We start from the raw sequence: 72,089 nt of genomic DNA, 5'->3' as shown, positions 1-72,089 counted from the left end.
CTGAACTCAACACGGTGATCAGGAGGTGTTTGTGTCTGTCATTCTACAACGCACACATGGTAGAACATCAACACTGTACCTCCCAATTTGATGTTACCCTTCAGAATGTCATAAAGTGGGCTACCAATTAGTTTAAAATGAACAGCAACTTAGCCAAAGTCATGTGATGTTGGAGGATTGTGTAGAACAGATGTGTGCTCTCCTCCTCGTCCTCCAAATGAGACAAATAACCATCACATAGCTGTTGGTTTCTTAAACTATGGGGCTATATAATATGGGGTAATTTTGGCCGGTGATTTATGTTTTAAGAATTTAAATGAAACGCTCATACAGAGCGAGTTACAGAGTTAAGAGTGAGCAGGCAGGGGCTCAGTGTCTTGCTGAAGGACACTTTGACAGGACACACAGCTGTTTCTGGGATTAAACCTGAGACTTTCCAGTTATGGGACAGTCTCTGTAACCACTAGGCCGCCCCATGGGTCACCACATCAAATATATTTAAACAAGCCTGCGTCGTAGCATGCGATTCAAAAATATCTCCCTCGAGTGTGGGGGTTGAAAAAGTCTAAGAATCTCTTTTAAAAGGCTACTAATAAATGCAAAACTTTGCTCTGAGCACATGCATGATCAACTTGAGGCCTCCTCTAATTTATTTTCCATCCATTCCTATCATGACCCGTTTGCAGGTCTGACCCGTCTGCCTGGGCTCTGGATGACGTCAAAGGGGATCATCGAGCAGTGATCCCAGGCCTTCCCTTCTATTTGCTCCTGGCCAGGCCATCAGACCCAATTTGTCCCGTCAAGCTTCGCTGCCTCCACTCTGCCCCATCTTGCGGTTCAAACCCACTGTTAATTTCCGCTACCTTGCAGCTCAAGGACAGCGGTTCATTCACCGGGGCTTGGCAAACCATTTGGGCCGGGTACAGTAGTACCACTCTAATTCCCCTGTGAGGCTATTAGTACAGAGCTCCTGTCCAAGCAACCGAGTGTCTGCTGCCATATAGTCTACCTGAGCATACAGCCATGCTCAACCTGCAGAGGGTTTGTTTGTGGAGACTGAAATAAAGATGCATCTATTGTTAGTATGGTGACGCTCTGAGTCATTTATCAACGGGTGTGTTCCTCACTGCTTTTAAGCCAGCCCGGGTTACCCCGCTGCTAAAGAAACATACACTCAACCCATCTCAGGTTGAAAATTACAGGCTGGTTTCACTCCTCACCTTCCTTTCCAAGACACTTGAGTGTACAGTCTTTAATCAAGTCTCTGCCTGGGCATTGATTTTGGCCTGATTTTTGCCTTTAAATGAGTTCAGTGAGCTTATGCAAAAACAGTCTACAGATACAAGTTTCCAGCTGGGCTGAAAGAGGGATAGGGAATGGGAGTAGACTAACTCAGTTGGACTAAACATGGAGCAAAAGTCAGCTGTAAAAACATAGCTGATTTCAAAGAGTCTCTGCAACAGAAGTTGCTCATTATAAAAAAGAACTGCTCAAGACAGGCGAGAGAGTTCAGACAAAAGCTGTCGTTTAAAAAATGCCCGTGTGTGCCTCAGCCCGGGGAAAGACCTGCTGTAATGCTGCCGCCGACCAATTAATTTTGATAGATGCGACTGCTGCTTTCAGAGCGGCGGGAGGAATATCGCACTCACCGCGGGACTTCGCACAGATATGATGTGTGAACGGCTCACAAAACCTGCATTTATTCAGGTGCAATCAGTACAAATGTATGTCACAGGAATTGCGGCTGTAACTTGTGAACAAGTTGTCCAAATGTCTGCTGTGTCGCTGGGAGCCTGTGTGGGCGCCTAGTTAACCCTCTGTCGCTGTCCGCGGTGCTGAAGCCTCAGCAACTTAATTGCGCTAACCGGCTACTGAGGGAGCGCTGTGGCTTTCTATAGCTGTGTCTCCTCTTGAGATGTGAAACAATTTTGTTTTGCCCTGAAGTTAAACTCTATATCTGCGCAAACAGACTGGCGTGTGATAGGTGGCGCCCTGAGGTCTTCCTGTAATTAAAAGACCGTGCGCACCATGAACAACAAACACATAAATTTGGAACAACTGCAAGTGTGTCTACATGTTTCATGACACACTGGAAGCCGTTAGAATCCCTTGAGTTTAACAATTTCATTTTTGCAGATGGTGTCAGGCTATTAACCAATAGGCTACTCAAGGTGCGCCAGAAAATACAATTTGCTTTGTCTAAGCTCATTACAGATGCATTTAAACAAAAAAATTGAAAAGAGGACGAGGTTTAAAAATAACCATTAAAAAAAACTTACGAGTGCCGTCAAACCGCGTGGCTATAGTGTCCAGAAACGTGTTCTGCGGCGCTAATAATCCCTTCATCACAGGCATTTTCCCTCCTTGATGTCGAAGTCCCCATCAAAGTTACGGAAGACAAGGTGCAAGTCGTCCAAACGTGTGAGGTGCGCCCATTAAAGCCGCTGAACCATAAAGGAAACAGGGAGCTGTCCGGTAAACTAAGCACAGTACGATCCCTATCCACTGGAGAGTGCATGTGATGCGCGCACCCGTGCGTCTGGAGCCTATGTTGCGTGTGGAAATGACAAGAGAAGATGATGCCCGCAGGTGCAATTCAGGTAATAGCCAGGGACGACCGTGAGAGAGTGAGACTCCCTGTCAGCATTGCCATTATTATGCCGCTGGATTCAATGATCATCTCTCCACAGCGCGCAATGGTAGGAGACATCAATCACTCTCAACAACAACTGTGATCAAAGCGCAAATGGGGGTGTTTCACAGTATGGAGACACACTGTTGCCGCCAATCAGAGACAGAACTTTTTATTTATTTATTTCTCTACGAATTTCTCTATTTTCTATTTATTTCTCAATTTTCCAAAAACCTATCTGTTCTACTTTTAAACTTCTTTCTTTTAAGCTTTCTTTATTTCACAAACTCTCATCATCACATTGTCTAAGCTGTTTTCTCGTCATAACGCTTATCTTTGTTCAATCACATATACAAATATCGATCTGCGACTGAGACTGACACAATACACACAATACTTACACAATAGAGCAATAGCAGCCAACTAATCGCTTAATCGATAAAAGTCGCAGTAAAAGAATGCGAATGAAAGAATGGATTTTCTATATATTTGTTCCTTCTAACCCCTTCTTTCATGATATGGTACTAGCCTTTAGTAAATATAAAATAGTCATTAACATTAGTCAGTGCATAATGGAGACAATGGAATTTGGGGATCTTGAACCTCAACCAGCCCAACAGTGCTTCCTTGCGGTGCAATAAACTGATATGTCTTGGAGACATTACGCAAGAGAGAGAGAGAGAGAGAGAGAGAGAGAGAGAGAGAGAGAGAGAGAGAGAGAGAGAGAGAGAGAGAGAGAGAACAGCATTTGTTCCCATCTCCTCAGATCAATCCCATAACGACAATTACGCACAGAATGTTGAGCGTAAAAGAGCAAAACATCAAACAAAAACAGTGAAATAGTTGCACACCAGATTACTGAGTAAATCCTTACGGAAAGAGATGTATCGGTCATTTACGAGCCTGTTACGTTGCTGATTCGGTAGTCTGACTATCAACCTGTCCAGGCTGCTCTCTCCAAGCCCATACCTGGCTGTCTGGCGCACAGCTGACCACAAAGAGAGGGAGGGAGATGTCGCGAGTTTTTAGCGCCACCCGCTGGTAAAATGAAGCCGCAGACTCACGGATGCTGTGCTTGTCACCACAGGCTGGAGTCACACACCATGGACCAAATGGAGATGTTCAACAGGCCTATCAGCTGCACGGTAGCGCCCTCATGTGGACAGTAAACAGATGCAGTTTCACCCTCCATTGAGTCAGAATCATTCATTTCTTCAAGTACATGGTGTTGGGAAAGTTCAGGATTTTGTCTTGGTGACATTGATGCCAGGACATATTATCAATTCAAAATACATAAATGCATACCTATAGACACACATGGTACAGGGACAACAGGGCCACACATTCAGTGCAAGAGGGCAGTTCAGGGCATGCGGCACAGTAGAGTATTGTGGATTGGTTCACCATGTTCCAGTTTTCAGAAGAGGCTCAACAGCTTTTAGAGAATACAGAACAGCACCTGCTGCTTCTAAAAATGAGATCTACTGGGAAATTGTTAAACTGGGGTAGGTGAAGGTGAACTAGTCAAATGAATAAACAGAAGTAAAATTGAGGAGTTTCATTCCAAAATTAGATATCATTATCTGAAAAAAAACAGACAGCAGACAGCTACTTTTACAAAATTATTCATTACCAAAACCTAAAATAATGATGGTATTTTTTAAAGGATCCATGGTAACAAACATCCTTAGTTGATAAAATGATAACACCTTTACTGTCTGGATCGTCTGTCTGGATATATTGAACTTCAGGTAATGATGGATAGCATTTTGAAAATGAACTCCTCAGTTGTAATTTGAGGGCTAACCCTTCACTGGTATGGAGACACATTTCTGTCTAAAGAAATCATACATGAATTTTTACATTTCTCAATTGTAAAATCATGATTTGCAAACCCAAACTCTACGAAGTGGGACTGTAACCTAAGTTTTGCAAGTACAATCCTCATGTTAAAACTACAAATCACCATTTGCACCTTCAGTTCTCTGGCAAGCAACAACATACCTGGAACCTGTATACATACACCGAGACAAGCAAAACACAACAGACAGAAACAAACTGAAATCTAGGTCAATCCCATTACTACCAGTGCTACAGCATGGCAGCAAACACCAGAAGTCAAGCGCTCTGCCTCCTACTCAGATCCTCAACAGGAGTCAAGCAGCTGTTGCAGCTGTTATGTCATTTTGACAAAGTGAAGTCATCAGGTGCTCTAAGGCTGACCACAGTGAATCATATGTCGCCTCATTGGCCTCATGCAAAAACAAATACATACACACACCCACACAAACATATACAGATATGTGAATCATCCCCCTGAGGTGAGGCACTGTGGAGTAGTTAAGTATAGAGAGATACTTCCATAAACGTGTCAGCTAATAAAATTAAAACAGACAGCCAACGCACAGTGATGCTTCACCTGAGTAATTAAGCGCTTAATGCATCATTTAAGCCTGAACACTGCTCCAAAACATAAACCCTGTGTGTGTGTGTGTGTGTGTGTGTGTGTGTGTGTGTGTGTGTGTGTGTGTGTGTGTGTGTGTGTCACAGCTCTGAGTGAAGAGACAGTTGAGTAGTAGTGACTCATTGTGGCCCTCAGCGTTACCTCACCAAAAGCCTTATTAAATCTGCATAAATCAGCCTGGGTGTTTTTACCTACAATACTCCTTTTAATGTTCAGCAGTCATTCAGTCATCAATCAATTATTCAACACACTCAATCAAAGGCTATAAACACGTTCGGTGTAAAGCAGCGGAACAGGAGTCGAGGAGTCATTTGAGACCTAATCTGAAAAAGCCAAACAAAGAGTATTTGAAGAAAGGCCGACCCAACCCAGGATTCTAGTGTAAGATATAAGAACAGGCAGAGTGTATAGGGAACCAGGGTTGGGAGGCAGTATAGGAAATTAACTAAGGTTTAAAGCCAGAATAGGAAATCTACTAAAGGTTTAGAGGCAGCATATGAAATCAACTAGAGTTTGGAGGCAGGATTAGGAAAGTAACTTGGGTTTGGAAGCCATATAGGAAACTATAGGACTTGGAAGCAGTATAAGAAACTAACTAGGGTTAGGAGCCAGTGAAAGAAACTAATTAGGGTTAGGAGGTAGTCTAGGACACCAAATCCTGTAAATATAGAGGCAGCATAGTAAATTAACTAGGTTTGGAGGAGGTATAGGACACTAACTAGGCTTTGGAAGCAGTATAGGGAACTAACTAAGATTTGGAGGTAAGATTGAAACCTCTCCTGTGTTCAGAAAGGTAGATTAGAACCAATCTAATGATGGTCAAACTACTTAAATGTTTGGATAACTGAAATACATTCTATCCAGTTCACATACAAATATCACAGAAAAATGCATGACCATCACTTCCAAAAAAACATTTGCACCTGCTTTAATTTTCAACAAATAAATTCAAACAGTAGTGCACAATTATTAGGATTTCTGATCACATTCGTTATGTAATTTACAGATTATGTCTATTTGGTGTTGGGTGACTGATGTCCTACTGTACTGTAAATGCAACACCACTCCTCTGACACTCTGTGGTCTTAGGTTTCACTCGAAACAGTCCTGGTTAAACTCTAATCTGATCTGGCCTCATGCCTATATAGCACAGAGTCATGCATTTATGCTTTAAGTCTCCCTTGCTGCGTTAGAAAGGCAACACTGTGCCAGCATTTTAACATAATGGTTTTTATAATGCCCTCTGGTGCTATACAGGATGTGGGCATGGCTCTCCAGTGATAAAGATATAAGATCATTTTACCACATACTTTGATGAAGGCTGTTAATAGGAATGGTACACGCGCACACATCAAATGCGTGCAGCATGTACACACCCACACCTACACACACAATCATATAGTACTCACTCATAAAAAAAACACCATCCAGGCCCTGCAGTATTACAAGCAGACAAAAACGATGCATAAGGCTTCACGACTGTTACTGTATGCCATATTCTCTCCTCTCACTCACTGCTTCTTTATTTATTCTTTTGTTCTTTATTCTCGCTCCTCATCCCTCTCAAACAGATAAGCTCAGGAAAATTACTTTCCTTCTCCCCACAAAACTGAACCCATCAGTTTTTCATGATAGCGGGTTAGGAGGACAGCCTGCATGTAGATTCTCACATCTGATCCGGAGCGCACAATCTCATCTGGAATCTGGAGTTCCTTGAATTCAAACTTGAACCTCCTTTTTTTTCAAAGAGACCACGGACTTATATGCTTGCATGAATCAAATTCTATTGAGGAGTTCAATAGATAATCCACCTTAACCTCGGGGTATGGGTGTCCCAGCTAATACCTGATACCTGTGCTGGGACATTATAAGGCCAAGGAGCCCGTACACACCCCAGATCAGGGGAAACCTGAGGAGGGAGAGCTGCCTCCCAGCCTGGCTCTGGCACAATGTCAGCGATAAGCTTATTGTATGGATATCTAATACGTCTGCAGAGAGAGGTTTCTGGGTTAAGATGGTTCAGATTAGAACCATGACAAGGAGGTGGAGGTGTGTGTTTGCGGAGGGAGAAGGCTGGTGGGCGAAGGTAAAACTATAGGGTGTGTGCTTGTGTATGTGTGTGTGTGTATCACGCACTCAGTGTGTATGCCTGTTTGTCAGTGTGCATTTGTGTGTGTTTGTGGGCATGTGTGTGGATTTGCGTAACTTTGTGTGCATCAGGTGTGAGTATGTGTGTGTTTATGTGCATGTGTTTGTACACTAGGATGTGTGCTTGTGTGTGTTTGTGTGTGTGTTTGTGTGTGTATGTGTGTGTGCAAACACACTTTAGAACCTGGGTACGCATCCGCCAGAGAAACAGAGATGTGGAATGCAAGTCCATGTGTGTCGGCAATCCCTTTCCCCTCTCACACACCAACATGATGCCTCACTCCATCTGACGGCAGCAGGCTCCAGTAACCATATCATGACTTTATAATAACCACATCACATCCATGGCGAATGAGGTGGAATGAAAATCTAACCTAATTTGGAGAGATACACGACTGTGTGAGTACTAGGGAGTCCCCAGAGATGAGGCTCCGATTGAGAGAGCTGTGTGCTGCGCTGGTAGCATGCTCTGTGAGCGTGTAATGGTCTTAATTATCATTTAGCATGCCAGCCTCATTGACGAGGTATCAAGCCAGTGATAAAACAGGAGAGGAGGGGGAGAGAGAGAGAGAGAGAGAGAGAGAGAGAGAGAGAGAGAGAGAGAGAGAGAGATGCAAACATATAAACACTTAAAGGCACATGCACACACGCACACACCAAGCAGAAGGATATATTTTTAGACTTTCACTTATACACGACTTAAACACACCTAGGCCCTGCATGCATATGCACAGATGTACACGCACACACATATATCCGGCGAGCTGAGTGACAACTCTCTCTCTCTGAATTAGTCACCGTGAATGATGTGTAACCAGCCATGACTCGTTCTGGCTGGGGAGATAGCTAATTCACTTTGTTTAATTAGCCAAAAGTAGTAGCGCATCCTCTCTCTCCCCCAACATATACTCTTCACTGCACATCATCCACCCATCTGCATGTTCCCTCTCGCTGTAGAAAAGATAGACCTGTAACCGCGGCACTGTCTAACACTTCATGGGGCAAGACAGTTCCCTTTGAATCATATATTTGGAGTGAATGATCTCTCTCTCTCTCTCGCTCACACACACACACACACACACACACACACACACACACACATATACACACTCCTCCCCCTACTTTGTGATGTGTTTGAGGAGAAGGCATCCTCTATACCTTCAGAGAGATTTCAGGCAGCATTTGGGGGTGACAGCTCCAGAGGTAAAGTGCGTCCCATCTCCAGCGGGCTGCATGGTGGAAGTCTGCAAACACTTTGGCTGGCACCTCTCTTCTTCTCTGAACAGGACCACGACTAACCTAATGTCTATGGAAATAGAATAATTCAGCTCTATCAAAACTTCAAGGTAAAGTGATTTTTTTATTTTAGTTGTCGGTTCATGTCTCTTTTGAGTCCCTTCTGCTCTTTTGGGTGCTTTAGTGGGTGTTTCTATGACTTCTACAACTAGATCTTTTACACTGTGCTTTGAAGGGGATCAATGAGCTACAACTGGGAGTCAAGTGATTATTGTTTATCATTACGTATATATACTATCCTATCCAGCTCTATAATACCCTATAGTGTGGTATGGTAGGGTAGGGTAGGGTATGGTATAGTATAGTATAGTATAATATAGTGTAGTGTAGTATAGTATAATATAGTGTAGTGTAGTGTAGTATAGTACGCTATCTTATAGGCTACATTATAGGCTACATTATAGTACCCTATCTTATCCTATCCTATAGTAGCCTATAGTATAGTATAGTATAGTATAGTAAAGTATATTACAGTGTAGTATTTGTGTAGTATAGTATGCTATCTTATACAATATTGTACCCTATCTTATCCTATCCTCCTATCCTATAGAATAGTATAGTATAGTATACCATAATATAGTATAGCATAGTATAGTTTAGTATAGAATAGTATAGTATAGTATACCATAATATAGTATAGCATAGCATAGTATAGTATATTATAGTAGGCTATAGTATGCTATAGTACCCCTTTTCTATCCTACAATGTATACTTTAGTATACTATATAATAACCTACTATCATTACTAAGGTGATATAAAGCAAAATCCCAAGCCCAAACAGTAAAAAACTGCTTTCATCTGTCTTCTATTAAACATGAGCCAAGGATAATCTTGTGACAATAAAACATCAGTGTTGAAAAGTTAATAACAGCCAGCCAGTTCCACCTTGTCCTGCTCCACTTTGTTTCCATGGAGAGCTGGAATACCCTAAAGACAATAATAAGTGCGTGCACAGCATGCGGCAGAAAATAATAAATACATTTATGCGCAATTGTCACATTTAATACATTTACGGAGCGCGCTAGTGAATTCATTATTACACCATATGCTAATGCAGCTGGGTCCGTGTATTTATGAGTCTCTCTGTGTGTGTCTCTCTCTTTCACTCTCTCTCTCTCTCGCGTGCGCATAGGGCTTTTAAGTGTTACCAACAACTGCTGTCCCGGAGTCAGTGCTGTAGCCTAATATATGGTAGGAAATCTACAGTATGGAGGCTCCAGCCGTGTATTGTTCTCCATCCAGCTTGATCCACAGTAGCAGCATGTCCCGGTGCTCTGGATGGGAGGTCGCTCTGAACTTGCGCTAAGGCCAATTTATCGTTACAACGGAGAGCGCGGCACAGCCGGTGAATGGGGCAACAAGAGAGGATGGGGGCAAAACTACTACGAAGGTGAATACGAAATAACGTCGATGTTACATAGACGACGGTCGTAAGTGAAAGGGCGCATTTTAGCTTACTGATACAGTTGGACACATCGCGACGGCGAGAGAAACCGGTCTGGTCCTCAACTGGAGATAAATGAAAGGCTAAACAGCAACCATAACATGTGGATGCACCCGATGTCTGCTGGAATGGGGTAGTTGATGATAACAGCACCGACATGCACGCTGTGCCGCCTGAAACAGGTTGGTTTCGCCTTGATCAAACTTCGCTGAAAACGGACGTGGGACGATCTGCGCGCATTTAGGTCCTGAAGATGAACTGAATCGCTGTCTGTTAACGGCGCGCCTGGAAAGTACAGCAGGTTTATTATGGGAAACAGCGCTGCAGCATTCACTGGACTTTTCCTGTACGTTTTTCCTAATCGCCGCATCTTTGTGAAGGTCATCTCCTAATTCTGACCCGGATATCCTGCAGATTGGAGTCGCACACAAACACTGAGCACTCTCTGTGTGTGGGTGTGTGCGTGTGTATGTGTGTAAAAAAAACTGCTTTTTTTCATTTTCTTGTTAAGCACAGAACACTATAGCTACTTAAGTGATGTTAACTTTCATTTTTCTTTCACACCCTCTTGACACTCAGTATCAATATTTTAATTGCTGTCAACAAATTTTAGACGCATGGATGCTACCCTTATGAAAAATAACTATAGTAATCCTGTAATAAATTCTTGTGGGATACTACAAATATCAAAAGAAACTTATACTTAAATTATATAGGACTATAAAATCTCCTAGGAATGTAATAGGGGATGAAAAATACCAGAAAGTACGATGATGTCACTTTAAACTCACTACTGACTACCATACACACTCTATAAGTTCTAGGAAGATTATACGACACACCCCCAGCATCACTCTGTCCCATTTATTTCTCTTTCATGCTCAGGTGTGTGTGACCTGAGGTGTTGTTGTGAGACCCCCAGATGGACGCCCTGTGCAACGGAGCCAAGCTGCCGGAGGACAGTGATCCCACGGCGGACACCCGGCCCCCTCCTACCAAGCTGGCCCGGCTGGAGCAGAACGGAGCGGGACCCTCAGCCCAGGACAGGAGCAGGCAGGGGAGTCCGGGGGCCAAACCCCCCGGCCTGGCCCTCAAACCCACCGCACTGAGGCCACAGGGCAAGAGCTGGCACAAGAGAGGTAAGAGGGGGGTTGGGGGACAGATGCACAAAGAGGAGGCAGTAGGTTCTTGTTTGTAAAAGATTGTTTTTCTGTGTTGGACTGTGTGTGTGTGTGTGTGTGTGTGTGTGTGTGTGTGTGTGTGTGTGTAGACACTTGTGATTCTTGTGAACACAATAACTCAGGGGCAATACATGATAGAACTTCATACACCACAGATTTACACCACAGGTTCCCCCTATAGACTGGATGATCTGATTCAATTTTTCGAGCATCTTGCTGCATACATTTACATATTAATGAGGAAAAACTGATTTTCTCAAAACTACTATAACACCGTCATGCTTTAAGATACGGCTTTCATATTTATACCACCCATGTGTTACGCAAAGACAAGCACAGTATGTTGACATATTAACTAATATTTACTAAATATTTACTAATTATTGCATTAATTAGCTTAATTAATGACCTCATCAGCATAACTGGTTTTGTTACATATATATATGGTGATTGTGGAGGGACATTAGGAAGCTCAATGCCTGTTGTTTTTTTGTTGTTTCTAGTATCAAAAGCAAATTCAGAAACTTGAATTGCATTCATTTGCATTGAGAAAACAACGTGTGTATGTGAAAGAAAACAATTTTATTGATTTGGTAATGAAATTGACCATTATGTTATAAGTTGAATAAATACCTGGCTATTGGTCAGCTAAGACTTGCTTTTGTCTGGGACAACCCTAAAAAATGACTGACACATTTGCAACTGAACAATTCTATTATGTCACATTGACTCTGCTCTTCTACTACACTCTTACTGTGTATGCGCCGCCCTACGACATCATTTGGATGGTGTTGTGTGCTTGTGCTTGATGCGGTGTGTCCGTCACCCCAGGGAGCCTGCTGCCAGTGTTCTGTGTGGTGGAGCACAGGGAGAGCCTGGTGGAGGGGGAGAGGAGGGAGGAGCACGCTGAGTTTGTGCTGGTCAGGAGAGACCTGCTGTTCAACCAGCTGATAGAGATGGCCCTGCTGACACTGGGCTACTCACACAGCTCCGCCGCACAGGCCAAAGGTACGACACACACACACACACACACACACACACACACACACACACACACACACACACACACACATTTACATCACAGAAAGAGCTCAGGACACAAGGAAATTCGTACTTACGCGCTCTCACATCTGTGTGTGTTGTGTGTGTGTGTGTGTGTGTGTGTGTGTGTGTGTGTGTGTGTGTTTGAGAGTTGTGTTCAGGTCTGATCCAGGTGGGCAGGTGGAACCCCGTCCCTCTTTCCTGTGTCACAGACGCTCCTGATGCCACAGTGGCTGACATGCTGCAGGACATCCACCATGTTACCACCCTGAAGATACAGCTGCAGAGGTAGGGGGCAGACCTTACATCTATAAATGTATCTGTCTAAATTGCAGAGGGATGCCATGGTAGCACAGTAGCACTGTCGCCTCACAGTAAAAAGATCCTGGTTTCGTATAGGGTGCTCCAGTTTCCTCCCACATCCCAAACTCATGCAGTTGAGGTGGATTGTGGACTTTAAATTTCCCAAAGGTGTGAATGTGACTGGCGGCCTGTCCAGGGTGTTTCCGTGCTGTTTGTCCAAAGTATGTGAAGAAAGTTTCAGTTGGGCTCATGGGCCAAATTTGATCTATACAAATTATTTTTTGGTCTTCTAGCAGTCTCCAGAGAGTGATAAAATCTTCTATTTGGACTATTTTGATGCTGATTAGATTTAACCATCAGACTGTAAAAGCCATTTTCTACTTGCTACAATTTTCAGGTCTGTCACATTTTAAGAGTTGGGCATCTGTGTTTAAATGCTGGTTCATACCTTATAGGCTATAGTCTCTCTGGTTTAAGGTTCATTATTATCTCAAGATTGAATCCCTGCCCTTTAGATTGGGGTTAAATCAGTTTCGTGTCATTTAATTCAAATAATTTTAAACTGGGAAGGTAGTTCTATCATTCCCATCAACAAAAATCAAATGATAACACAGAGTGTTTTTTATTGTAAGTAATACAAAGGTTTGTTTGTGTTTCCTCTGGATGTTCCTCCAGTCCAAAGACATGCAAGTCAGGTGGATTGGAGACTCTAAATTAAATCCAGTCCCCCGTAACCCTGAATAGGAACAAGCAGACAAAGAAAATGAATGAATGAATGAATACATTTAGAAGGATATCCACCTCCTGATCTGAAAGAAATGAAAATGCTACGATCCAAAGTGTGGTTTTAGTGTCATTTTTAAAGCCACCTGCTCTCTGCCTAGCTGTCCCAAGCTGGAGGACTTGCCAGCAGAACAGTGGAGTCACTCCACAGTGAGGAACGCTCTGAAGGAGCTCCTCAAGGACATGAACCAGAGCTCCCTGGCCAAGGAGTGCCCTCTGTCCCAGGTACAACACACACACACACACACACACACTCAGGGCTGTGCTGCGCAGAGAATCCATGCAGCCAAGATGAACAGAAATAGGCCTGAAGTTTACAGTGTGTAGATAACGTGCTTGTCCTTCCAAGTCCTATGTGTGTGTGTGTGTGTGTGTGTGTGTGTATGCTTACCTTGGCGTGTGAGAGTGAGTAAGCGTGTGGTCCAAAATCTAGACAGGAAGTCCAGATGCTGAGGAAGATAAGGTGTGGGGGCAGAGAGCGAGAGAGAGAAATAGATAAAGAGAGATGGCTATCTCTTAAAGAGCCCCGCTGCCTCGACTGCTGCTGCCTATCTCAGTCTCGCTGCTCTATACTGCCAACCTGTCTACCTGTCAGCCTATCTCTCTGTCTGACTCTCTATCAGTCTATCTGCCCATCACTTCCCCTCCTTGGTATTTCAGCTTTCCAGATCTCGGCAGTGATGCAGCAGTATTTCACATCCAAGTCTAGCTTTAAGGTCCAATTCTTGTGTGTTTTATGAATGCATACAGACACACACAGCAGGCGCACACACACACACACACACGATTGCACAAATAATTCTATATAAATCATGCAGTATTTGGTGACGGCTCTCTCGATGAATATTTATAATAATCAACATAGTCTATCTGTTATTTTGCCTGGGGGTGCATAGAACATCTACAGTTTGATAAAGAGAAATCGCTCACTATCTCTCTCTTCAGACCCTTTCCTTTTCTGCTGTGTTAAGATTTGATACCAGCCCGTCTCCCCTCCCCCATCTCTCCCTCTCTCTCTCTCTCTCTCTCTCTCTCTCTCTCCCTCTCTCTTCCCCTCTCTTGTTTGCGAGAAGCAGATTAAAATAAATATGAGAAGATGAAAGGTGTAATCAGATGTAAAGATTGCACAGGATGGTCTTAGGGGAAAAACTGTGTATCTGTGTGTGTGTGTGTGTGTGTGTGTGTGTGTGTGTGTGAGTGAGTGTGTGTGTGAGAGAGAGAGAGAGAGAAAGAGACATGACTACTCTCTGACGACCTCTAGTCTTTTGTTTGATTACTCACACACACACACACACACACACACACACACACACCACACGCACACACTGACACACTCATCTGTCTTTATTATCCTATTTACCTGGGGGTCTTTTTAATAACACAGATCTGAGTTCATTAATATCAGATGTGTGAACAGCTGAGACACCCAGGCAGCCCAGAGCAGCCACTTGGAGAATGTAATGAATTTCTATTGTCTTCTCCCCTCTGTTTCAGAGTATGATATCCTCTATTGTAAACAGCACTTACTATGCAAACGTTTCGGCTACAAAGTGTCACGAGTTTGGTCGATGGTACAAGCACTTCAAGAAGACCAAATGCTTCCAGGGTGAGGGATTTCAATCAAACCTGTAAACGATGGGCGTGGCTTGGTAGATAAGTCTTAATATCCGCTCCGTTTCTAATTCTTTATATGTGTCTTTGTTTTCCTTTTCCTCGCCCCTCCCCTCTCTCCTCAACACACCTCCCGTACAGAGATCGACAGTTTCTCTGACCAGTCAGCTCACATTACCATCACCCAGCAGCCAATCCCAGGTAGCACAGCGGAGCAGAGCCTTCTCTTCCCTCACGGAGGCGTAGCCAACGTTTGCGGGCGTCCCCCCCTCGCGCTCCGCCCGTCCGGCCTGGTGGCCGCGCCCCTCAGCCCGCAATTGGTCAGCCAGCAGCTGGTGATGGCCCAGTTTCTCAACCAGCAGTACGCCGTGAGCCGCATGCTAGCCGGCCAGGGCCTCTCACCCTCCCAGCAGCAGTATCTCAACCACCCCCCCGTAGGGAGGGCTCCCACCGTGGTGCTTCCCAAGGGCCCGGACCCCCAAGCCCCGCAGCAGGCCCAGTGTGGCCCAGGGGGAGGCCCCACAGCCGGTCCGCAAAACCAGACGTCGGCCGGGCTGTCCGGGGGCCCGTCGGACGTGTCCTGCGATATCTACCAGTGTGTGAGGGAGGAGCTGAAGAGAGCGGGCATCTCCCAGGCCATCTTCGCCCGGGTGGCCTTCAACAGGACCCAGGTACGGGAGAGAGGGGGTGAGGGGGGAGCAGGAGGGGGTAGATAGTGATAGATGGTGTATTGGGGATGGCAGTCTGAACCAGAGGGGTTAAAACTCATAAGAGGAGGCAACTGTTCACTGGTGATTATCTTCTGGAAGTGTTTCCTGGTGCGGTGGTAGTAGGTAAGTGTCTGTTCTGTGAATGTTTGATGGTTGGCACATCTGCGTGGCCTTTGCCGCAGTGCCCCCCTCCCCCCTGTGCATGTGTGTACATATGTGTGTGTGTGTGTGTATGTGTTTGTGTGCGTGTGCGTGTGTGCTGGTGCCAGCTCTCTGCAGCACGAAGCCGGTGCCAGCACTGAAGCAGCTGCTGGGCCAACTAATCACATCCCCTTGGAGAGATGCTGTCTCCCTCTCTACCTCTTCCTCTATCTCACTGTCCCTCCATCTTGCCACCTTTCCCTCTGGTAGCCCCTCCATCCGTTTAATCTCTCCGTCTCGCTGAGCATCCACCTTTTATTTTTTCTTAAATCTCTCCCTCTCTCTGGCCGTCCATCTCCCTCGTTTCCCCATCCAAATCTCCCTCTGCCATCGCCTCTTACACTAAAATGCAACCCTATCTGCGTCCATCATCACACATACACCACCAAGCCTACAGAAATGGGGCTCAGAGGACAGGCTTAGCCCATTGTTATTATTATTATTACCGTCATTATCATTTTCATCATAATAAGCAGAGCCAGTTATTATCCACCCCCACGTTTCCACACTGCCAAGACCAAGGTGCTCTGGTGCCAGCCGTACCAGTTGGGCACGATGCCAAGATGCCAGCTAGAAGTGAGGGAGGCATTTGTCAATTGGTGATACACGTTAAGTCTCCATCTATTTGGAAGGAGGGGTTTGGTGGGTGGATCCATAGACTTATAATGATCCATGATTTGAATAAGAATGCATGTTCCTCTCATGCAAGCGTGGAATTCAGGATTAAACCTAAACCTAAAATCTCCATGTGATGTGTGAAGGCCTTCCTGCGTAGACAGACAATTCTGAATAATTCTGTCTCTACCGGCAACTAGTGTGCTTTAATAGCAGCGCTCCAGATGTTAATCTATTGTTGTCTCTAGCTGTTAAATGGTAACCTGTGGGGACTTGTCCAGGTGTCTGTTTGAATGGGATCCAGTGTTGGCTGTGAGGAACTTTTGCCTAATGCTGCCAGGCATATTAGAAACATTAGATATATCATCTGTACATGAAAGCAGGTGGGAAAATCCAAGATGTTTGATGTGAAATGTATCGTAGTATCCCCTGTATGTGTGATGTTCAAGGTGTCAAGCGCCACGCTCAGCTAAATCAGTCAGCGTTCGAAAGATTGTCTGGTACTGACAACCTGCCACTGCACCATTTCAAAGGTTTCATTATCAATTTCAAGGCATCAAAAGATATTAATATTAACTTCAAAACAGCGCACACACCATCTACTCATCACACTGTGGGCTTGAATCAGGCGTGTGAAATTCTTCAGTCAGTATTTCAAGACACAGATGGTTCTAACCTCAAAAGAATAACTACATTAAGACTACCTGTAATAGTGGCCCATGCTTTATTCACACCAAAAATCATTTTTTAGAGTAGCAGTCATGTTTTTCAAATGGTGGATATCTCATTTTGGAATGAAACTTCATTTTATTCTTGTCACTCACAGCTGTATCTTATCTAAAATGCTCACAATAGTATCTGTCTCTTCAATTCTTATAATAATGGCCTACTGGTCTTCACTAGTTGATGACCGATTATGTTCAGAAATGTATTTAATCATGGGAAAATTGTGTTAAGAAAAGCACATACAGATGTGCGTTTATATGTGTGTGTGTGTGTGTGTGTGTGTGTGTGTGTGTACCAGGGCCTGCTGTCAGAGATCCTGCGGAAGGAGGAGGACCCTAAGCATGCCTCCCAGTCTCTGCTGGTCAACCTGCGGGCCATGCACAGCTTCCTGCTGCTGCCTGAGGCCGAGAGGGAGCGCATCTACCAGGAGGAGAAGGAGAGAAGCCTGACGGGATTCACACCCTGCAGCAGCAACACACCGCCCAGGCCCACACAGGTCAGAAGAGAGTCTTACTTACTTCTGTTATGAGTCTAAAGTATGGGTTTTTCCTAGGAGGGGGGGGGGCACCAAAATACCCTGCCTAAGTGCTTTCACTTTCCTGAACTTTTGTTTGAGTAGAAGTGAAATTACAGGGCTAAAAAACTACTTAAATCAAAGTAAAATGTAGCTGATTTAAAATGTATGATTAAAGTTGCTGAGTTACTTAAAAAACAGAATGTTATGTGATCTTTCCCACACAATGTAACATTGGTGAAAGGACCGAGTTCAAACTATCTCATTTTAAATAAAATAAATATTATTTTAAAAACAAATAAAATGCATACGTAAAGCGTGAACCAAAACCATTTAGGGATCTGTTAGTGGTGGTTTCTGTATAGACAATCCTACTTTCAACAGCATACTGTACTTTCACAACTGTACATCTAAACAGGCCAAGGCCATGGGTTGGATCTGTTGCTTTTCACTGACTTTCCTTTACCTTATTTCCCTCACTCATCATGAAGATGCTTAGGGAGAGCCCGCAAAATGTATACTCCGTAATGGATGCGATGTCAAATGTAGCAATATCAAAACATAGCTAAGTAAAAGTAAAATTAGTGATTTCAAAAAAATACAAGTGCACAAAAAAGCTGTCCAGAGTAACAAGAGTAAATAGAATGTGTCCCTTGTACTCTTGTGTTTTTCTGATGCTGCAGTCCAGGAAAGATGAGGTAAACTGTGTCAAGGCGGAAGATTGGCCCTCCCGGCTTCCCCTAGCCATCTCTTCAGTGAGTCTCTCCTATTCTCTTCCTCATCACGTCCTCTCTCCGCTACTCTGGATTCCTCCCACCTTGTCCATCGGTCCGGTACTTTGTGTGTTTACTGTAACTCCTCTTTCAATTCAGTTGCTTTGTCCGTCTCTCTCTCTCTCTCTCTCTCTCTCTCTCTCTCCCTCTCTCTCTCACTAGGCGAGACTGTCCCCAGTTACGGGAGACAGGGGGTTGCGGACAGACAGCTGCGTTCTCAACATCAGCGCTTCTATCTACGAGGAGATTCAGCACGAGATGAAGAGAGCCAAGGTGTCTCAGGCTATGTTCGCTAAGGTGGCCGCCTCCAAGAGTCAGGTACACACACACACACACACACACACATTTTCCCCCAATTGTTCCTATTGCTTTATTGTTCCAATCGGTCCATGATGAATCCATTAATACAGCTCCTCAGTGAAAGCAGGGACGGTAAGTATGTGTGGAGGAAAGCCCAGATAATCAACCAGCAGCTGTACTCTACAGAGGACTATCATCAGTGCATCAGACTGCTTTTGTGTCCTAAATTACTGGTTTAATAGTCGCCATACACAAACACATGCACAGGCGCACACACACATACACACACACATATACACACATAGACATATACACCAGTTATTTGTGCACAAAAGGCACATAGACATGCATGTATGTACAAACACACACACACACATAAACACACAGAGATGATTTGAGTGTTTATTGTTCTCATTTTTATGGCAGCGCCATAAGCTTGTTATTGCCTTTTGTTTTGAGGATAATTTCTCTTCATGGAATGGGGGGATTTCAGCTGTCTCATTTTCTCTTCCTCTCTTGTATAACTCCCATAACCCCTTTCTTTCTCTCTCTTTCTTTCTTTCTTTCTTTCTTTCTTTCTTTCTTTCTTTCTTTCTTTCTTTCTTTCTTTCTTTCTTTCTTTCTGTCTTTCTGTCTTTCTTTCTCTCTCTCTCTCTCTCTCTCTCTTGCCCTCTTTTCTCTCTAACTTCCCCCTCTCTCTACTCATCATAAGGATGTTTAGGGGTCATTCAGCGGTCATGCCAGCACAGACAGGTGGTCCAAAACCCCCGAGGTTCTTTTTCTTTCTCTCTCTCTTCACTGGCCTTCCATTTTACCTCACTTCCTCTGTGCTCTCTCTCTCTCTCTCTCTCTCTCTTTCTCTCTCTCTCTCTGTATTACCCCCTCAGTAACTGTGCACGGCTGTTTGGCAGGCAGAACCATGTTGGATCTCTCTGTTCTATCTGCACTGTGCATCTGGATGGCATTGTGTACTAGAGCTGGGCTACAGCCAGGTGTGTGTGTGTGTGTGTGTGTGTGTGTGTGTGTGTGTGTGTGTGTGTGTGTGTGTGTGTGTGTGTGTGTATGTGTGTGTGTGTGTGCGTGTGCGTGCGCGTGCGCGTGTGTGCCTGCCTGCCTGCCTGCCTGCTTGCACACATGCTTATGCTCCAGTTCATGAATCCGAAACTAGCTTGGCTTTACGTTCCTCAATCTGCCACTCACAAGTTTCTCCCCTACTGATGCAGAAAGTATTCTAGCTAATAAGAAAATCCCACTGTGATCTTTGGGCTTTGCTATGAGTGTATTTTTTCCTTCTTCTAAAAGGAGATTGGGCAATCTGCCCTTCACCACTTATTTCTTTTTTTCTGTTGGTATATTTTGGGGTTAGACAGGAAATAGACAGGGAGTTTTACAGCATGGACTGGATTTGAATGAATTTACCGACATATATTCACCATGGGAAAGCGCCCTGCTTCACACTCATAGTCACACAATTTCACACCTGGGAGCTTCCCAGTACAACCACAGTCTTCTAATGTTTCTCCACTAGAACAACTGGGGAATCAATTGACAGTCATTGTTGAAGGAAGGGAGCGTGTTTTTAGTTTTCACTTTTTCCCCAGTTTGTTTCAGGGTTATCCATGACTTTCTGGTTACTATCTCCATTTTTATTACATTCCATTATTTAATACTAGATAGGAGAGTGTGTTTATGGTATGTGGGACAATAACTCAAGAGCAATATATGATAGAAACTTCAAACTTGTACTACAGGTTCCCCCTATAGAGTATATGATCTGATTAGATTTTGGAATACCTTGCCGCATAAATTTACATAATAATGAGGAAAAACTGATTTCTTGAATCTGCTATAATTCCTTAATGCCTTAATATTCAGAGTGCATATTAATATCACCCATGTGTTATGTGAAGACATGTGTTGACATAGAAATATTTGCTAATTAATGCATTAATTTGCTTAATGAATGACCTAATTAGCATAACAGCATGGTTATGTTTAATATATCAGGGTGATTATTATGGCGGGACATTAGGTAGTTTAAGTGCCTTTTGCTGTAATACATTATTATTGATCACCGAAGGGAGATTCTCTTTTCGCTTCTCTCCTGTACAGGCAGGTCAGAGCACAGGGTCAGATACAGACCAGCAGCAATACTGGAGCTCACTGTGATTCACTGTCTGGCTCAAGGACACTTCAGGAGGGTGGATGTTGGCTGACATGGGGGCTTGACCTCCTCCGGTTGAAGGACAGACTCTCTCGATCTCGATAATGCCTTATAAAAGAGGGTTAGTTGGTGAGTTCCTGACAGTTTTGCGTGTGTCCTCTGCAGGGTTGGCTGTGTGAGCTGCTGCGCTGGAAGGAGGATCCGAGCCCAGAGAACCGCACCCTGTGGGAGAACCTGTGTATGATCCGCCGGTTCCTCAGCCTGGCCCAGACCGAACGGGACGCCATCTACGAACAGGAGAGCAGCAACACGGCACAGCAGCACTGCACTGACAGACTCATGCTGCTCAGCAACGACAGCGCGCTGGTGAGGCTGGATGAAAAACAAACACACAGGTTCATGGACTCACATATGCACACACACACATACACACATTGCAACCCTGCCATGTCAAATGGGACTTTCATATAAGTAAATGTCCAACCTATATCAAGTTCATGAAAGCTTTTACATTTGCTGTTCTGAACACCCAGACTCTGGTAGCCCTTTCCCAGGAAAAATCATCTGGTGCATGAAGTGATGCGTTTTAGGTTTCCAGCAGCAGCAACAGCGGTTTGTTTGGAGTAAATAGAAGAACTGGCAGTTAGCATGAGCAGCGATAGACACCATGTCTTTACAGACAAAGAAAACAGAAACTTCATCAACAGAAAATCCAAGGAAAAGATGCCACAGTAGATTTAAAATAGATCTGTGAGAAGTACATGACTGTTTATCACTAAAGATGTTTCCAAAATTAAAAAAAATCTGGATCTCACAGATTATTACTTCAAACAAGAATCACTGGATGTTGATTAAATTGTAGCACAGTTAATACATGTGGAAAAAAAAGTTCTTTATCCCATTGTTTGTTTGTTTTTTTCCCTGTGAATACACATGCAAGCAGTTTATGTCGGGGAAACTCATCTGTGGAGACTGAATGGATGGATGCCTGTCTGTGCGGCTCACAGCAATAGCAGCATCTTCTTCATAGTGATTTCAGAAGCTATTATGCGAAGAAATCAAAGAAATCTAATAATCTAATCTAACCCATATTAATATACTGACATGGTTGAATCTGACATTATTATAAAAAAGAATACATCTTCTTGCAGATAACACTTCAAAAAGAAATCATGATTAGGACATCAAGAATAAGACATAGCAGATTCATTCAACACACTTCCCCATACCAAATCATGAGATGACTTGACTTAGAATAGAATAGCTCAGAGCCCGCTCTGTAATATGGACAATAGCCCAAGTACGGCAGCCTGAAATGAAATGAAATGAAATAAATAAATTAATAAATACATAGATAAATGATTAAATACATAAATACATGATTAAATAAATAATTAAATAAATAATAATAAATAAATAATACATAAAAAATGTATTATTTCATTTTAATTTAAATTTTGTCATACATTATGATCTCATATATGGGAATTGAAACTGCAATTCTATTTCATGATTTCAGCTGAATTATGTAAATTTGCAACTTCCACATCGGCTTACTTCAGCTTACTTCATACTTGAATAACTTTCTCACTCTCTTGCTCTCTCTCTCTCAGTACCAACACCACTCTCCATTGCCGCAGCAACACCAACTTCAACCCCCGACCCCTCAGGCCCATCAACCCTCACAGCCCGAGGCAGGACCTCACCTGTCTCCACGGCAACCGTGCGCAGCATCTCCAGCTGAGTGCGAGGCGGGGGGCTGGGGGCACCTGAGAGTACAGCTGCGGGGCAGAAGGAGTAACGGTGAGAGAGGGGAGAGTAAGGACTGGGTCGACGGGGGGAGGGGGGACTGGGGCAGTTTGGGCAGGGACTGGGATTGTACTGGCAGGGCGAGGGACAAGTGTGTGGAAAACAACGAGCGGGCGAGGGACGGGGGTGTGGGCGATAAAGTCACTGATGCGGTCAATGGAGACGGCTGGGAGAAGGACAGGCTCTCCACCAAGTGGCCTGGCCTTAAAGATGAAGACCGAGGAAGGGTTTTGGTCCGCGTGGAGGCAGATAATGAGCTGGGGGGTGGGGATGACGTCAGAGGTGAGGGGTTGAGGGTGTCCCGCGAGGCCCTGGGGATCCTGCAGAGCTTCATCCAGGACGTGGGTCTCAACCCGGACGAGGAGGCGGTCCACACCCTGTCGGCTCAGCTGGGCCTGCCTGAACGCACCATCCTCAGCTTCTTCCACAGCCAGGACCACGGACAAGTCATGAGTCAGAACTGCAGCCAGCATCAGCACCATAACCACAGCCAGCACCACCATCAGAGCCACAATCACAGCCGAGACGAGCCAAACCTGGCCCAGGCAGACAGAACGGCTGAGGGACGGGAGGAGGGGCGCACGGAGGAAGGTGATTCACATCGAAAGGCCGAGACAGAGGAGGCAGAAATGGAGAGAAAAGAAGGAAGTGAGATAACTATTTTGAAAGAGTCGGACGTAGGCACTCAAACCGTTCCCGTTATGAAGGAGGAGCAAGAGAGCTATATCTAACACAAATCCATCCAGTGACATAACATGGATGAGCCATATGTTCCCTATGAGCCACTGAGGTGCTTTGCTTCTCTGAACTCAGCCTCTGTTACACAGCAGTACTGACTCACCATGTTTTGATACTGGTATCCTATAGGTGTGTGTCTCAAAAGATTATGGACAGACTAAAAGCTGACTAATTATATCTGTTTATACCATGCTGTGGGAAGATACTCATTGAATTTTTCCACTGAATTTGTTATACGGCCAGTATAACCAGAGACCTACAGTATGAAGTAGCTCTACCCAAACTGCTTTACAGTTTAAATTTAATAAACTGGCGACATCATATCAAACCTAATACGTTTAACCATAGCAAATTTGATTCGAAAACTGTGCTGTGATTTGAGGATCCTTAATGCACTTGGACAGAGGATAACTGTGACTATAAGAAACTATAACATTATTTCACATGGTTTCTGTGTAGATATGTGTCTGGATGAATGGGGCCCAGATCAGATTGCATATCCTTGTTTATAAAGAGAAATTTAGTTGGTTGAATATCTGATTTTAGAGAAATGTTCATGCCAGAAATGCCTTGTAGAAAGTGGCACTGCCAATCTGTTTTTTTTCTATGATCATAATATCTCCATTGTTGTTTATTTTTACTATGCTTCACGAGTGCTTTGTGTTTTGAATCCGTTTTTGTCGTAGTCATAAAAAGTTCAGATGATCGTTTCCTTCAGGAATCTCGCTGTTATTTCTTACATTGTCCTTGACCATGTTTGTTGCATTGCTGTATCAACGATCAAGTTTCTTGTTTTTGTTTTGGATGAAATGTGTATTATGAAAAAAAACCATAATAGCTTCATACGCTATATAGAGAGATTGTTTCCAAAATGACATATCCTCCATCAGAAATAATTGATGCCTGCTCTTATAAAATGACTGTTGAGACAAAAGTAAAGCACATTATGGGTCACTATTAAGGCCCTGAGTCATCTTTACTGACAGAAACATCGCGTTTTTAAGAATATAATCCTTTTGAAATATTGATGGATGAATTTGAGATAGTGACATTTTTCCAAAATTGATATATAATGTTTTAGAATTAACCCCTTCATATATATTACAGGGAAACCAGAGCAATTTTTTACTGCAATGTTTAATAAATCAATAGATCAAACAATGGATCAGTTACCAATGTGATAAACGGTATATAAAAGGATATTCACAATGTCTCTACTGTAAATGGGTCCATTCTTGTTTCTTTGTCTCCCCTTTGTTCACAATATCAACTTTTGTTAATGGTTATTAAAAGAAATAATTTGCTCCTGATCAAATAATCATTCACATATTTCCATTGATGCATGAATTTGTAAATCTGTCAAAAAAAAAAAAAAAAAATAGCTACAAGTTTTATGATACAAGCAGGCTATTTATCTCCTGGCTGCAGGATTTTGCTGATTCCTCATCATAGCAGAGAGGGACAAAACAAAGATGAAGGATTATGAGCTGATTGGAAGGTTTGCTTTGACACTTAGTAAACATTCCCATTTTGCTGTGTACACACACTGTGCTTTGTGGAACCAAGTACACATTGATCAATGTGTCCTCATGAAAGAAAGATTGTGGACAAGAAATAACAAATATAAGACAAAAAATATAAGACCGGGGCTCAGCGACCTTTTAAAAAACACATTTAACCTATCAAACAATTAAAATAAATTATAATGCTTTGATTTTTATAAATTTCACTACTGTATTTTTTCCACATACAATCTCTGTAATGAATAAACATGTTCATGTGTTTTGAGTGCAGAACTGGACTTAATCTCTCAACTTCACTTAATCTCTTTATTTCAGCTATTGACAAGACAGAAAAATATGGTGGGCAAAGACATTTAATGGATCCCTTTCATCAGATAGTTGGTTTCCACCTTTCTCAGCAAACCTTGATGCATTATCATATTTCCCTTCAAGAAACCCACGTTTAAAATGCGATAGAATCTGTGGGAGCATGCAGGGAGATAGCTGGCAGGCCGCCATGCCATTTCTGCTTCCTGAATGATATATCAAGATGGTGGTTCTCTTCCTCTAAACTGCAACCAGGTGCATGATATCACCAGATAATATTTTCATGCTGAATATATGTGTAGAGTCAGGATGTTGTAAAGAACATGGGGAGGTCTGTGAGGTTTATCAGCGCAAACAGACTCAAGGAAGCAAGTGGGGCAGTGTGAGAAAGAGATGCAGCTTATTTATCACATCATTATGACAAAAAGACCCATAAAAGATTTAACGAATGGGTCCCAGGTCCAGTATCGGTGTTACAGTGTTAGTACTGATGATTTATTCTGATATGGTTAGGTCGACGTTGGTGAATTGGTGTCATTGTTTCCAGTCATTAGACAATATTCTTCTGTGCTGATCACCCTCTGTACCAGTGGATCTGTGTCTCTCTACGATCACATGCCTCTCAATGCTGCCAGTGTTTTCTATTTTCTGCCTCTCTTCTTTCTTCTTTCGGTTTCTTCGTCTGCACAGCTGTTTCCATGTTTGTTTCTTTCTCTCTCTTGCCCTTCTCTCTCTCTCTCTCTCTCTCTCTCGCATCTCTCTTCACCGACTTTGCACTCTTCCTGAGCTGGTGCAACGTTCAAGCCCCATTTGGTCAGAATAGCTTTATGGAGTAATTCAATAAAGCCATGCTCTTTTCTGTCATCTGTTTCCATGACGATATCTCTGTCAGGGCCAATGAGAGGCCACGGAAGCCTCATCATCACTAATATTAGCTATAATAATAATAATGATAATGGTGCTCTTGAAATGCCATGCTTGTGATGATGATGATGATGATGATGATGGTAATGATGATGATGATTATCATTGCTTTTTTGTTGTGCCCCCCCCTCCCACTCTCCTATTTTGAGTCATTAATGCTATTTAATGTCCCCTCCCCTAGGGACTCCTGCTTTTTTTTTCCATCATGACCTTCACAGTTTAAACTATGCATATCATCAACACTGTTACAAATCACCTGTGTCAGCTGCATTTGTTGTCCTTGTTTCAGTCTGTTTTTGCCTTTTGTTGTCTGTGAAGCATTTTGTGACGAAGCTGTTTGTTAAAAGCGCTCTATAGACAAACCTCCTTCAGATTGTCTTAATCTTGCTTATTTATGATGTGTGTCTTTTCTCTATAGGTATCTGACTCATAAAGTCCAGTGGTCCAACACAAACTTGTGTTCTACCAATTCAAATATACAATAAGAATAAATTCTTTATAAAGTCAGTAGACTGTTCAGCATTCCCTGTATTTTCTCTTTATTTCATTTTCTTTCTTTCTTTCTTTCTTCCTTTCATTCTTTCATTCTTTCTTTCCTTTTTTCACCGTGATCTGAACATGCTTGGATTACCAACAGGGCTTGCACCGAATAGGGTGTAGGCTATAAGGGCACTGAAAGCCTTGGGTTTGTGTGTAGCTTTGTGTGTAGACTAATTTAATTTGCACTCTAATATAAATGCATTCTATCATTGTGATCTACATTAGTTGTACACTGAGCAATTTTAGTATTGTTTGCCTACAATATCTGATGGGATCTGACTGAGTGAGCATATTGGCAGGGCATATGAACAGTGTACAGGGTCATATGGTCATTGCTGGCAGTGCAGGAGGGCCGTGGAAAATGCTTGCCATGGGCCCCTAGCAGGACAACCCTGGCATGGGTCTGAATTTTACTTTTTAAACTATGAAACTGTTTGACATGTTTCTTTAAACCGCTGAACTATCTGAAGATCAAATCAACAGTTCATTTGCAGACACCTGTATACCTCCAGCTCCAGGCAGTCTCAGTAGTACCTGAACACAGCGGCATCGTCAGCGTCAGCTCCCCGGTCACATGACCAATCAGCTGGGCTTCAGCACATCCGCCTGACCCGCCACTGTTTACAAATCAGCAGACAGACCGACACAGCAGAATGGGGAGTCCTGCGTGATCTGAACAGGTATCTGGACTACACTGAAAGTCTATATCGGTTTGTGAATTACTTTTGTTGCACTCTGCAGTCAGCATACCTATCTTACCCCGTGTGTGTGTGTGAGTGTGTTACGACTTTGTTTCGCTGCTTTACAGTAGCGGTATGTCGGAAGTAGGCCCGTGCAGCGGCTCGGTGAGAAGTTGCTAACGGTTAGCTTGCCCGTTTCCCCAAAAACTCTTGTCATCTCATGTCACGTTCAGACAGCACTGCCGACTGCGGCTTATCACTGTAAATTTCTCTGAACTAGCTTTGCCTTCGTTTTGCATTGGCTGCCGGGCAGACAGGCTGGAGACTGGCTAGCTAGCTGCTGTTTGGCGTTGTGCCTGTCTGCACCAATAATCCCGCGGGTTGTTGCTATCCATGTCGCAGAAGTCAGTGCGTGCATTGTATGGCAGTTAGTGTGTAAAGTGACATTATTAGATATGAGTTGTGTTGTGGAAAAAATACAGCAAACAACATACTACATGTATGAAATGTTTGCAAATGCTGTGTGTTTCGTGGTGGGCCACTCTGCCTAAAAGAGATTCATTACTGCTTTCAGTGCAGAGTTTTGGTGTAACACTGCCTACACGGTTTAAATCCTGTTTCAGAGACATTTCACCCTGCCAAGAAGTGAAACCGTGTAAAGGGAGAGTGTTGTCTGACTGGCTAGGTGCTGTTTTGGACGACAGGGAAACCACGTCCCAGTGAAGGACTGTGCTGTTTCCTCCAGAGAGGAGGGTTAGCTCTGAAACCAACCTGCCTGTTGTGTTGGGAGAGGTCACGTTACCACACAGCCCCATGCAATACCTGGCTGATCTTTTCACCACGTCTGCAGTAGTTTACCAATACTGCACACATCTGCAGTGTTGGGAAATAGGTTGTAGGTCCTCCAGCATGCTCAATACTGGGTGAAATGTTTGATCATATTCATTGAACTGTGCATGCACCTGCTGTGTGTGTGTGTTATGGATATAAAAAAGTTTTTCCTAGTTCAGTTTTTGTTTTTGTCTTCTCACAAAAATCTGCCACTTTGTGTGAGCCGGATGTAATGTAGCCTATCTGGTGAGTCAGTCAGTCTGGATCCAGCGTGTTCAGGGTCTATGCCAAGGTTAAGGTCCTGAGCATAGGCTTGGCCTCCTGTGGATCATGTGACTGCAGGCTGTTGGGCTGTAATTGCGTGTTGAAGCAGAGGCATGTGAGTTTGTTTAGCAGGGGTGTTTCTCTCTCTGGCTCTGTCGCATTCTGCCGTCACCTAGCTGCGAGTGACAGCTCCTCTCGCCGCCGTTTTCCAAATGCCTGCTGAACTTTTGTACTCTTAAAGCCCATGATACATTATTACTCTTTCTGTTTCTGAATTTATTTTGCATCAGTCACTAATCTGGCAATGGTTGGCGACACAGTTGGGATGGAGCCTACTGGACTGTCTCAGCTAATGATGTTAGATTGGTGATTAAGTCTAGGCTACTTTTGAGGAAAGATTGAAAGCATTTTCAGAGTATTTGAACAAGGCTACAGCCTGTTCAGATCAGGGGAACTGCAGTTGCCATACACTCAGACGTCTTTCTAAATTGAAATTCTGAGGACACATTAGTAAAACGTCTAATATGATTGACTAATCTGGGTTTAATTTAGTATAGTTTAGCCTTTGTGCATTCAGGCCTACGAGCTTGGAGTGGATTGAAGCATTTCTTTGTGTTTTTATTTCAGCTCAGTTTGAACATTGAATCTGTGGTTGTCCATTTCCTATACTGCAGCCGATCCATGGCCAAAGCTCGTCTCTGCTTTTTGAAGTAGGCCCATTGTATGGCAACTAGCTGAAGTGTGTGTGACTGTTCTGTGCCTCACAAGCCTGAATTTGCCCTGTTGTCTCCAGTGATGTGAGAGGGAACCGCTTGCCCCCAGGGGCTCTCAGCTGATCTGCGGCTCCTGAATATTCTCATGACATAAAAATAAATCTGAGGCTGCCCGGCCTTGATCCAGTGGAAAAACCAAGAACTAGCAAAGTTATAGGCTCTAATCTGGTGACATTTGTGGCCCCTTTCAGTTTGAATGTCTGCTAGTAACTTCTACCTTCAGAGGGCCCCCAAAAGTAAAGTGTAAGAGCAATATGAGTGTGTTATATGATTGTTTCACTCAGTCACGTACACTGTAACTTCACCATCATTTAGCAGGCTATAATTATATAACACATTTGTTTACAGTAAAGGGAAGTGAAATGATTGGTAGGGCTCATTAATTACGCTTGTTGAAGGAGAAGTTGAAACTAGGGGCTAGGCTATCTGACTTTCAGTATTCAGTATGCTTTCAGTGTGTCTTTACACAGCCTAAAACATCAGCACTAGTCTTTTTAATATTGCCTGAGGTCATTTTGATGTCAGAAAGACCCAAATAGGCTTTGTGAGTGGTAATTAAGTCTTAGTGTATGTGACAAGAACATGTAAGTCCTACAGTTTGATCCATGCAGTGTGGATTTAGCTTCATGGACTGTAGAAGGTAAATCCGAGGAACAGATCTTCCACCTCAGCAACAGATGGATGCAGTGTTATTTGTCTGTTGATTTATTTATGCATTTCATTATGTATTGATTTGATTATTTCATGAAAGATTCACGTTTTGAATTATTGAGGTGTCTCCAGGTGCTATGAAGTAAATTATGCAGCAGCTAATTTGCGTTGATTATTATGTTGCAAAGTTCGGACGTTGTTTCTGCGTACAGGAGGTTCCACTCTGGGAAGGATATAATGAAGGCAGCAGAAGGCTAATGGAAGTCTTGCTTCAGGCAAGATTGTGCTAACACGGCGAGGCCTCAAGTCTTCTACCCACAGCAACTTTCACTCGTACACAAGGGCTTGCAGACAAAAGCACAAACACACACAATCACAGAAGACATTCTTCCTTGCGAAAGTAGTAGTGAGTGATTTGAGGAAGTATTGGCCTCATTAAGAAGGGAGGGACGAAGCGCTGGGTGCGTTTCCAGGACCGTGCTATACAATATTACTTGTTACGACTTGTCAATGCAACTTTATAGACAGTGCAAGTTTTTCACTAGTCCTCCTTCTTAATTGACATACGCTAGGATACATGAATCGATAGTGTGTGAGAGTTGATTACAATGATGTGTGTAGTTGTGCATGAAACTTTGATACTCTTTCATGCCCATCTTCTAATGGAAAACTGAGAAAACAGGCCATTATTGAGTGTACCTATTCACAGCAGTTCTCTCCCTCTCCCTATAGTTGTGGATTAGTTACGATTATTTAATAGGATAATGTCCTTTTTATAAGTGAGGGGAGAAAAACCCCACTGACTTAAGGAAGGCATTAGTCTTTGAGGGGAACAGATGTTTCCTAAGAAAACAGGCACATACATTATGCATATAAAATTATTTCTATTTTGATGGCATGCGTAGCTGATTTATCGAGCGGTGTTCCATTCGTATGGTTAATAGGTTTAAGAGATGCCTTTGTTGTGTTATTTCCATAATTAATAAAGGGGAAAAAAACATAATGCTCTGTGGAAGCATGCTATTCTGTAGGCCTGTGTATTAGGCTAACCGTATTCATAACATGGAATAATCCCAAGCCGGATAAAGAATGGAGACAGAGTTGGTTAACCTAGATTGCAACGCTGTGATGTGTGCACAGAGAAAGTTTGTTAACTTTTCTCAGAACTATGATTCCTAGGCGTAGAGTATGGAAACTCTTGTCTGCCAACCTAATTATTATAGACTAGTTCAGTGATGAATAGATAGATTTAAAAAACATTTTACGAAGTGATTAATTAAATTCACATTAATGCATTTAAAAAACTGTTACTAAAAAAAGTAATAAACTGTTTGTTAAATGTGTCAATAATTCCATTTCATTATTCTGTCTCTAAATTGTGAATAAATTACTGAATTTATAAATGGATTTAAAAAGGCCTTTAAATTCTTCTTTTTGTTGTTCCATTTACTAATGTGTTTTCCTATTCATTTTCCATCTCACAATTCATTTGCCTACTGCTTTACCATTTACACTTCCTGCTTGAGCCACACTTTATTTTTAGATGACTCTTTTTAATTAGACAACATGCACCCAGTGTGCCACACTGAAAGTAATATGAAGTCCAACCCATAGAGAAGTAACAGGAGCTCTGATTGGCCGGCTGCTGCTCTGTGGATTCTCACTCACACTGTCTGCAGTCAGTAGGCTGTAGCATGTTGCTAATGCTAGTAATCCAGCACAATGTCAGGCACAGGGATCCCTCATCATTAGCCTGGTGTGGCAGACCAGATAGAGGCCAACCTGACTGTGTGCCAGAGGCCTGCATTCCCACGGCAACCCGACGCAATATTTTGCGCCGCCAGACTAATTCGTAGTGTTTTTTAAATGTACCTATTAATTAATCAATAATAATGAATCACTGAACTAGTCCCAAGGTTTACCCGATGAGGATTGTGTTTGTTTTTGTTTTTTTAGTGTCATCAGTGCCGTGCAGGAGCCATTTTTATTTTCTGAATGCTGTGACCTGCAACCAATTCCAGCATTGTAATGGTTTTAAGTGTCCTGTTTTGTCTACTGCGCTGCACTGTAAATTCACTTCATGCTGTTGTTTGTTTACTCATTTTGCCTTGTAGTTATTTTTTCTAACCACGTGATTTTTATGTCCCTCCACCATGTTACATGGTATACAGGACATGATGTCATCATGGTGGCATCAGTGTGTGTAAACACATTCTTGTGAACACAATAACGCAATACATGATAGAAAGTTCATACTTATACCACATGTTCCCCCTATAGAGTATATGATCTGAATACATTTTGGTGCACATTAGTGCATAAATTTGCATATTAATGAGGAAAAACTGATTTTCTTGAAACTATTATAACTCCTTAATGCTTTAAGATACAGAGTTCCTATTAATACCACCCATGTGTTATGTGAAGACGTATTTTGACATCCAAATATTTGCTAATTAATGCATTAATTAGCCTAATTAATGACCTCATTAGCCTAACTGGCTATGTTTAATATATCATGGTGATTATGGCAGGACATTAGGCAGCTCAAGTGCCTCTTGTTAATTTAAGCCATTCTTCACCGACTGTAATCAATGTCATTGTTTTATTTTAGGCAGTGATGTAGTGGTATATACAAAAGGTGGGTAAACCATAGCCTCCAGTCTGTGATCATGATGAGGCAAAGAATCAATACAAACAAAAAAGTTGTTTGATGCTATTTACTCTGATGTATGTGGTGAATTTCATGTCATAAAGATTGAAGTCAGCCTAAAATAGGCGTCAGTTCTATTCTGCAGATAAAAAGGTGGGTAAACTGAGATTGGGTGGGTTTACCCTCCACTGCATCCCTGATTTTAGGACTACAGTGTGCCTACAGGCCTGTGGGGTGACTGTGCTGCAGTGGGAGTTAGTACATGACATTTGTTTCCTGAACTATCCTAAATTCACGTTTTCTACTTCCTTTTATGTTATTAGTTTTTGTTCCCTTCTCATCAGTGATGTATGTGTCTTTATGATATCAAATCATTTCTTTGGCCTATTTTTGAACTGTGTTCTTCATTCTCCTTGATCTGAAGGTCTTTCCATTCTTCTTCTTGCAGACAAATCCTCTTCTTCGAGTTTTGGCTGAGGAGAATCGCTAGGCTGTGACAGTAAGTAAAGAACAACACTGTTTATTATTAGTAGTACTAGGGAGACTTTATTAATCACAGTAGGGAAATTCTCTTTTTGCCTGCACCCCTCCATGGGCAGGTCAGAGGTTAGGGTCAGCTACAGAGCAGCACCACTGGAGCTGGTAGGGATTCAGTATCTTGCTCAAGAACACTTCAGCAGGGCGGATACGTGTCTACACAGGCTCTGGTTAAAGGTCAGTCTCCCTACTCACTACTGCTCAGTAGTAGCAGCAGTAGTAGGTATTAGTCATATTAGTTCAAACCTCCCCCCTGAAGTTTAGGTCTTTTTTCTGAGTTCAAAACATGCAGGTCACGTACAACAGAGACACCCTGTGATTCTAATTCTGGTTTCTCTGTCTGCTCCTACCATTTTCCTCCAGGTCCCGCTGGGTCGCGGTCATGCAGCACCCAAACTTCGAGACCCGCCACCCGCTCCAGACAGACGAGCAGCAGGAGACGGGCTTCGACCCGCTCCACAACTTCAACCGGAACCGCAGCAGTACGTCGGCCCCAGCCACAGCTCCTAGACACCGCACACACACTCTTTAACACCTCCAACCCAGTCTCGTCCTGGGACCTAGCCTTATTAAAGCATACCGGTACTCCTGTCATGTCGGGACCTTAATTTGGTCCTTGATCCATGTCTACATTTTAAGAAACCGGTGTTGCTTTGTTAAACTATTACTTCATAAACTCCCTCTGTCAGTAACCACTTACCAGAGGTTTATTTTGGAGGATTAAATCTACTGTTACACTAAATGGAATGATGGAGACTCTTACAGAGACTATGACCAGTAGATCAGAGGTAGAAAACACAAAAAGTCAGGACAAAATGAAGAGGTAGATGGAGAATAAAGAAGCTGACTGTTCAGTGTGAGTCATGGACATAGCTGGTGACGCCCACGGGCTAGGGGTGTTTGTGTTTGTGTGTGTGAGACAGAGAAAAGGTGGGGGGTGGCATGTTGTGGAACTGATGAATATTCATGCTGAGTGTCCCTGTGGAATGATCTACTCCTGTAACTAATGTTGATAGACAGCTCTCCGACTGGAGTGCATGTTCACCTGCAGGCCAAATTAGACTTATTACCGGCGATAAAGACGACGAAGATGAGTATGGTGCTTTACTTTCTGTCGTCACTTTGCCTGCTTCTCACTCTATCCCGTCTCCTACTTGGCTGGAATGAGAGGTCCCAGAAATAATTGATAGGTCATCTGGCAGCAGTAAACAGGCCAGTGGCTGTGATGCGGTATAGTTTTTGTTAGGTTATGTTTTATGTTTACGGCCCCTCATTCACATGCTTTGCAAATCATTGCTTTATATGGTTTCACTCCTGAGCATAGGTTGTTTACATCGCCCCCTTGTGGCTTGGCATGTAACTGTGTGTGTGTGTGTGTGTGTGTGTTTTCACAGGAGGATCCCTTGACAGCAGCACTTACTCACAGTCTCAGTCTACCTTCCTCTCATACAGGTAAGTGTTTCTAATATTGTGTGTGTGGATGTGTGAGTAATTTCTCTACCCAGCTCGCTGCTCTAACCTCTTGATGGAATATCGGGCCCAGGATCGAGAAGCCCTTAAAACCGCTTCTCTTCTCCCTCTCCCTCTTCCCCCTCCCCTTCCCCTTCCCCTTCCCCTTCCCCTTCCCCTTCCCCTTCCCTCTCTCGGCAGGAAAGAATGGGACGACTTGTTCCTCAACAGTAATTACCTGGCCAGGATCCGGCAGGCAGGCATCAACGGTCGACTGAGGAGCAGCCGCTTTCGCAGCGTATGCTGGAAGGTAACTGCCAAGTGGATCAAGCCGTCTTATCAAGTTTGATTAAAGTGGCTTGGGCAACATCCCTTCCTCAGAGAAGACTGCAACTCTTGCAGTTTGCAGGCCTTTTTTGCTGATGGGGCTGTCTGTGGTTTGGAAACTAGACATTACAAGTGTCTGTATGTTAGCGACTTCTGAGGTAGGAATCCTCCCTCAGTAGTCTTGAGTGTGTGTGTGTGTGTGTTTGCTAACCCGTGTGTTGGGTGTCTGCCAGTTGTACCTGGAGGTTCTTCCAGAGGACAAGAGTCTGTGGATCAACAAGACCAAGGAGCTCCGGGGCCAGTATGAGAAGATCAAAGAGACGGTGAGCGCGCCTCTCCATGGCCACTTCCCCCAGTGAGATGATGAGTTTGCCCAGGGGAAACTAGTCAGACACCCAGAGCTGCGAGCTTGTTATATTTCTAGGCCAGTGCTTGAAACAGTGACAATTAGGGCTGCACGGTTATAGCTAAAATAATTATCCCAATTATTTTGCTAGATATGGTGATCACAGATCATAATAATTAATCTTGATGATTTTAGGAACAAAATTACTGCTATTATTTTGCATCCTATACAACATCTTCACTACTTTCCACTACCACAGACATTCTAAATGAAATGAAAAGTTTATATTGCAATATGCCAATATTCTGCTATAATTAATTGTGTAAAAGTAATTAGTGGTGCAGCCTTAGTGAGAGTTAATAGCGATCACTGATCAGAAAGGCTGTTAGTGACGGCTGTGTGGGTCTTTTCTCGCAGCACATCACCAACCCTCGCAAGGCTGCAGGCCAGCAGGACCTGGTGGTCAACAACCCACTCTCCCAGGACGAGGGGGTAAGTGTGTGTGTGTGTGTGGTGTGTGTGTGTGTGTGTGTGTGTGTGTGTGTGTGTGTGTGTGTGTGTCAGAGAATGAGTCTATCTGTCTGTGTGTACAGTGTTCAGTCTCCGTATGTCAGTCAGTAAGTCAGTCCTTTCATATTTACATATAAAATATGACCCTAATACATTCCCCCCTGGACTGGGCCGTTTACACACTCGTTCAGTGATTCATTATTGATTCATTACCAGACTGATTAAAAAAAACTAATTATAAAGCCATTGAATTGATGTAAAACTCAGCAATTAATAAAATGCTGTATAAAAAAGTCATTTAAATTTGTCTTTTTGTCATTCCATTACTCTTGTGTTTTCCTATTGATTTTCTCGCAATTCATTCGCCTACTGCATTACCACTTACATTTTCTGATTGGGCGACTTTATTATTAGACAGTTGTTTTTGTATTTGATGGCATGCAGAGTGCCACGCTAATAATACTGGAGAGTACAACCCACAGAGAAATAACAAGATCTTATTGGCCAGCTAGTGAATTTTTGGACATGTCCTTGATGCTGCAAGGTGCCGGTGAAGCACACTCTCATCCCCCTGTGGCTGGCCAATTCAATAATTAACATTTCAGTAATTTATTCATCGATTAAGGACAGAATTGTGAAATGGAATTATTAATTGATTCATTCAATTACATTTTTTTATTGTTTTATAAACAGTTTTTTAATTGCCTCATTTAAAAGATAATTTAATTAATCCCTTTATAAATTGTTATTTATTTATTTATTCATTCCTTAATAATTAATCACTGAACTAGTCTACAGTTATTGCGGCGCCACAGTCGCTGCTCCGTAGTCCCCCAGGTTTCTGTATCGTTTTCTTATGGATCCGTCTCACTCTCTCCTCCCCTGTCCAGAGCCTGTGGAACAAGTTCTTCCAGGACAAGGAGCTGAGGGGGATGATCAAACAGGATGTGATGCGAACGTCAGTCTCACCCTCATTCTCTTTTTTGCCACCAATTAAATGAAAGCATTGTTGCACTGATGTGAAGTAAAACCCGCTCCTCTCTCCTGTGTGTTTGCCTAAGGTTCCCAGAGATGCGTTACTTCCAGGAAGAGGATGTGAGGACCAAGCTGACGGACATCCTCTTCTGTTACGCCAGAGAGAACGAACAGTTACTGTATAAACAGGTACGGTCTCAGCAGCTCAAAGGGTCAAAGGTCAAGGCTAACAATGGTCCTTGAAAATGGTGGTTCAATGGCTGTGGGTGGGTTTTCTTGCATCGCCATGGGTGTTTAAAATTATTGGCTTTTGCATGCAACTAATCCCTTGACAATCTAGCCATTTGTGTGTGTGCTTTTCAATGTCTAGTAATCTCAGACAAAAGAACAAAATTCCTTTGTGACCTCATCATTACCAGTCTCTGTAACAGGTGCCAGCAAATGAATGGAAGAATAGTACAGTACCTCTTTTGCAAACTAGAAGTGACACATGGCTAACGATATCTAAATTAAGCCTGTCATTATGGATTAGAAACCTCGTGCATCACTATTAAAGAAAGACTGACCATAAATGAACCATTTTTTCTTTCTCCTGATGGTTCTGTCTTTCTCCCCTGCCCTCTTACCTCTCTCTCACTCTCCCTTCCTGTTTCCTCTTCCTCTCTCTCTCTCTCTCTCTGTCTATAGGGAATGCATGAGCTGCTGGCTCCCATAGTGTTTGTGTTGCACTGTGACCATCAGGCCTTTCAGCACGCCAGCGAGACGGCCAACCCTAGGTCAGTCCCTCCTCGCCGTGAAACTGAATGCTTCATCCGCCAGTCACCATGCGCTCTTCCTAGCTTGTGCTCTAGTCTGAAGCTAAAACGCTCCTAAATTTATTCGGTGTTGTCAGTTTCAGGGCACACTCTCTGTCTCTCTTTCCACAGTGAGGAGATGAAGTGTCTGTTGAACCCAATGTACCATGAGCACGACGCCTAGTGAGTACACTCTAATATTGGACATATAATTGATAAGAATAATGTGCTTGCCCCGAGTTCCCAGAGAAATTTCATTACTATTCAAATAATTGGAATTGTTATACATGCCCGTTTCTGTCTCCCTATATCTTCCTCCCTCATTTTCTCTCTCATTATTTCTCTCTCTCTCTCTGTCTCACACACACACACCTTTCTCTCTCTCTATAGTGCCATGTTCTCTCAGCTGATGGAGACAGCGGAGCCCTGGTTCTCCAGCTTCGAGAGGGAAGTGAGAAAGGTCTGTCTCATCCGCTATGACCAACGACGATGCATCTTTCCCTCCTTGTGTGATAGTGGACATTCACAGTAACTGTTATACATAACAAGCATACAGACGCAATATTGGCTTGTTGTACGGTATGATAGACATGATGTCATACTCAGGCAATATGATGATGTAACACTATGTTAGTCTCATTGTCTACATGGCCAACACAGTATTTTGTTGCTGAGTAGAATCCCTGGCCAATAAATCATGTTACATGTCAGAGAAAATCTTTCCTGTTAATTAAAGTGAGCGCTAAAATGTCACTTTCACCTCCCTTGCAAATGAATAATGAAAATGAAGAAAAAAATTATAATTCAAGCACTGGAAAAATAAATTATCTAGACAAAAGTATGCTGACATGTATTGTGATTCATATCGCAAATGCACTATTTTGAAAAAATAAATCGCAGTGTAATTTATGTTTTTTTTAATATTGTCAATATTGTGCTTTTCTAATGCACAGAGTCTGTGTCGGCTAATTTCACAGACCTTAATACTGAGGTGATATCCTACTGACAAGTCAATGTAACCTTATATTTGTCTGTTTATCGCACGGACACAGTCACTGATCATTGATGTAACATTCTATAACAATATGCTCCTCCAGGGGAAGGAGGAGATGCTGACCAGCATCCCTTTCGCTCGGCCCCAGGACGCGGGGCCTTCAGTTGCCATAGTGACTAAAGTCAACCGCATCCAGGACCAGCTGGTAAAGAAGCACGACGTGGAACTGCACATGCACCTCAACCGGCTGGAGATCGCCCCGCAAATCTACGGCATGTGAGTAGATTCAAATTCAGTGAGTCTGTTCCTTTTCTTCACCCTCAGGTGTACCTCAACATAATTTCCCTGACTTTGTGTGTGTCTGTGTGTCCATCCAGCCGGTGGGTGCGTCTGCTGTTTGGCCGTGAGTTCCCCCTCCAGGACCTGCTGGTGGTCTGGGACGCCCTGTTTGCAGACAGCATCACTCTGGACCTGGTGGACTACATCTTCGTGGCCATGTTGCTCTACATCCGAGACGCACGTAAGCTCCATTTATCACCCCCTGGGCGAAATTGAAACAATGGGATGTGTATGGGATTTGTTGCATGCAATTTTGTATGAAACATTTCATTGGAAGAATGTGATTTACTGCACCTCATTTAATCAGATGGATTCATATTCTTTTAACTTTTTACTGCCGCAAGCGAAAAGATACATTTCCCTACAGTGAATAACATTATTATAAATTGCAAAAAGTTGTGCTTTTCCATATTGTCGCTGAAAACGTTGTATCTCCAAAATGTCAGCTCTTCAGGAGCTAAGAAAAACAGCCTCATTGAGGCTGCTGAGGCACAGCTTGACCATCCTGCATTTTTAAGTTTATCCAAAGAGGTACTATGTAATCCTTCAACTGAAGTGAAAACACGAATATCACCGAAATTGGAGAGGAGAGGTTTTCACTTGACAAAAGTGATATGCTAAGGTGCAAACACTTAACATGGAAGACAGTGTTGAGCAGCAGCAGTATAGTGACATTAAAGGTTAAGTGTCTTCAGCAGTGGAGAAGAAGCTGTTCCTGAGGCGAGTGATTTTAGTTTTCTGAGATCTGAAGAGTTTCTCAGATGGGAGCAGGTGGAAAAAGATGCTAGAATGGACGGGAACAATTGGAGAAAATGCTTTTTGGTGCACTGGATGAAGAGGGATTCAGCTGTGGGTCAGTCAGTGCCGGTGACATTTCATGCCTTGGAGAAGTTGCGCAGGAGTTACTTAATTAGATTTAGGGGTTTTATTTTATTTGATCCCCACAACAACATGTGTCCTCTTGAAGTGTCCATGAGCAAGACAATGAGCCCTACTTGCTCATACATTGCAAGCTGCTCTGGACAAGTTCATCAGCTTAGTGCAAAAATATGACCCAGCAGGGAAGAAATATTATTTTGTTTGAATAATTAATTATTGATTCAAAAAAGTTCATTTAGATCAGACTTTTTCTGATGTAAAATGGTCTCCTGGAAAGCTAACCAGGCTTGGATTCATGCTGTTTGGTCACAGATGTAAATGTTGTATCTAACCAGTAAGCTAACTCATGATGCGTCACTAATAATGCACTTGTTGTTGTCTGTCTCTTTCAGTTATCGCTAGTAACTTCCAGACTTGCTTGGGTCTGCTAATGCACTACCCACCTATAGGAGACATCCACGCTCTGCTACATAAGTCTCTCTTCCTCCGAGATCCCAAGGTAAGCAAACACAGTAGGACTGACAAATTAATCATGGGTTATCATATATCCCGTCTTTATTTTTTCCACAATTACTAATGGTGTGGTTCGGCAATATTGAAGTGTTCGTATATTTTCATTTCCCTTGTACCACGGTGTGGTATATCAAGCGCTTCCATTATACCTGAAAGGGAAATCCCTCTCCCAAGTCTGAACATGAAAACGTTATTTTTATTTTCTAAAAATGACAAACAAGTACATATTCTGTGTTTGCCTTAGGGTTGTAGCTGCACCCCAAAGTAATAAAGTAGTAGAGTTCTGACCTCAATAAGAGTAAGACACTAAGAGTGAAAACTAGCTGCTGATACTTTGAGAAATACTGTACTGTTAAAAGTGAAAATACATGTTAAGGTGCAAAAGTGCAATAAATTGATTAATAATCGTGATCACAATATTTTGCAAAATATTCATGATTATCATTTTTGCCATAACTGTACAAAACCCTAACACACATTATCTCTATGATCTATCTCACTCGCTCACTGTGCCACTCTCTCTCACAGTCACACTCTGTCTCTCCCTTGCTCTCCCTCCCTCTCTCTCTCTCTCACTAATCCCCACACACACAATCCAGAAGGCCCACATTCCTTCCCTTATGATTTCATCTAAGCCAGGTGTTGACGTGTGTGTGTATGTTAAGAGCTGACAGCACCGGTTCTTTGACCTGACCTAACAGTGTTGCACTATTCTGGTCCAAACCATCCTCCGCGCCCCTCTCCATGGCCACTGACCCATACATCCAAACACAACAACTCGCCACACTCCTGTCCACTACCGTGCCCTGGGATCGAGATCCAGGAAGGGGCTGATCCAGTATGACAGCAGCACCCCTAGGTGCACCACCATGTCACACTATGTCCCCATCACAGTCACACCTGGGGGGGGGGGGCATCGCTTCTAATAACGGGGGAGGTAAGGGGGGAGGGGGGGGGGGCAGAAACACACAAGGCGCACTCATTTGCTTGTTTACGTAGTCTTCCATGCACACCCACACACACACACACAGATTTGAGGTTGACTGGTCTCCCCTCCCACATGTTTACACTTTATTTTACTTGTTTATGACACACATCAGAGGCATTTTTTTCCTGACTTCTTAAGGCACTAATGCGGAAAGTGTTTATTCCTTCCCCCTTCTAGAACAATCCACGGCCCGTCAACTACCAGTTCCAGCAGAACCTGGACTACTACAAGACCAGGGGAGCTGACCTGGTGAACAAGACCCGGTAGAACACACACAAACATTATCTGTTTTTCTCTATGTAACACACACACGCTGACTGTATCATCCAGCTACCTGCATACATAGTGGACAAATCAAAAGTCGACACATCCTTTCAAATTTTCCAGTTTTGTCTTTCTTTGGATTAGATTTGGATAAAGTTCCTTTGGATAAAAATCCAGATGTGGTAAATTTGTAGACTTGTGTAAACAGATTTAGAGCTGTTACCAAAGCAAAAGCTGCTTCTACTAAGTATTAATTGAAGGGCTGCACAGTTACACAACCAAGGTGTTGGCTTAGTTTTCCATTTTTAGTACATTGTCAGAAATGAGTATGGTTTGTTTGTTTTTACTTGATTTTGCTGGTGACTATATCCAAAGTGGTTTTCATTTAAGACCTCAAGGCCAAAAAAATGGAAAAATTGTTCATGTTTTCCCTCTCTCTCATTCACCTCCACTTATTTCATTTCGTCTCTCCTCCCTCCCTCCCTCCCTCGCTCCAGTGCCAGTGCCAGTGCCAAAGCAGCCCCTCTCAACATCAACAAGGTCTCCAGCAGCCTGCTGAACTTCGGCAGGAAGCTCATCGCACCGGCCATGTCGGGGGGGTCCGGCGGCATCTCGCCCATCAACAGTGAGGTGCAGTCGGCCACCTCCCCCTCCCTCGCCCCCGCCGCCGCCCCGCCGCACCCGCTAGCCGAGCCCCTGCCCGGCCAAGCCCCCCTGCAGACCCAGAGCCACACCCAGTCCCAGCACTACCGCCTGCTCAAATCCGAGAGCATGCCTGTTCACCTCAGCAAAGGTGAGCACAGGGATGCGCACACACACACACACACACACACAGAGGCAAGCTGCTTCTTGTATATCACACGATGCATTTTAGGTGAGATCACGCTGCCTAATTAACTACCATTTCTTGCATTAATGTCAGCAACAATGTAACTGCATGTACAAATTAACACGTAACAAGTATAGATTATATTGAATATCTGAAACTCATGGTGTGTGAGTGTTGGGTGTGTGTGTGTGTGTGTGTGTGTGTGCATGTGTGTGTGTGTGTGTGGCAGCATCAGCCTTGACTCTCCCATCTGTTAGATGTAGTTTCAGGCGGAGTGTCTCAGGTCTCTCTCCCAGCCCAGACTCACACTGACACACAAGGTAACTGCTACCATGGCAACCGCTTGTGTGTATACCCCCCTCCCCCCTCCTCCTCCTGTGTGTCATTGCTGCATGTCTGTCCAGCAAATGTGTAGTCTACTGACTGGTCCTCTCATCCTTTCCTCCTGGTTCATCCAATTGATGAGCCAACCAAAGCCCAGATTTTCATTGATCATCTAACATTCACCATCCAAAATCCAACTTGAGTAGTAAGTCAGCATTCACCATTATCAACATTATTATAGAATCTACATATTTGCATGTAATATCAACCTTTGAGCAGCAGAGGGCGACTAAAGCTGCCCACATCAGTGGAAAGGAAGCCCATAACATTAGTATCATGGAAGTGTTGGGACGTCTTCAGTCAAACGTGTGTTTTGAACATGAGCTCAAGAGCTTGTCATGTGTTTGTGTTTTCTTTCTATATTACAATGACTCCAAATGTTGAGTTTTTCTGCTGTGTCGTTGCAGTGAATGTGCTCAATGTGTGTGCAGGTTTTGTGTTTGACCAAACGCCTCTTTGCCTTAAGTTTACAATCAGAAATGTCCAGCTGGCGACCTCTTGTCCCTCTGGCTGTGTCTTGTGTGGCTTGTGGCTCCTACCCCTCTATGCACTTATTCAGATATTCAAATATTGGAAGGGTTTAACTGCAACAGGACTTATTTATGTATTCATTTAGGGGGGTTTTAATTTTTTTTATTTATTTGATTTTTTTTTTTGCTTTATTTTTTGTCTTTTTTTCCTTTTTAAAAAAAACTTTCTTGTTGTTTTATTCTGTCATCAAAAGTACATAGAGAGGAAATGTTAGATAGATGGGTAGGTATGTAGATTTCTATCTTTGTCTTAGATTTCACTTCACAAGTCTGTTATTTTTAAGTTTCTCTCTCTCTCTCTCTCTCTCTCTCCCTCACTCTCTCTCCCTCTCCCCCTCCCTCTCCTTCTCTCCCTCTCTCTCTCTCTGTCTCCCTCTCTCTTTCTCTCTCTCTCTCCCTCACTCTCTCTCCCTCTCCCTCTCTCCCTCCCTCTCCTTCTCTCTCCCTCTCCCTCTCTTTCTCTCTCCCTCACTCCCTCACTCTCGCTCCCTCTTTCCCTCCCTCTCCTTCTCTCTCCCTCTTCCTCTCTCTCTCTCTCTCTCTCCCTCCCGCTCTCTCTCTCAGGCCAAAGCTCCAGGACGGTAAGCTCCTCCCCCAGCACAGAAAGCCTCTCCGGTGGGCGCGGTCTCTCCACTGCCTCCCCGCCCCTTCCCCCCTCCAGAGGAAGTGATGTCAGCACTTCGTCGCCGCCCCTCTCCGCCACCAAGAAGGAGTCATTCTTCAACATCACTCGCTCGCGCTCCCACAGCAAGACCATGGGCAAGAAAGAGACGGTGAGCTGTTTCACCCGCTGACTGCTCCTGTAGCTTTCCTATTGTCTGTGTCTCTCACTGTCTCCATGTCGTTGTTTTTCTTTCTCTTCACTGTCTGTGTGTCTCTCACTCTCACTGTCTTTCTCACTCTTTCATCTGCTCTCTTACTTTCGTCATCCTTCCTCATCAATATAGTTTCCTTCTCCCTCTCCTTGCCCTCTATCACCCAACCTCCTTCTCATCGCCTTCCACTTTTGCTCTTTACCTCTAACACTCAGTCTTTGTGTGTGCGTGTGTGTGTGTGTGTGTGTGCGTGTGTGTGTGTGTGCATGTGTGGTCTTATCAGGAGGAGGACTTGGAAGCCCAGGTATCTTTCCTGCAGGGCCAAATCAACGACCTGGAGGCCATGAGCAAGTACTGTGCCAAGATGATGAACACACACATCTGTGAGTTGAGCTGCTAAATTCCACTGTGTGGTCAGTTCACCATGACCATATAAACATGTAAACCAATAGGTAATCCAAATGTCAACAAACAGGCGAGCCCACCACTGAAAATCAAAATATTGGTTGTTGTGTTTTTGAATAAGCTCTTAATATGGCACTGTGTGCCCGCATCTCAAATAGGTTAATCCAGCATCAAATACAGATATTTAAATAAATTAATTTAGTTTTGTGTGGAAAAAATAATTAATTAGATACAAATAAATCATATATCTTCTCTCTCTTTTTAGTTTTATTTGTTATTTTGCTCATAAATCACAGCTTTAATCCAGTTATTGTTTTATTTTAATTTATCATTTTTAATAATTTCTTATTTTTATTGTTTAACTATTATTGTACCTGTGGCTATTTTATGCAGTCATTGCACATATCTATTAATTTATCTATTTTCCTATTCTCTGATTCTCGTATTTAGCATTTTCCTTTCCTTCTAGTTCCTATTTTATTGCTCCAATATTATAATGAGGAGGGCGTGCCTTAGATGCTAGGTGGCTCTGACATGTCATTGGCTAATTGGTTGATGAGGGTTTGACTGCACAAGTCTGCAATCTGTCAAGGGCATTGCCAAGATCTTCTCCCTGGGCAGGTTTTCCACAGAAATGTATTTGTATCCATTTAATAAATCTTCCACACAATATAAATGTATTTATTTAAAGATGTTTATTTGATGCTGGATTGTTCTATTTGAGATGCTGACACACAATGGTTTTTTTATGCCAACATTGGGCAGAAATAGGTTTTGAGGGTTTTAACAAAGTTTCAAAGAGCCTGTTTTCCATTGACAGGACAGATTCTGTAAGAAAGTATGTGATCAAAACCAGTCAAATGTCCTGATTGGGGCTTGAGAGGAGGAACAGGTGAACAGACCTTGGGATGCACAGCCCATAGCAATAGAGGTTCACACAGCACACTTATTAGAGGAGAAAAGTAGTGGTGTGATCAGCTGTGATGAAGTATTATCATTGTCTGGGTGGTTGTATAGCTGGACCAGTGAGTGACAGCTTGTCGTGTCTCCACAGGTAAGATCCAGGAAGTGATTCTTCAGGAACACTTGGAGAAAGAGGATGAGGTCCTGGTATCACTGGCTGGACTCAAACAGGTGTGTATGCGTGTGTCGGATATACTCGTGTTAATCATACACTCCTTACATTTGTGTCTTGTGTGTGTTTTTTTCCCCCTTTGCTCTAACCTCTCTTGATGCTTCCTGACAGATCAAGGACATCCTGAAGGGGGCGCTGCGCTTCAACCAGAGCCAGCTGGAGGCCGAGGAGAACGAGGAGATCACCATCGCGGACGACCACTACACCTCCACGGCAGCCAACAGTCACCGCGACGACCACCAGCAGCACGGCGGCAGCCAGCGGAGCCGAGACTCGGACCACGACGGCAGCGTGAGCACGGACGAGAAAGAGGAGGAGGAGCAGGCGCTGACCCCACCGGAGCAGCAGGTTAATAGACGATCAGCGCTAATAGTCTATCAATATTATAGTTCTGTGGCTGGAGCTGCAGTGTTGCTGTTGACAGCAGTTCAGTGAATCCATAGACGGATGACACTTGGCCACATAATTGCTTTTTAAACACATTCCCTCCCATTGCAGTTGTATCAGCCATAGTGTGGCTGTTTAAAGCCCTATTCAGACGGGATACGTGTTCAGTTGTTCAGTCTTATTGCTGTCATTCAGCATCTTTAAATTTGACCATTTTCATGCCAACAAATGAAACTGTGTCCAAAAACAGTATTCAGTGTTTCCCCCAGAATTGTATTCTTGGCAGGTCTTGGTTCTTGGCCTCTGAAGTAGGGCTGTGCAAAAAAAATCGATACAGCTGAGTATTGCAATATTTTTTTCCATGATACTGTATCGATTTTCCAGCCACTCGTATCGATACATTAAAATAAATTATTCATGTCTTAAACAGATTTAAAATGTCCTCAAATTTCCCTCAAATCCCTTTGAATTAACTAGTTTTGACTCAATTTGTCCGCTGAGTTATCAATATAATGTGATGTACATATTAGACTACCCAGGTGGTACACAGCAAGTTGTATTTTAGCTCTATTTTTAAATTTTCAGTAAATTATGTAGAGTATTGCAATGTATCGCAATATGTATCGTATCACAATGTATCATGATACAATCGTATCGTGAGGTCCTTGCCAATACCCAGCCTTACTCTGAAACAGCATTTAATCCACGTGACTAGGACTGCAACTATTACAATTATTTTCATTATCTATTAATCTATTGATTATTTTTCTATAAAATATTTTAGTCACATACTTGTGTCACATACGTAACACGCCTTTGACGAGGGCATTTCCTTGATTGCCGCCATGTTGATGAAAAACCAGACCTCACCTGCCATAAAATGCCAACACAATCTCAAATAACCGTAGGTAAAAGAGGCCAGAATCTTTGCTGACACAGGACTAAAATCACATGCTCTTGTTAAACGAATCCTATCTGAATAGAACATGAGAGACACAGACCATAACTGTGGCTGGTTGAACCTAAAACTGAGACCCTGTCGCTTTGTCTCGTGCCTCCAGGTGGCGTCTTCCCTGGGCTCGGAGGGCAAGAACTGGGATGACTACATCCTGGTGTCTCAGGACGGAGACCTGCAGGCCCCCGAGGGAGGGGGCGGGGGAGGGGGCGGAGCCGAGCGCACCCCTCCCGTGCGACGAGGGCGCGGCGCGGTGCGGATGGAGCCGGAGGGCGCGGCGGGGAACTTCCACGACCCCCTGATGGCCGGCACCGCCTCGGGCTCCTCCAGCCCGGACGAGGGCTCCACCCACAGCAAAGACTCTGATTTCACCATCGTCAACCCGAACGACCTGTGAGCCAGACGCTTTCACCCTCTCTCCTCCTCCTCCTGTATTGTACGGGGGATCAGAGAAGGGCGGGGGGGGGGGGTCTGCAGTTTTTCGGAGCTGCTGCTGGCTAGAAACTTGCACATGTGGACTGTGACACTTTGTCACCAAAACCTTATACTCTGTCTCTCAATCTGTCATCTGTGCCACTTCAGTCCTGTCTAACCTGATGCTGTATTCTATCCCCTCTACCTAATGCCTGTCTTCTTGTTAAGCTTGGGCCTTCTCACCCCTCACTCATCGTGACTTTTAATTGTAGTTCCTCGCTCTACCAAGAGAGGGCGCCATTGAACTGCTAACTCTGCCGCCACATGATTACTCTCAAAGAGTTGGACCTCATACTGAATTTACTGGGGGAGGATCCTCTCCCCCCCACCAAGCTCACTGTACTAACCGGAGTGTCATACTCTGTTCCTCCTGAATGTGGAAATCTGGCCATACCTCTGTCTGTGTAATGTGTGTGTGTCTGTCTGTCTCTCAGAGGAAGCTCTTACCTCCATTCATCTTCTCTCTGACACTAAAAGGAAGATGTTGTCCCTCTGATTCTGTGTCGGTGGTTGAGGGCAACTTCCTCCCCATCTTCTTAAACCAGTGCCTCAGACCATTATTTTCCACTCAGCCAGACAAAACCTGACTCTTTGCTCTTATTCTTTTTGTTACCTTTTTTTTTTATTTTTAAGAAAATATTTTAATCCTTAGACCTGCATTTCCTGGTTACAAATGATTAAATTATGGAATAAGGTTGTCTTTTTTTTTTTCTTTCTTTTTTTTTAAAATTGATTCCAATGTGGACATTTTTATGTGGTAATTGACATAGTTTTTCATTTCTCATGTTGTCATTGAGTTGTTCTCGCTTCCTGTGGTAGCCATGTAAAGCAGTGCACACGAAGAATGTCCCTCTAGCTGCCCATCCAGTATAATTAACTCTAGACCAATAAAACTACATTGCTCTTGCTACATAATGAAGTTACTGTGTTTGCTTGGGGAATGCTGTACGTGCGGGGAATACATGGATGCAGAATTGTGTACGTGCTCGTTAGTAATTGTGATTTTAGTTTCTACAATTGATAACTGTAGAATATCGGCAATACAGAAACATGTCATTTCACTTTGAATGGAACCATAGATGAAAATACTCAAGATATTGATTGTAAAAAGAAAAGTTCAGTGAAATAGTTTTGTTCATGACATCATCATTGTGATTCATAATCAAGATCACAGTATCTGGGAAAGTAATTGAGATTGTCAGTTCCATTTCATTCATTTGCATGATCCTAGAGCCTCAGTGAGCATAGTAGCCAGAAATTAACATAACAAATAACATCTGATTAGAGGCTTTTATCCACAGCACCATAAGTGCATGTGTTTTTCATATGGCTAAGTGTCCCCAGCTGAATCAGACCCCTAATGCTCCACTCATGGAGCTACACATGAACACCCAAACATGTTGCATGTGTCATATGTCTGAATGATGTAAAGGTCTTACAGCAAAACAGTAACAGACAGCAAGAGAGACGCTCATTAAAAACTAGTTTATTTCCATCCTGACTGGTCGGTAATAATGAATTGTAACCTTTTACTGAAGAGCTGAATATGTTGAGCCTCATCTACTGCACAGATACATTGAAATGTAACAATATTTGGAATGTTTTCTTTCAGGATAAATAAGTTATGTAAAATATTTGTTTTCTACAGCAAAAGGATAGAATTACATATTAAAATACTGTACAGAGTTTTGCACACAATGTAAGCATCTGTCAACATATTGGTTCCCTACAGGCAGACATTTACAATTCTGGATTTGATCGTTGTGGTGAATAACAGTACTAGGGCTTCGGAAAAATACAAAAATATAGGATGTGTGAGACAGCAATATTATAGAGGGGCAGGTCTGAGGACTCGGTGGACGAGTGCCACAGGCAGGGGGGCGGCGAACACGGTGTACATGCAAATGAGGCGGTCTCTGAAGAGCCTGCAGTCTCCTGGGTGTGAGTGGCATTCAGTGGAAGAGAGCCTTCAAAACACCATGACAGGCTGCAGAGAGGAGCTGGAGATGGCTGCGGATCAAGAGGAGTGATCCAGGGGCAACGAAGGCTTCTTTGACATATACTGGATCCAAAACACCCACGAACGCTAGGTTACAACACAGACGATGTTCTCAAGTGTATCAGAAGATTAATTGTGTGGGATAGAGCTTCTTAGCAGTAGAGGAAACATGATTCTTTAAAACTATCCCCACCTGTATACATTCTTCTATTGCAAATATTCTTGATTCCAGTCCCGTTCACTACCGCCGGGCTTCTGCTCAAATCTTTGAGTGTATTTCGTGAAAGCCCCACAGGCAAAACCCACCCAGATCTGATCCGTGTTTCAAATACTTGATTGAGCACGCTGGGTGAATCGGAGCTCATTTAGTAGCCCTATAAGCACAAGCCCAGAGCATGTGGGTGCTGCAGCTGACAGGTTCCACAAGATTTTGAGCATCTTTGGGCTGAAGTTTGAGTCGCCCCAGGCAGTGCTGGAAAACTCCATTTCTCCTTGCTCCCCACAACAAAAACCACAAATAAAACAAGAAAAAAAGCATTGCACATTAACGAGGATATAAACATTTGCTGTATTTACATTAATTACATCATTTAATACAGTACAAATTACTGTGTCTTGTGTTTTTCAGGCTTTAGATCCGACTACATTCATTTCCCCAGTGTGTATTTTATTCCGTCTCCCTCTCAGCAGTGCTATGACTTCTACAGCAGTGAGTGTTCTGATGGATGGTGGAGGTTGGCTGCATTTTGAAGCCTTTTCCATCTATCGACCTCCTTTTCTTCTTAAATTAAATGCTGTGCTACACCCATAGCGATCTGCAAGTCCGCCACTGTGGCCTCTCAACCTCATCCTCAGACTTTGAAGCCAGACACGGAGTTCATAGTGAAACATTTAGGCGACACAGAGGATCTGGCACAGCAGTTTCTATGGCAATTTGGTCATATTGTTATTCCCATGACAATCTGGTTGTGTCTTAGCTGCCACGGCAGTGTGCCGTTTGCTAGTGGTTCACTACTCGAAAATACTATTACCTGCCTTTGAACACTGATGTACAGACGGTTTTGTATTTCAGTGATAATGGCAAAAGTCGTGTTTTACCAAGATCAATTTGGCCCCTGACCAGCTGATCCGCCGAGGGTGGTGGCTCTGTCCTGACCGGCAGTGGGTTCCTGGCTGCGCCGCGTCTGGGAGCGGACGCTTCCTCCTCCTGCTGCTGGACCCTCCTTGGTGAGGTTACCAGTCAGAGCAGCGTAGTGGACCTGCTTCATGTTCTCCTGCACTTCAGCCTTGGCGTGCTTCAGCAGGTCAGCCTGGCCCTAGAGGGGAGGAGGAAGGAGTGTGGAGAGAGAGAGAATGAGATATTGGGAGTGCGGGGAGAGAGAGGGAGACAACAAAAAACGGAGGGTGGCAAGGAGAGATGGGAACAGGGGGGAGAAGGGGGAGGAAAGAGATGAGCAACTAGCTAGAGGCGAAAACACAGTTTGGTGGTCTAGCCCTGAGGCTGTCTGTGTTTTTGTCTGTGTGCTGCTGACCTTGAGGATGGTGATGTTCCAGCTGAAGCTCTCCAGCGCCCGGCTGACCTTGCGACCTTCAGCCCCTCCTTCGCGGCCAGGCTCTGCAGCTTCTCATGGAACTCCATGGCTAAGGACACACACACAACCACAGAGCAATGGAGACTGATGTCTTGTGCTGTCTTTGTAACACAATTAAAAGATCAAGCTCTAAAGGAATACACTGAGTTTTCAGGAGACTGGCCCATTGGTCAACTCACCTATTAGGTGATGAGAACATAAACACCAAAATCATCCATGTGTCCTGGGTAGATCGTTCACTGTGGTGCTCCATGCTAACACTTTAGCATACACTATGTTGAGTGATAGTAGGCGACTAGCATCCAAAGTAACAAGACTGACCTTTTAGTAATAAAAAGTCAGTAGTGGTTTTTATGTGGCTGGTGGATTAATACATTTTCAAAATGAAATATCACTAATATAGCTGATGTAGACACATTTATTTTTGGAACTATTTCAGGTGAGCAACCACATGTTAGTTCACTGCACAGTGATTTTTAGCTGTACACAGTCTGCCATCAGCCACCATGTTCACTTCCGACGCAAACAGGAAGTAGTTCCAGGTAGGTCAAAACAATTTGTTATTTTTCTGTCATTTCTTGTGTAAATTTTACCTGCTATAGACAAGACTTCCAGACTTGGTGAAATGTCATTTAACATTATTTACCATTTAACTTCAAAGCTGCTACAAGTTCTAATTTTTCTCACTTTTAAGATAATGCTAGTCGCCTACTATCACTCACTCACTCATAGTGTATGCTAAAGTGTTGCAGTACCACAGCCAACAATCTACATGGATGATTTTGGTGTCTATGTTCTCATTACTTAACAGGTACTTGCCAACAAATCTCCTAAAAACTTGGTGTATTCCCATCTGGCTTTGACATGATTGAGCCGTATTGGTAGCAGCAGATTTCTCAGAGAGAGGGAAGAAAGACCAAAGAATAAACAATAAAAAGGAATAATGTACAATGGATAGAATACCGGAGAGACAGATGAAAAGAAAGAGAGGGAGAGAGAGCCAGCGTCATAGAAGCCAGGCTGCCGGCGAGTCGGAGTGTGTGCAGCGAGTTGTGTTGTGTGTCTGGCTTCCTCTGCCGCCCCGGGCCACTGTCCCACTGTTACCATGGAAACCCGGAAGTGGGTTAACATGGGGCACACATCACTGTGAGCCATCATCGGGAGCCCAGACGTTAAACATGGCAAGTTGTGGACTGCACACACACACACACACACACACAACACAGAAGAGTGAACAGTTTGGATATGAGCAGAATTCAGCAATTCACACATAATCCCTGTCTGTCACTACACCAATACAAACATCGACCCACACCTGCACACACACACACACACACACACACACACGCTGTCACTGCTCACACGCGCACACACCTACAGAAGTTGCCTGAATAATAACCATTCTCGCCGTTGCTAAGCAACTTTGAAGCCTACGTGCAGTGTGGGGTGTGTGTGTGTGTGTGTGTGGCATGCTATTTCATTGTCAAACCAAGCGAAGCCGATCGAGGGAACGTTATTTCCAAGCCAAGACTGGGACGGTGTGCATACGCATGCATGCATACAAACACATACACACACACACACACACACAGACACAAACAGGGTGCTGACCCAGAGGCCAGAATAACTAGTGAATCAGTCTTCAGCAGCAGGAAGTGCCTCCCCTTCACTTCTGTTTGTCACTTGCGACCAGTTCTGAGGGGAAACCCTGCAGCGTTTGAGACAGATCTGGCTTCAGGTCAAATGTCAGAGGACAACCGGTTTGAGAGCCTCTCCGGCCTTCTGGCTGAGTTTCCGTTCCTCCTATGTCTTAGTGTTCTACATTAAAACTAAGTATCTCTTGCGTATTCACAATCTTCAGCACCAAAAAGACAGCTGCAGATGTGACGACTACACTTGGTATCAGAATAATAAGCTGGTTGTTCCACAGACCACAGAGTCTCGCTCTGCTCTGTGGGGAGGAACTCTCTGCAGACTGAACTTCATCAAGATCAGGACACGCTCTCTTCCCCCTCTCTCCCTTGATGTTCCCCTCTACCTCTCTCTGCTTCTAGCTATCCGTCTCTGCCATTCACCCCCCCCCCCCCCATCTTCCTCACTCTTCCTCCGCCTCCCTCTTCATCCCTCTGCCCCGACGTAACCTCCAAGTACTCCGTCTCCGCCGTTCATCTTCCCATGGCTCCCTCCGACTGAACTCCCTGCGCCCTCTCTCTCTCTGCCTCCCGCTCCCTCTTTCCAGACTCTGGGGCCGACCTCTGCGTCGGGATCACCTGATCGCCATCTTGAGTCTGCACATACAGGCGGAGCTTTGTTCGTACCGTCGGGCCTCAGGCTCTATCGGATTAACATGCTGGCACCGGGCCGACCGGGGCTAATCAGATTATCACACTCTCATATCTGACTGCAATTACTCTCAATGATGCATGTGATCCCATGTAAAATAAAAGGGTACAGATGAGCAGTGTGCCTTAGGGTCCGGGGTCTAAGGCTGCGTCTTCATGTGATTCATACAGCGGCGTCCGGCCTTGAGGGCATTGAGGAAGTGATACATTATGCATAGTCTCACATACACACACATTTTTAACTTGGTAATCTGCAAGTTCCTCGATCTTTTTGATTTTGGCGGTATCTTTGGTGCTAAGATCTCTGCTGTGGTGTTTCTGCGCTGCACTTCCCAGAGATCACCTGTCAATCAAACAGTGTGTCCAGTACTGTGACGTCTTTTCTGTTGATGAAGTTTGAGTTTCTGTAGGTGGCGCTCTATTCTTTGTCTGTTCAGTGGTGGCTATTGCTGCTCATGCTAATTACCCAGTTCTTCTGTTTCCAGCTAAGGATTTTTCCTGGGAAAGACCTACCAGACACCGGGTGTAATAGCTTTCATGAACCAGGTATAAGTTGAATGACTATTTGGGAAACAGAGAGAAGCAAAACAGACATTTATTTAAATGAATATGTCACAGATTATTACTTTAATTCCCACATTTGATCAGTGAGTGAAGCTGTGGCCACAGACAACCGAGGATAAAGTTCAGTAGAGTAGAGGAAGAGCTGTCTGGCAGCAGATCAGAGCAGTCTGCAAACTTATAAACAACATTAATCTCTGTCAAATACTCTCTCCACAATCCCCCCCGTTTACCATCTCCCTCTCTCCTCTCAATATCTCCATTCACTGAAAATCCGTATCTTCATTTCTCCATTTCCTTTTCCTCTATTCATACCGCTCTCGAGGGTGCTATTGACCGCTGTGAGTTCCCATGCATTTCAACCTACAAAACTGTGATGAAAACCATGGATATCTCCAGACGCTTGAATATGCCTCAAGTGGATATGGATCTTTGGATAGTGGATATTTTTTTTTAACTTTTTTAAAAACGGATGATTTCTGTAACCCTGTTTTTACAATCTGGCACCTGGAGAATCTATTTGTAATGAATGTGTTTATTCTGTGCAACAAGCCACAGGTCAAGGCTTCCAAATGTCACTCACAACGTCTCCTGGGTGATACCTGAACACTGAACGGGGGCGGTGTGTGTGTGTGTGCGTGTGTGTGCGTGTGTGTGCGTGTGTGTGCGTGTGTGTGCGTGGGGGAGGGGGGGGAGGGGGTTAGTGTTTATCGCCGCGATGACGACAGCCTGGCTGACTAATATCAGATGACCCACGAGGCCCAGCAAGCCAAACAGCTGAGGTAAACAAACCTCGCTAGATGCTGTGCCTTGCCAAAGATCACAGAAATGATATCAGCTAAAACATTTTTAAAAAATGCTGATTTCTGGTCAGTTATTGTGCCTTTTTGCTCATAACCTAGGTTGGAGATTTAAGAGACTGAGGGGTGAGGAGAGGAGAGGAGAGGAGAGGAGAGGAGAGGAGAGGAGAGGAGGGGAGAGGAGAGGAGAGGAGAGGAGAGGAGAGGAGAGGAGAGGAGAGGAGGAGTTAATGACTAAAGCAGCCACTGCAGTGTGGATAACGGCTCTGTTGAAGAGGCTGTGTGGGAGTTGTCACGAGTGGACTGGGAATATGGGCATAGCCTGGTTTCTACTCATTATACACACATCGTAACACACGCTCCACAGAGCAGCATCTCTCACACACACATCGACACACACACACACACACACATTCACACATTCACACACCACACACCTGTTGCCTGTATGTGTAGGATCCTGTTGTAGATTCCATCGGAGAGCTCAATGACAGCTTTGCTCGCCTGGACCATCTGCAGACAGAAAAAGAATATCTATTAGCATGAAAGACACACACACACACACAGAGAAAGAGAGTAAATCACATTGTTGAGCGCATATATTTTTATTAGCTACTATAAAATCATGGTAAATATTATAACAAGTAGTAACAGACTGACGTAAGTAACATGAAAACCATTTTGTTTATATCGGTGGTTGTTAACCTTATGGAAATCAGCAATTGAAGTTCACAGTTCAATTTAATTTAATTATTTACCACTACATAATGCACGCACACATATACACATACACATGCACGCGGATGCAAGCACCCATACAGAGACAAATGTGACAGCTCTTCTAATGATCACAACCACACAGAACACACACATTCATACACACACACACACACACAGACAAATACACACACGCCGTTAATTACATGAGTAGCTTCTGCCTGATTAATTCTGCACCTCCTCTTGCAAATCCTGCTGGGACGTGACCCCTCTTTGTGAAAAAACGGTGTTTGACAAATGAGGATTAAATACTGTACACCGCCTTGACCAGAACCCACGCAACCACACACACACACACAACACATACACACACACACACGCACACACACACGCGCTTGTCCCCATTTCCTGTCTCTGTTCTTTGCCTTTCCTTCCAGGCATCAGGATTGAGGCGTGGAATCCGTTTAGCCAAATGACATTCAAATCTATGCTAATGGTATTCAGCACCAGGGCGAGCTTTTTCAACTGTGATCCCCGTGGCTGGAAAACGGAAGTGGCTGCCACACACACACACACATACACACACACACACACACACGCACGCACACACACAATCAGGCACACACATTCTTACTCACACATTTAACCATGCACGAATAGACCGTCACAGGTCTGTGCAGTTGCGTAACAATGACAAACAACCTTGGTTAAATTAAAGTGTCACGGTTTATACACTGAGACCTTAATCATAACTTAATAAGACTAGAAACAGCTCCATTTATCTCTACTACAGCCTGTTTCTGGCTGCTCTGTTAAAGCAAACCTGAGTGTGTGTCTCACTCACACCGCACATACACATATACGCACCTTGCATCTGTTCCCTAGACAATATCACTAAATTGGCAATTCATACTGACTGTCCATCATCCTGCCCGAGAAATTCCTCGGGAATACCTAATATGAAACATGAAGCGGCAAAGTTTGAACAAATATCAATTTAAAAAGTATTGCGGCGGCCAGACAGACGGCGAGAACAGAGACGTAATGTTGTTTCCCCCCAACAACACTTTTACATAGACAGGCGGGCTGCCGCTCCACAGAGGCCACAGGCCGCCCGGTACGTACCGCCGCTCTGTCCAGACCACTCCGCCTGGCCAGCCGCAATCAATGACCGAGCCCAGGGGGGATGGGGGAGGAGGAGGGGGGGGGGGGGTGAATAGATGGAAGGAATGAGTGGGGGAGGCCAAAAAAGAGCTAGTGGGAGATATAGAGCAAGGGAAATATGTTGAGGGCGAGCCAAAGTGGAGTAGACAGAAAGAAAAGTGTGAGAAAACTAGTAACCTAAACCCACACACAACTAACTGATTGTGCTTATTGATTGGCTGACTGGATGCTGATATCTGCTGATTGGATAGACTGATATGTGAGTCGACTGACAAACCAATTGACCTATCCGCCCACAACCCTCTCCCTCGCTCTCTCTCTCTCCTTTCTTTCTGTTTATTTCCACGGGGGAGTTTTATTCTATGTCTGGTTTTATTTTTGGACGTCATTACAAAAGGGGAAAAAAAAAAGTCAGTTAATTAACTTTACCCTTGGTCAAGGAAAGATGACTATTTATTTGGGTGGGAAACGCACAGTGGAATCAAGCCAAGGGGAGGATTTAGTGAGTGTTTAAGAGTGTTGTTAGAGCGAGGATGAATGTGGATTTTGCTACAAAACAATGCAAGCTTATGGAGCAGAACATACAGGCTTAAAAGGAAGCTTTGTGCTTTGTGAGGGAGTAGGAGTTGAGCAGACAGGAGATGGGAGGTGGTTGACAGATTACCGATTTTTGCTCTTTGTTTTGTTTTTTCTCGCTTTCTTATGTATTTAAGAAGAAACTAGCCGTGACTGTACACTCCTTTATTTGGTAAAACGGATGTTAGCTCTCTTTCTTCCTCACCATTTCATAGGTGGAGACCACCCGGCGCAGGACATCAGGCAGGGGTCCCTGGGGCTCCAGGGTGGGGTAGTGGTCCCGGAGCTCAAACAGCAGTAAGGGGGTCCCGTCCGGTCCCGACACTCTCGATCCCAGAGCCAATACGCACTGCATCAGGTTCGCCACCGCCGACACCCCGCACAGCTCCCTGAACACCGCTACCGAGTTCTAGTGCAAGAGAGATAGGATACACAAACATTACATTTTAAGATTTAAATATGCACGCGTACAGAGACTTTCCCTGTCTCTTTCTCGCATTCACTATCTCTCTTTTAGGTCGAATCTTTCAATATGATTCGTTGGCTTACTGACAGAAAAACAGTTCAGAGACAAGTACCAGGAAAATTAAAATAATATAAAAAATACAACAAAATAAACATGCAATCTGTGATCACTCCCTTTCTCTCTCACTCTCTCACACATACACTCTCTCACACACAAACACACACACACAGGTAATCAAAAGCTACTCCTACAACAGAGCTATTTGTCTTTTCCTTGGACTATTGATTTGCTCTCCTGCAGTTCTCTCAGTTGTGCTGTTTAAGTAGCTTGGGTTGAAATGGAAGAAATCAAGAGATGTGGATACCAAGAATCTCACCACAGAGTGACTGAACTTGTAATTACTGTTTTATTGCTCCGGGGTGAAACAAGCAGCCACAGATGAAATCACTGTCTGGCGTATAAGGGTTGTGCTACTGAAAAGCCACTTAGTTCAGGTATTAACAACTGCAAAAACTGGAGACACTTGTCACGAGTGGAGGTCTTCAGTTTCTTCCTTTCCTTTATTCTTTTCCTTCTTTCCTTTATCATAAAATATGAATCCATTTGGTTAGCTCTTCAATGCAATTACCAAAATTAATAATTCACAGAAATGTGTTTTTCCCTGTCACTTGTCTTTCACAAAAAAGAAACATGAAAAGCATGAACATGAAAGCATGAAAGCAATTGTAATCATTTGACTGTCAATGACTGGCAACAATATAGGTGCTGCAAATGTGTGTTGTTCAAATTGTGCTTCAGATGAATTGTGCCTTTGTTCGGAGCAGAATAGCAATTTAAACAGAAATATGTTTATTATGAACGTAATGTCTATTATTAAAGATGAGGCCTCTCAACAATGCTATTTTATTGTCCTATGGTATAAAAAAATAAAATACCATATGAAAATAGATATGACCCCACTCCCATCCTCTTCGCTCCTCCTCACCTGCATGTTCTCCCTCAGGTCAGTGGCTTCTCTCAGCGGAGGGGCGGCCAACTTGAAGACCTCATCCACGGCTCGGACCCCCAGGTCCCTCAGAGCAGTGTAGTCCCTCCCCTTCCTGGCCTTCCTCACAGACAGGCCCCTCTTATGAGGCTTTCCCCCTCCTCTCCGGTTGGTCAGCGCCACATGGACAAACAGCCGGGCGAAGGGAAGGTCCTCTCCCGTCAGACACTGGAGTGGTACATGCCGGTAGCCGGGCTGAAGGCACTCCAGAGGAATGGTATACTGTCCTGTATATAATATGAAATGATAAGTGAGTTGTGTGTTTTTGACTCCTACAGTAATGACTCTGCTGAACTGACACTGACCTATGAACTCGTCCCCTATGAAGTCGTCATCCAGCACCACGAAGCGAACCATGGCCAGCTCCGGCAGGTTGATCTGGAACTCAAAGCTCTCGTCGAAGATGGGGTTGTCCCCGTTCTGGGTCACCGTCCTGGTGCGGCGCTCGCCGCAGTCGGCCGGGATGCCGTGGATCTCCACGTAGACATAGGGGTCCACCACGTCGCCTTTGGCCCCCGAACCCCTCGGCCTGGGCAGGTTCTGACCGCTGATCACCTGGGAGGAGGGATTGATATATGAGTTGTTTTATTTATTCATGCATCCTTTCTTTTATTTTTTGATTTTCAGAAGGTAATTAGGATTAACGGCATTGTGAGAAATAAGGATGGTGCCCTCAGCACACTATGTATGTGTTAAAATGGTGTTAGGCTAACACAGAAACTGTAGACTAGCTCACAAATTTTCTTTCTTGACAATAAGGATAAAATAGTAGAGAACAGTAGAAGAAGTTGTGGAAATTGAGAGGTGTGAATGATGAGAAAGTCCCTGGCTAAAGCTGAAAACAGGCTACTGAGGTTGTGTTACTGATCCCGCCACACCTTAACATGAAGCAGCTGCGGAGACACGCCGGGCACTGTGTCTCTGGTGTCGGCGCTGAAATAAGAAACCTCCTGGCGCATGATGGCCGGCCGCAGAACGAAGCCACAGTTCCCGTTCTGCCGGAACCAGGCCGTGTTCAGGTCCATCATCAGGCCGGCCGTCTGATAATTCATGGCCACAATCTGGCAACCACACTTCCACAGGTCCTGAGGGTTCATGTTGCTGGAGTCTATGCGCATGGGGCTGGGGAACACCCGCGACAGGAAATGTTTGTTGTGGTTGACAAAGTCGCCCGGGCTCTCGCCAGCGAGACGCACAGCCAGGGACTCGTGGAAGGAACACAGTTCCCAGGGTTTTTGGCTCTTGGATGATGTCTGGAAGTCAGTAAAGCGGATTGAGCGGCAAAGAGTTACTAGGTCAGAGAGCTCCTTCAGGAGTTGGAAGCGTCTGGGAGGAGGAGGAGGATTAGACTGAGTGACTGCTGTGGTGGAGACAGCTTTCTGAGAGCCCATCTCCTTCTCACCTCCTCCAGCCCCTCCTCCAGGCCCCGCCCCTCCGCTGCTCGCAGCTGTCTTCATCCTCTGGCACATCTCTGCCCCTTCATCCTCCTCACTCACCTCCCCCTCTTCCCCTTCCCAACCTAATCCCAACTTCTTCCCCTTCAGTAGGATCTGACCCCTTAGGGCGTGTGGCGACGGGAGGTACGACTCCCCCTCGTCGGGGGGGTCCATGTATAACCTCTCCCCCAGTATTCTAACGAGCTGCTGCAGCATCACTTTCTGCTGTCGAGGCGAACAGTGGTTCTCAATGCACAGAATTAACGGATACTCCGACGCCACGAATGCGAACCTTCCGATCGCTTCCAGCACGCAACGGAGGGCCAGGGGCGAGGTGAGGGTGTGTCCGGTGCAGACCACCGGCTCCTCGTTGGGACCGTCCCAGACGTCCACCTCTACACACCGGCATCCCATCTTGAGCGCGCGGATGTAGCCGGAGATGTCGGAGGGGCCTCGGAACTGGTCCTCGATGAGGTAGGTGTTGTGGGAGGAGTTGATGTAGTAGTGAGACAGAGGCTGGCACATGTCCTGACACACGGTGCCGTGCTCCCCGTCAAAGAGGTGGCACTCCGCCGAGGTGAGGTAGCTGGTGAAGCCATCCAATGACAGGCATCCCTGCTGACGGCCCTCCTCCGATGGCTCGTGGGATTGGATGAGGTCCAGGCTGGTCTCCTCGCTCACCTGGTTAAGATAAAGACACAGTGAGAGAGGAAGAGTGAGAGGAGGAAGAGAAATTGGATGGGGACAATTGAGGATAAGCTTTTGACTTGAGTTTTCCGCCATTTGTATGTGTCATTCATTTGTGTGTGTGTTACTCACTTGAACCACACCCTGCTCAGCCTCCAGGAACCTCATCAGGTCTTTGGTGTCCAGGAACTCCTTGTTGCTAGAGAACTGCACCAACAGAAAGTAGATCTCCGGACGGGTGCAAAGGTCATGGAAGACCTCGATGAACTCCGGCTTGGTCACTCGCTCGTTTCTCCCTGCTCGTCTTTTGTTTTCGCTGTGGTCTTTAGCTACAGATCCGTTATCTAGCGTAGTAGCACCGACCCCACATATCCTCTCCCTGACTCTCTGAAGCTCTTTGAACCTGTGCTCCACTTTGCCACTGCTCACTCCGGGGTTCGCACTCTGTATCAACCCTACGGCCGATCGCAAACCGATTCCCTCCTCCACGTCCCCCTGTCCATCTGATTCAGTGGCAGAGGAGAACAGCTGCTCAAGCCAGCTGAGCCGAAGGCTGTCCTGGCTGCTGGCGATCATGTCCAGGGCGTGCTTCCCATACTGCATCAGATACCTGGGGCCAGATCAGAGAAGGCTGATGTAATAGGACAGTATATTGTAATAGTTTTACCTTCACCTTTCAATATTGCGTCACGTACATTTACATTTTTCATCTTAGGCATTTCGCTGCCACTATAAAGAACTACCTACAATGACTGCAGCAGTAGAATAAGCTTAAATTCCTAGATCGCCAAAATTACAAAGATACCTTGAACCAGAATGTTTTGGATGTCAAGGGATAAAATGACGATTCCAAGTCCATCTGATTTGGTTCTACTGTTTCAGAATACTAACACTACAGTTAGGCTATGGTATAATATAAAAAGGTGCTCTAAAAGAAGAGTATTTATCTAAACACTGAGTGTAATTTGTGGCCGGTACAGCTGAAGATTTACAGATGTACAGTAGAAGACCGCTGACTGATCCCTCGCTCTGTCATACCTGAGGCCGGTCACCCAGATGTTGGCCACCTCAGCAGAGTTGGCCACCAGGTCCAAGCTCTCATACGTCTCTCCGTAGATGATGGAGAACGCACAATCCTCCGAGATCTGCTCATACACCCCGCAGGTCCGGAAGGTTTCTGTGTTACGACCCGTACGCACCTAGAATGAGACCCGTGAGAGGTTCAGCAAGACCTACAGTAGATTGTCTGATATACAGTTCATGTTTGTTAAGACTGTCCTTGCCTTAGCCAAAACGAATCAATGGGGCCATCCAGAAAAGTGACGACCCCATGACCACAGGTTTCATCAAGAGCGCTTGATTTACAAACTTTTTCCTCTGGACACTGACCTCTCGTATGGAGGGGAGGGAGATCCGGGCCTTGTCTGACTCCTTCTTGGACGGCTCCCAGCACAGGGCCTGCAGCCCTGCGTCCAGGAGGTAGTAGCGCTGGTAGACCCGCGAGTTGGAGCGCACCTTCCTCAGTTCACTACCCTCAACCTGGAATCAAGATATGGATGACGTTGTGACCCACTGCCCTTCAGTGCAAGTGAGCTGATTCAATTAATGAACGACACAATGACAAGATATTCAACAATTAATCTGTGATATGACTGGTGAGCATTGATGTTCAGTTCAGAGACTCAGACAGGATCAATAGACTGTGATCTCCAAGAAAAACATGATGCATGCATATTTCAGGTATGTGAAGCCTATGCTTTATATATGGGGTCACACGGGAGCTGACCCACCATGGAGTGGATGCAGTCGGCGACACTGCTGATCTTCCTCTCTGACAGGCTGCTACTGAAGGACACCGTCTTCTTCCTCTCCCGACCTGCACGAGACCCGTCCTGATGGAGGGAAGAGGAGGAGCAAAGGGTGAGCGGGAAGAAGGGAGGACAGAGATACAGAGAGGAGACAGGTATAATGAGAGAAGGAGAAAAAATGAGACAAAAGAGAGAAAGATAGAAAGACAGACAGGAGGAGAGAGAGACTGGTGATCCTTCTGAAGATTATTCTTTGCGTTGTGAGATTACTTCTGCTTGGGCGTAATAAGCAAACCTGTTTTCCCTGTTCAAAATAGACGTCACAGGATTAAAAAGCATATCAGCTTATATAACCGTATATAAACACAGATTATTTAGTGTACTGGACAGAGCCTCCTCCTACCAAGCTGTTATTGTTTTTCCTGATACCATGCTAAAAGCCTTTGCCTGCCCTTGCCCTTCACCATTACACCATTAATCAAACCTGACTAGACAGAGGCAGCAAGCTGCAGCATTCTAATTTTGCCCCTCCTCAACGACATTGGCAGGCCCAATCAGGTTATCTGGGCTCGCCATCACAGCTCATCAATCTGATATATTGACCGATCAGATGTCAAACGGGGACAGAACGTTACAGAAACAGATAAGAACATATATATGGGGGCGAAGTTATCCAATTACGGGTATATTGGAGTCCTGATAAAATCAAATCAAAGACTTAATTGATGAAGATAATCTATGGCAGGATAAGACATTAACTTAATTGTGGCTGATTCAATCCCAAGTTGATTGATTTTTGACATAAACACTCATATACTTACTCTCTCACACACAATCTTCACAGTTCCTCTACCCAGCATCAGTAAAGCAAAACCAAACAGCAATCCTTCACTGACAAAATTCTCAGCTATCAATGCCATACTAGTTTATAACAGTCTATGCGTCACATTTCTTTTTCTGAAGAAACATTGCTGTGAATTTGAAGTTACACAAGTGAAACAGAAAAATTACAAAATTACTTTGAAATGGTTAGTGAACAAACAAAAACACTCCCGCGTTTTAGATAGTGAACATGATATTTTAACCAGTGGCAGATGAAAGCCACAAAGCATTCTGCTTTGTGGCTAACAGAAGCGGAGAGGTCATGTTTTTGCCTCTCAAAAGTGGTATTTTAGTAGGCCAATCAATCAGGCCGATCATCATTTTCATATATAGAGTGAAAAATCTGTGCACACTGATCTGTGGCCGATTGATCTCTACCCATCGGGCAATATGGAGAAACACGAATTTGATAACACGCAAGCAGGAGTTCATATGAACATCAAAAGCACTTGGCTGTTTTATGAGAGAAGAGACGAGGGAACCCTGCATGTGAGAAATATCTGGGGGATACAAGAGGCAGAGATAAGAGAGAGAGAGAGAGAAAGACCTGAGCTGTGTTTCATCTGAAGAATATGAATGAATGTGCGAAAGAGGGGAAGCATCATTCACAGAGGATGAAAGGGTTTCCCTTAGTGGGAGGGGAGGACGCCCAATCATCACAATCCTCATACAATCGCCTCATTAGGATGCATAAGTGTTGCCAACAGCGACAACAGCGTTTTTAGGTGGTACTCTAAAAATACCGGCGCCTGGGGGCATTAGAGAGAGGGAGAGAGAGGGAGGAGGAGATGAGGTGGACGGAGGGTGAGAGAGAGATTGTATGCCTTTCCTTCTTGCACCCCCCCTACACACACACACACACACACTTCTACCCTCGCAGTCTGCATGAAGAGAATGCATAAGAGGGGACCTGACACTCAGATCATGATCCCCTTTAAGAAAGAATATGAGGGAGAGGGCAAACCATGAAAGAATCAAACAAACGCTTGAAATTGAGCTAATGGATTTTACTGCTGATGTTGTCATTAACAACCTGCCCCCCGCTGTGCGTTACACTATAAACTCTAACTGCAACTCCACCTCAAACAGCGACACTCTAATGCAACTCCACCCCTCCAACCGGGTGAAATCATGAATGGATGATCACAGCTTCTCTCTCTCTCTTTTTATTTTTTTAAAAATGGAGGGAGCGAGGGAACAGGGATCTGTCTTTTCTCAGCTCTCCTGAGACGAATCATGGGAAATTCACTGACCCAGAATGAGGCGCAGTGCCAGCAGCCACTGACACACAAATGCAGACACACACACGGAAACACACACACACACACACACACACACACACACACACACACACACACACACCACCCTATCGCTTAAACTCTCCCCTTCCTTTCATGCAGTGAAATGACAGGCGCAGAAAATCAATGTGGCCCTCAATCTACGTATATCTCTATCTGTGTGTGTGACATTAGCAGTAATGGTCTCTCTGTGGCCATACCAGCACCAATCAAAGTGCATGGCAGTTAGGTGCTCCACATAGATAATGCAGAGCCGTCTCCATAGACACTCATGCACTATGTGACCAGTGAAAAATGTGTCATCCCTGATTGATAGATAGGAAATAGTCAACTTCCCTCACAGACTAATAAACCTGCTACAGTGTGAGCCTGTCACAAGCTGGGGGACTTGAAAAAGACCAGGGTTCTCCATGTGACCTATTCAATAGATGGGATTCAATTATCCCATGTGGCGAGCCTGCACTATACATTCAACTCTGTTGGCCTCCAACATCAATAACTGATAGAAAGGGAGGGAGACAGAGTTCAAACACACAGCCGAACGGCGCTGACATCAACAATGACCCCGAATGAATTATCCTGACAAGATAATAGCAGGGGGCACATGCAAAGTCACAAATACACCCACATGCAGACAAACACCTGGACAAAATACAATGGTAAACGTATTGATTTGTGTATGCAAAAAAGGCACACACACTGTCTAAACAGATTACGGCCATAGGTACACACACACACCTACACACACAGAGACACAACCGTCCTCTATCCCCCAATGGAACTCAAATAGCATTTTACTCGAGTAAATAGCCACTAGAATGTGTGTGTTTCCTTAACAGAGAAAGATCCTATGTGTTTCCCCTCATGGAGGCCGAGCGTGCGTCGAGATCCTCCCCAAAAAAACAGCAGTGCTTCAAAACAGGAAGCAGCCTGTCAGTCAGCCAGTCACAGAGAGCTTCCTGTGGCTCCTCAGGCATCACAGGAAGAGCGGAGTGAAGCGACAACACAGACGAGAAAGAAAGAAAGAAAGAAGGATGAAGGAACACAGCAATACTAACAAATGCCAGCCGTCCTGACCTGTGGAGAGGGGATTTAGTTTATTCCAGTTGGAACACGTGAATAAACGTGAATATCGCTGCTGCTGCTGCTGCTGCTGCTGCTGTGTGAAATTCGTCTCACTCCAATTTTGAATTTTTGTTATTTGTTACTTTAATTAAAGGTTTGCAAAGGCTTTTGTGGAGCAAGTCTGACCCATGAAACCCATTCAAAACCCATTTACAACCTTGTAATTTCCAAAACACAATGTAGCTGTTTTGAAGGGAAATGTTTCCTGATGTGAATTGCTCAATATTTCAGAAATGTATGTTATTACTTCCTCTTGAATATTACTTTTTTGGTGAGAAAAAGTGTCAGTTACTATTAACTTCAAGCCATCTGTTTCTCAGAGTAGGTGTCAGATATTTCAAATTGCATATATCTAACTTTGGGTTGAAATTATCATTTAAAGTATTGGTTTTAAATTGAATTGATTTTTTGTTCCGTTTGACAGTTTTCATCTGCCAGCAATAAGCAAGCTTGTGGTCCAGATGTGAATACATTTGTATAATTTGGTGTTAGTGCGACATTCCAACTGCTCCTAAGAGGACACAGGCATCTAGACTGATTGAACTGCACGGTGGATGGACAGATGTGGGGATGGATGGAGGGAGAGAGTGATGGGGAGTGACTGTGTGGCAGAGGAGATTAGATGGAGTGATCAGACAGAGATTGAGAGGGACACATGACAAGATCACAGGGGAGACAAATCACTAAAAGTTGAAAGTTGAGATGAGGAAATGGATAAACAAAAAAAGGGGGAAAAAAAGGAAAAGCTGGAGGGAGGATAGAGAGAAATAAATAAAGAGGCTCTTGGGCAGATTACTGTCTGTCTGGCTGTATGCGTGCGGTCACACAGGCTCGCACTTGGCATTTGCCTCTAGGCACTAGCATGGACTTATGCTTTCATTAGCCGGCTTACCATGCATACGCAACATGATGCATGAGCGTGTTATGTGTGTACGGATGCAACAAGCTACTATCACTAATTACAGAACCTCCAAGTCAGCAGAAAGAGAATGTAGGTCATTAGTGGGCGTCTTCTTTGATCCGCTAATTAAGACAGATAGAAAAACAGAGAGAGGGAGGGAGAGAGAGAATGGAGAGAATGGAGGAGTGAAAATTGGTAGGGGTGAGGAAATGTATTGTCTGTGGCCCTGTGTGTTTGACAGTGGGTGATGGATGATGGATGGCAGAGTTTATTCCAGTGTTTCTCACCCCGGGGCTCAGGACAACCCACGAGGTTCCCAGATGATTTACTGGAAATTGTGAGATGACTTATGGAATGTAAAAAAAATTCTACAAAAAAAAAAAAAAAAAAAAAAGGGAATTCCACGGTCAAGACTGTATACAATAATGAATGTAGTAAAATAGTCTAAAAAGGGAAAATAAAAATCAGCATTTGGCTTCAACGTTCACTATCATGAGGGTTTCTGCTCATGAGCCAAAGAGTTTGAGAACCACATAGTCCAACACACACATCAACAGCCACCAGCACATGGCAGAAGCATGCGTGTGTGTGTGTGTGTGTGTGTGTGTGTGTGTGTGAGACTGTTACAGAGGACGGGAAGTCAACCCTGAGTGAGAAACAGGAAGCACTATGCGGTCATATAATTCTGTCAGCGGCACAATGCGAGGGAGTGTGTTCAACAGAGAATGCGGTGAACGTTCACAATCTCTTGACAGCACGGTCTCACTAAAAACCCTCTGCCCTAATGGCAAGAAGAGGAGCAGATGCTCTTTTACGCTACAAACCTTTGAAGTCCCATGCGCGCACACACACAGTCTCGCTCGCATCCACACAATCAAACACGCGCACACACAAAACGAAACAAGCAAAAGGTTGACTTTAAAAGGTCATCTTGTCAGAGAGCTAACCGCGATTTCAGCTGACGAGCGTCACAGATGCATCTTTTTGAAGCTAGGAGGACCACTAAAACCAAGTGCCGGGTACCGGAGCCTTGAGGGAGGGATGAGCTGGAAGCAACAATGCATCAAGGTGTTGAGTGTGTTTCTCACATGCCTCAGTGACGACCTTGGTGAGGCAGACTCCCAGACACAAACTCATACCCATGCAAACACACACACATGCGCACACATACCTACACAAGTGCACAGACACACACACACCTATCAATCCTCTCCATCCCACAGCAATAGCAGGATTAGCATGTATGTGTGTGTTTCTGTGAGTCTGTCACTGTTTGTGTACACGCACGTTCAGCACATGCTTTTTGCATGAGTTTACAATTCAATGTACACATCTATGCATGAATATGCATGCATGTCTGTGTACATACCGGCACATGTATGGCTGTATGCGTACATGCTCATATGCACAGCCTGTGTCTGTAATGAGTGTATATGGGGAGTGAGTTGATCGCCAGCGTAACTCACAGTAGTAGTATTTTGCTCAGCCCCTTCAGCGTCAGGGAGAAGGTTTATCCTGCTGGTCTGCTGTGCAGCGGCATGGTTTAGCAGTCTAAAGTGGTGTAAAGCGGGCTAAAGATGTCAGTGGGAGCTGCAGGAGGCGCTCAGGGCGGCTCTGACTCCAGCCATAACCCTCCCCAGCTGTCTGCCAAGGCCCAGGGCTAATACTGTTCCCTCAGTCAGAAAAACACACACAAAGGCATCGGGTGGCTCCAAAACACACACACACATGCACACACATGCATACACATGCACACACATGCACAAGTACACACATACACACACAGGTATATATGGACACACACACACACACACACACACAAATACATGCACAGGCACACAGACGCACACATGCATACACATATTTGCACACTTGCACGCATTTGAAATGTGAACATATGCATATATACACGCACGCACACTCTCTTGTGTGCGTTTGTGTAAACACACTTAAGCATGCACATGCATACACACACACACATTTACAGACTGAGACAAATGTATACTGTAAGTGTGCACATTGCACATGAACACACACACCCATCAGTAACCCACAAACCTAGTCTAAACAAGATACCAACATAACGCATTCAATAATTAATTTGCAAACCTAACAGATAAAAACGGCAGTCATAGAAATGCAGCAGAGATACAATCACAATCACACACACACACACACACACACACACACGCACACACACTGTGTATATCTGAGTGTGTGTTTTTCACATTGTGTGTGTAGATGTGAGCATCACTGGAGAACTGGAAAGCAGACAACATTTGAGCTGTGTATTCTCAGAAGACAGGTCTGTGCATGTGTGTGCGTGTGTGTGTGTGTGTTGTGTGTGTGTGTGTGTGTGTGTGTGTGTGTGTGTGTGTGTGTGAAACCATGCACGTCTGTGTGTTTGAGAGTGAGAGAGAGAGTGCCTGATGGTTATCTATGTCCAGATGAACTTGAAGCAGACACAAACTAATGAGCGGGCACTTCTCCTGCACGTACGCCACAGCAGGAGAGAAGGACGGAGAGGCGAGCGGAGAACATGATGAACATACTGATGAAACACAACGAGAGGTACGCTCATTACATCAGCAGGAGTGAGCACGAGGACCTAAGAGTGACCTATCGTACGCAAACACACACACAAGACCCAAATCCCCTGGCTCCTGTTAAACCGGTCTGGAATGTCATGTTTCCTGTTTATCTGCCTACATACCATCCAGAGGATTCTCCCATTGTGAGGAATCCTGAGATTAGCCATATGGGAAGGTTCATCCTGCAGAGCCAGACTACAGCAAAGCAGACACTGCAGACAGGTGGATTCATAACTCTCCGGCTCCTAGACTAAGCTCCGTCCACCCAAAGCTTCGGGGTTTAAGATCAAACCGTGAGCACGCGCCTTTTATGGTGATAGTGGCAAAACTCTGTGGATTACGCAAGTTGGTTTCTTGATCATTGGCCATTTTCAGCATTAAATATGCCCACTGAGCAATTACAAACATACTGTATATAACCACCCACATCTTCCCAACAGCAACACATAACGTGCAAATTTCTCCTTCACTGGACGGGATGCACAGCATTTTTCCCACGCTGCTCTGCATTACCGCTCTTTGAAGTGCAGATAGTGCGCTGGGTGCTGCCGATGTTCTGGAGCCATTAAAGGCCACATCAAACGTGGCAGTGGATATCAGGCGGCATGCAGAGCACCACCCTCACCAGGAGTCATTTAACGCCATTTATGGCCCAGCAGGGGATTCAGCAAGTACGAACACCACAACTTTACTGAAGCGGAGAGAGAGAGTTTTTGAATCCTCGATGTCTGGCTGAAGGTTAAAGTAGAGAAATGGGTAAGACAGCAGGGAATTGATGTACAGTGTGTGGACATGGAGGTGAGAAAATGTGTGTGTGTGTCTGCATATTTGTGTGTGTGTGTTAGGAGTGAAGGAGAGAGTAACGGAGAGAGAGTAAGGCGTCCTCACCAACTGCTCGTGACTCAATAGCAATATTGCAACATGAACTGTGCGAGGAAATTGGCCAACTGGCCCGCTTCCTGCCTTGCCTAGCGCTGAGAGCCAATCAGACGCAGATGAAGCCAGAAACATGTTCAACTAATCATGTCTCTGCAGGCAGCAGCTCTAGAGACAAGCAGCTACCAGAGATCAATGTAAGATCTTCCACAGTCTCACTCCTACAGGCTGAAGCCTCATAAAGACAAAGTCAGATGAGACATTATAACTATTGACATGATAATGTGTTTAATGGCATTTGGGTCTAAAACCTGATGGGAACACTGTGATTAAGGGCTATACAACTAAACTTGAGCTGAAATTTATAAGAAATGCGATCAGATAAAAAAAGATAAAAGCTTCTGCTCATCGTCTAATTATCTTCAACTGCACTGACCTGTGAGATTAAGTAATTGATTATTCAACACAGAGGAAGTTGAGAGGAAGCAGAGTCAGAGTTAAATAACAGATTATTGTCAGGATTCAGGTTAATAATATCAACCACCGTTGGGGAGAGTGATGTGTGTGTGTGTGTGTGTGTGTGTGTGTGTGTGTGTGTTTGTTTGTGTACTTACAGACAGATCTTCAGTTGGAATACATTGATGCACCTTTTGTTTAAAGCACAAACCTTAAAATAAATCACTATAGTATTTCTGTATATTCCTATAGTGACTCAATAGTGAGTTTATAGTGACCTTATTATACTGTGGCACAGTGAAATTATAATGACCCTATTGTACTTTATTTATATATTTTCTCTCTAATGGTATTACTACAGGATTTTGGTATACGCTATAGTAGTTTGCATGCATATTCGAAAGTTTTGCTGTGATACTTATATAGTAGGCTATCCTTCTAAAATCTTACTGTGGCATTACCGTTGTTTTTTCGTAACGGAAATTAAGGCCTACCTTGATCAGACTGCTCCGGCGGGGAATAGGCTTAGTAGCTGCGTCTAGACCGGGGTTCTCGAATGTCGGGGACCTGGGACTGCTATCATTTTGGGCCCTCTTCACGATATCTGGCATGCTGCAGTTTCCGTTAGACACCGGTTCTTCTCGGTGCGTCTCCAGGCTCAGTCCGGCTCCTGGCGCGCCTTTCCACCCAGCAACCGGTGGACCGGCGGCGCTCTTCTTCTCTCCAAATTCAGCCATGGTGAGACTCGGACTTTGATTCTTTCAGTTCTGTTTAAAACGAGGCTCCCAATGCAGCGCTGCACACAGATACTCACCATACACACATGCCATCGTGCCTGCTGTGGGAGAACTGAACCATCACTGACCGTGCGCCAAGAGCAGAAGAAACTTCTCTCTCTCTCTCTCTCTCTTTCTCTCTCTCTCTCTCTCTCTCACTCACTCTCTCACTCTCTCTCTCTCTCACTCACTCACTCACTCTCTCTCTCTCTCTCTCTCTCTCTCTCTCTCTCTCTCTCTCTCTCTCTCTCTCTCTCTCCCTCCCTCCCTCTCTCTCTCTCAGCATCCTCCTCATGCATACAGAGCAGGATGATAGGATAAGTCGCTGCTAAAAGAAGACAGCAATCACCGACACACCTTTAGACCTCCTAAGTGCCAATAGTCATCACGTCGACGTGACAGCTGGACGTGCGCGTGCGTTCAGGAAACAAAGCCGCGAGTCTGTCTGTGTCTGTCGTCGTCGCTGAAGTCCTCCTTACAACGTGCCACAAAACCACATTGTCCATAGGTATTTTTATGTTTTTATCACCTCTTGTTTTGTCTGCCTCCCTCCCTCTTTAAC

The 72,089-nt window shown here is 44.3% G+C and overlaps 4 protein-coding genes across 6 annotated transcripts in view; 2 read left to right on the top strand and 2 right to left on the bottom strand.

The window, feature by feature from the left end:
- Positions 1–2,355, bottom strand: part of kcnh8 (potassium voltage-gated channel, subfamily H (eag-related), member 8) — a 47,046-nt gene extending 44,691 nt beyond the window's left edge. The window contains exon 1 of the mRNA XM_071529310.1: positions 2,280–2,355. Coding sequence (XP_071385411.1) covers positions 2,280–2,355 — 76 coding nt within the window. The remainder of the gene's footprint in view (positions 1–2,279) is intronic.
- An 8,051-nt stretch (positions 2,356–10,406) lies between these two features.
- On the top strand, positions 10,407–24,732 carry satb1a (SATB homeobox 1a). The gene is given in 12 exon segments (XM_071529308.1): positions 10,407–10,457; positions 10,872–11,125; positions 11,999–12,175; positions 12,370–12,510; positions 13,386–13,519; positions 14,789–14,900; positions 15,047–15,576; positions 17,456–17,653; positions 18,607–18,762; positions 21,074–21,274; positions 22,522–23,163; positions 23,212–24,732. Coding segments are annotated over 11 exon segments (2,745 nt in total). The 5' UTR covers positions 10,407–10,457; positions 10,872–10,908; the 3' UTR covers positions 23,449–24,732.
- A 2,636-nt stretch (positions 24,733–27,368) lies between these two features.
- tbc1d5 (TBC1 domain family, member 5) lies at positions 27,369–47,362 on the top strand. Of its 3 annotated transcripts, none has more exons than XM_071529331.1 (23): positions 27,369–27,428; positions 33,049–33,099; positions 33,501–33,619; positions 34,532–34,589; positions 34,788–34,896; positions 35,147–35,236; positions 35,677–35,751; positions 36,660–36,727; positions 36,831–36,933; positions 37,432–37,520; positions 37,671–37,721; positions 37,929–37,998; positions 38,636–38,808; positions 38,910–39,052; positions 40,143–40,249; positions 41,429–41,514; positions 42,013–42,308; positions 42,602–42,664; positions 43,823–44,031; positions 44,357–44,456; positions 45,533–45,612; positions 45,725–45,961; positions 47,062–47,362. In XM_071529331.1, the coding sequence occupies exons 3-23, from the start codon at positions 33,520–33,522 to the stop codon at positions 47,350–47,352; spliced, it is 2,598 nt and encodes an 865-aa protein (XP_071385432.1). In that variant the 5' UTR covers positions 27,369–27,428; positions 33,049–33,099; positions 33,501–33,519; the 3' UTR covers positions 47,353–47,362. The 3 variants fall into 3 exon arrangements, with proteins under 3 accessions (XP_071385432.1, XP_071385434.1, XP_071385433.1); XM_071529332.1 differs by having other exon boundaries at positions 27,386–27,458; XM_071529333.1 differs by lacking the exon at positions 42,602–42,664.
- Positions 47,363–50,522: 3,160 nt separating this feature from the next.
- LOC139652309 (inactive phospholipase C-like protein 2) lies at positions 50,523–71,685 on the bottom strand. The gene is given in 15 exon segments (XM_071529329.1): positions 50,523–50,744; positions 50,961–51,016; positions 51,019–51,069; positions 55,161–55,236; positions 57,386–57,589; positions 58,632–58,918; positions 58,997–59,246; positions 59,570–60,048; positions 60,133–60,808; positions 60,947–61,099; positions 61,178–61,424; positions 61,853–62,013; positions 62,204–62,353; positions 62,605–62,706; positions 71,246–71,685. Coding segments are annotated over 15 exon segments (3,348 nt in total). The 5' UTR covers positions 71,489–71,685; the 3' UTR covers positions 50,523–50,531.
- Between the last annotated feature and the right edge of the window lie 404 nt (positions 71,686–72,089).

The sequence above is a fragment of the Centroberyx affinis genome, unplaced genomic scaffold (genome assembly GCF_046629955.1).
Source record: "Centroberyx affinis isolate AG114_WGS23_722 - 3 ecotype Tasmania unplaced genomic scaffold, CSIRO-AGI_Caff_v1 ptg001778l_1, whole genome shotgun sequence".
NCBI lineage: Eukaryota > Metazoa > Chordata > Actinopteri > Beryciformes > Berycidae > Centroberyx > Centroberyx affinis.
Note: the sequence above shows the minus strand (reverse complement) of the source record. Positions and strands in the feature narration are given on the sequence as shown.

What these genes read in the sequence shown, in the direction of transcription:
- tbc1d5 (XM_071529331.1), top strand. Translation starts at nt 33,520, where the DNA reads ATGCAGCACCCAAACTTCGAGACCCGCCACCCGCTCCAGACAGACGAG. An exon ending in CACTCTCCCAGGACGAGGGG is followed by an intron (nt 35,752 to 36,659) that starts GTAAGTGTGTGT and finishes TCCCCTGTCCAG; the next exon opens with AGCCTGTGGAACAAGTTCTT. An exon ending in TACCATGAGCACGACGCCTA is followed by an intron (nt 37,722 to 37,928) that starts GTGAGTACACTC and finishes CTCTCTCTATAG; the next exon opens with TGCCATGTTCTCTCAGCTGA.